General features: G+C 42.2%; 2 protein-coding genes across 2 annotated transcripts; both read left to right on the top strand.

Moving 5' to 3' along the window:
- Positions 1 to 30,494: 30,494 nt before the first annotated feature.
- Positions 30,495 to 49,219, top strand: LOC135710958 (frequenin-2). Its single transcript, XM_065233683.1, has 4 exons — positions 30,495 to 30,527; positions 30,976 to 31,054; positions 31,747 to 31,835; positions 47,443 to 49,219. Exons 1-4 carry the CDS (start codon positions 30,495 to 30,497, stop codon positions 47,608 to 47,610), a joined length of 369 nt encoding a protein of 122 aa, XP_065089755.1. The 3' UTR covers positions 47,611 to 49,219.
- LOC135710960 (3-hydroxyacyl-CoA dehydrogenase type-2-like) lies at positions 40,339 to 41,329 on the top strand. Its single transcript, XM_065233686.1, has 3 exons — positions 40,339 to 40,403; positions 40,470 to 40,634; positions 40,699 to 41,329. Exons 1-3 carry the CDS (start codon positions 40,395 to 40,397, stop codon positions 41,290 to 41,292), a joined length of 768 nt encoding a protein of 255 aa, XP_065089758.1. The 5' UTR covers positions 40,339 to 40,394; the 3' UTR covers positions 41,293 to 41,329.
- Positions 49,220 to 72,089: the final 22,870 nt, after the last annotated feature.

The following is a 72,089-nucleotide window of genomic DNA, read 5'->3' as shown; positions in this document are numbered from 1 at the left end:
ATATGTGATATGCAATAAGCTTGAAATACGGAGAAGAAGAAGACTATTATTTTAGTAAAGAGCATAGTGTCTCTTTGTTGAGGTAGCAGATTATATGATGGTTGGGGCATTTTGCCCCGTGTAGTTGAAGAACCTACGATTTAGGCGTTGTCTAAAAATGTTGGTTTTTAAAGTAACTGGCAACAATGCACTATCTCTGCACCTGAACAGTGCGCATGTGTTTAAATTTAATTGTTGTTATTGCTGATTGCATCTGAAACTGGACTGCCTCATGAAGGCATAAAGTGTGATAAAAGTGCACGTTTCAGTCAAATCGTGTTGGAGCACTTATTGCTTGCATAATAAAGAACAAGTGCACCGGAGGAGTGGAAGGAGGGGGTAATCTGCCCCATTCACAAGAAAGGCGACCATTTGGAATGTGAGAACTTCAGAGCGATCACCATTTTGAATGCCGCCTACAAAGTGCTATCCCAGATCATCTTCCGTCGTCTATCACCTAAAATGACCGAGTTCGTGGGAAGTTATCAAGCCGGCTTCATCGACGGCCGATCGACAACGGACCAGATCTTCACCGTACGGCAAATCCTCCAGAAATGCCGTGAATACCAGGTCCCAACGAAACATTTGTTCATTGACTTTAAGGCGACATACGACAGTATCGACCGCACAGAGCTATGGAAAATCATGGACGAGAACGGCTTTCCTGGGAAGCTGATCAGACTGATCAAAGCAACGATGGACGGTGTGCAAAACTGCGTAAAGGTTTCGGGTGAACTATCCAGTTCATTCGAATCTCGCCGGGGACTGCGACAAGGTGACGGACTCTCATGCCTAATCTTCAACATCGCTCTAGAAGGTGTAATGCGACGAGCCGGGCTCAACAGCCGGGGTACGATTTTCACGAAATCCGGTTGTGTGCTTTGCGGACGACATGGACATTATCGCAAGAACATTTGGAACGGTGGCAGAACTATACACCCACCTGAAACACAAAGCATCAAAGGTCGGACTGGTGGTGAGTGCGTAAAAAACAAAGTTATGCTAGTAGGCGGAACCGAACATGACAGGATTCGTCTAGGAAGTAATGTCATGATAGACGGGGATACTTTCGAGGTAGTGGAGGAATTCGTTTACCTTGGATCCTTGGAGTCGTGAAATACGAAGGCGCATCATCAGTGGAAGTCGTGCCTACTACGGGCTTCAGAAGAAACTATGGTCAAAAACGATTCACCCCCGCACCAAATTCACCATGTACAGAACGCTAATAAGTCCAGTGGTCCTCTATGGACACGAGACATGGACTATGCTCGAGGAGGACCTGCAAGCACTCGGAGTTTTCGAGTGACGTGTGCTAAGGACGATCTTCGGCGGTGTGCAGGAGAACGGTGAGGCAGGCGGCGAAGAATGAACCACGAGCTCGCTGCACTCTACGGCGAACCCAGCATCCAGAAGGTGGCCAAAGCCGGAAGGATGCGGTGGGTAGGGCATGTTGCAAGAATGCCGGACAACAACCCTACAAAGTTGGTGTTCGCTACTGATCCGGTTGGCACAAGAAGGCGTGGAGCGCAGAGAGCACGATGGGCGGACCAGCTAGAGTGTGATCTAGCGAGCATTGGGCATGACGGAGGATGGAGAGCGGCAGCCGCAAACCGAGTATTGTGGCGTACTATTGTTGATTATGTCTTATCTTAAAATGTTTGCATAGTCTTGCCACAGACAAACAGACATAACACATTGAATATTTCTCACTGTAAAACATCGTCACTAAAACATTACCGCCATCTGTTGAGTACACCGTGGTGGGTAGTACGCTGAACAGATGGCGGTAGTGTGTAAACGTCAAACGCAAAGGAATTGACTATGCCCGCCGCAGGTGGCGATACTACCAACTAAGATACTTTTAAATTGACCGTTAAATGCGTGTTCGATGAAAAACTTGCAAGTCTTATGTCTGCTTGTCTGTGGTCTTGCCATGGATTCCCCAACTACCGAGTTAGATTGCCCGAAACACAGTCAGCGCACATTCTAATACTTGTCCGAAGCAGAACATCATTCCACACGAGACACATTCCGGCCACCAAGTACAGTCAACTTTCGCTCGTTGGGCTAAACCTGTAGCCCACTTAGTGAAAGACTTTCGTTAGTTGGGCTGAGCTGTCAAGCTGAAAATTGGTTGAGGGATACACCGATTGTTTATTATCATCACAATCTGTTAGCAACTATCCAAATTGTTCATACATGAGCCCCTCGAAAAATAAATAGCACTGTCAAAAATGACGTTTGACTTCGAATTAGGTGGGCTACAGCCATAGAGGTAACTCTAAGACCAGAAGGTCCCGAAGAAACGAGCTCAACTTTTTGGCTCAGCTCTGATACTTTCTTCGGTCCCAAGCTTATCGATTCACCCCTCGAAACATAGGAAAATCCACGAACTCTTCATTTTATCTGTCAAACTTTCATAACGAATCAAAACAAACATAGTGTAGTAATAGAATTTATACTAGAATAGGGTACGTTAGTCGATTTGCTTGGGACCAATAGGTTAGTCAAGTAGTGAGCCAATTTAAAATAGTTAGTTTCGTATTGATTTTTGCTACAGCCCAACTAACGGGAGCCCAACTAAAACATTGACTGTACGTCGATTGTCTATAATCATCAAAATTGTTTAGCAACTATCGAAATTGCTCATCCATGAGCTCCTTGAAAATGAATCTGCTAAAATGACGTTTGACTTCGATTTAGGTGGGCTACAGCCTTACTAACGGGAGCCCAACTAAAACGTAACCCACTTAAAGATAGCCCAACGGGCGAAATTCGACTGTATACCAAAATCAGAGCAGTCGTAGCTGCGTTGAAAATCATCATCGACACCACACTCTCAATCCCACTCTTTAAACAAGACCGTTTTTGGTATGTAAGAATTGCTCCTCCGAGAACGTTTATTAATCTAATCATCGGCAAATACTTCCCCAGAAATAATAACCCATCCGGTTGTGGCACCTGATTCGGATTGAACTTCAGAATACCTTTTTCTCTCTAACGTTTGGCAGCTCCCGTATACGACAACAGCTTGGTAGCAAGGCATGACTTCCAAGCAGATGTGATCCTTCTAGAGAAACCAATAATCTGGCCACCTGATGACCGCAGTCGATGACAATCTCCTATTTGCCCTGTTCCTATTATAGGACTCTACTAGTTTTAACCGGTTGTAACTATAGATACTATACACATTTAGAAAAAATCATGTAAATTTGGGTGCCCTGAAACTGACATATACGAGCGTCAATTTTGACATAAAATTGAGTCATAATAGACGCGAAATTCAGCTCAATCAAACGTACTTTTCGTCGAGTAACGAACTTTTCAGTCTTGGAGTACTTAATTTTACATGACATGTTTGTTTACATCCTTTATGTCAAAGATGGATTCCGTCACGTTTAAATTTAGGTATTTCTAAGTGTGTAGCTTGAATAGCTCGAAATCGACTAGGAGGGCTAGGCCTGTTTTAGCTGACGTTTATTTTGATCCCGGCTTTGAAGTAGCTGTAGGATGGTAGCTTCCGATGACTGGGTACCTTGTCGTCCCGGTAAAGACGCCGGCGACGACGACTAGAGATTGGCAATCCGCTCCCGAGCTGTTCTATAGACCCTATTCTCTAAAGTGAGCTGATGACCCGCGGTTCATTTTTTAGGATCACAAGTCTAAACCATTCAATCCATCACTCATAGCGGAACTTTTCAAAAAAGGACCGCGTAAACCAAGAAGCGCGCGCAATACTACTGTTACTTCCAAGCGGCTGTTTGGGAGAGGGAGACATATGTACATGTGCATTCTCTGGGCGGAAGATGCGCACAAAAGAAAATAACCGAAAATCGAAATGCAGCTCTCCAGCTTAGCAGATCAGCTTCTGATACGAATCATCGACTCGAATGATTCACTGGAAGCTGTTTAGGATGACAACTCTCGGACCCGTCCAGCTCTTGGAATCTTTTTTTTTTCTCTCTCGATTCTTCACGATTCAGCTCCGGATCCGGTTCTGAGCTGATGATCAGGAGCTGAAGCCGAGAATAGTGAGATAAATTTTGCTGGAGAATTAACATCACAAATAAAATCTGTATGTATGTTTACGCGATGCTTGATCAGTTGTTAGTGGCCTTTTCCATTGAAAGGTAGAGCCATGTTGTATGGTACGGATTTATTGGTTTAGACTACTTTTACGATTTTATGCAGTTTTAAGCACTTAAACCACTAATTAATTCCGGTTTTGAATTTGTGTCATAATTTCTATAATTTCAATGCGAGCTGAAAGGCTGTTCAAAAGAATCGACTCCCTTTAGTGAGCTGGATAGGTTTGATCCACTCAGCCAGATGAGCTGTTTTGCCCACCTCTAATGACGACTGGGTGGTGGTGAAAGTAGCAACATCAGTGAACATAACACCATCACTTTTTGAAAGCGTCTACCTGTTCGTCCGTTGCTGCTCCGCCTGGTCCCAATTTGCTGACAGATAGCCATCTCCGAAGCAGATAGCCATCGTTGAACATCAGCAGCAGTTTGTCCCAGCTTCTGTAAATACAGATCCGCTTCAATGTTGTTGTCGTCAAGCGGTTGAAAGAACCCGGGTATCCTCCGCTCGGGCCAGTCCAGCTGGAATGTATCGTCGACTTGTTTTTCTTTTTCTTTGTTGTATCCTGAGGGATGGCTCAGACCGCTCACGGTCAATCTCGCCAAAAGTATCGTCTTCTTGGTTCGGATTCTGTGAATTTCTCTGCTACTGTGTTACCTGACTCATAACGAATATACGTTTTATACGAGTGCCCCGAATACAACGTATAGTTCTTCTAATTTTACATTGCAAATGCAATGCAAAATTAGACGAGTCATACGTTATATTCGGGGTACTCGTATACAATGTATATTCGTTATTAGTCAGGTAACATAGTAGTTCAAAATCAAACCAAAAACAAAAACTGAGCCTTGAATTGAGCTGTCAAATTAACCGGGTTGCTAAACATGCAATTCGACAGTGAGCATGCATAAGGGCGTAAACGCGATGATCGATTCTATTCGTCGATTTTTCTCTTTTGGTAATAACTCGCTAGATTTAACGTTTCTTGGTGCGTTTGCTGATGCTTTTGATAGCCAATACAACCTGTTACAACTATCCATTGAACAAATTCTAGAAAATTGTTTCGCTTAGCTGTAACAATGCAAAGAGAAAATCGATTAAGAGAATCGATCATCGCGTATACGCCCTAATGCATGCTCACTGTCGAATTATTAACAATCAAACAAAGTCAGTTCAATTAAAGCCCTACAGTAAAAGTATGGACGTCTGTCAAAAGTTGTTCCAATCGAACCGTCAAAATGCACCGCTTTGCTCGATTGGAACAGCTTTTTTCAGTTTTGTGGTGACAGTCGTCCATACTTTTACTGTAGGGCTTTAAGTTCAATGACTGGCACACACGGAACTCCTGGCACAGCTGTCGCACACTGAGAAAAAAGTTAACGCATAATATGTGTGTAGAGTACCCACCCCTAGATTGACAACCAAAATTACACAGTGTAGCTTTCATGTTTTTCGTTAAGATATTCAGGGAAATAATGAGAATCGAAGTATGCCGTGCTCGCGGGAGGACGTGTTTGTTTGGCCGGTCGCACTTTTTTCGCTGTTACTCGGCATATTTTTAATAGATGTCTCGATTACTTTTTCGGAGGGATGTATTAGCCTTCGTAAACATTGCATTTGATCGTCGGTTTGGCGTAACTGGTAGCTCACCCACGCATACTAACACCACCTATCAGGTAAGGGAAAATTTCCCCTAGCTGACGGCAGTGTTAGCATGCGGCACGATCTACCAGTTACTCCAAATCGACGATCAAATACATTGTTTACAAAAGCTAATACATCCCTTCGAAAACAGAAATCGAGATTTGTAGCTTTTTTAAACTGCGTAGGGATATAAACGAAGATTGAAACTATCTTTAGTGCACGGTTCAACAGGAAAATTGACGGGTTGTGTGTGTAGCAGGGCGTCACAATATCAGCTTCAATCGACCAAATCGATGCGACGAAGAGACTGCTAGCTTTCTTTTACTGTTGAATTAATCATTTTGTCAAGCTTCTACAGTCATGTCATGACATCTATCGGAAACTACACACAATCTGTTGTCCTATAAGTGTTCACAGAGGACACTGCAGTGCAAAACATGTCTGGTACCTCTATATATGCATTTAGATTATTATTCGAAGACCCTCCTTTTTTACACATTCTGCACACAAAATAGCTCACCCCTCACAGAATTTCCCGCCGATTTTTTATGTATGGGGCGGAGCATAAATTATCTTTTGCGCAGAATATGTAAAAAAAGGAGGGATTTCAAATGCTAAAGTAAATGCATATATAAAGGTACCAGACATGTATTTTATAATCTGTGAAAGGGAAATCACAAATCGATTGTCAACAAAATACATGGCATGTTGAAAGATTGAGGTCGTGAGAGCAAATTCTCTCTCTCTCTCTAAAATATGAATTTGTTGGCTCTCTGAGAACTGGTAGTAAAGCAGGTAAAACTGCATGGGGAAAAATCATTTTTAATTAATTTTAGCTTGTTTAACAATAATTTTGCGGGGAAAAACTGAACGACTAAGTCCCTGATTAATTTCTTTAGGTTGTCGTTCACTTTTTTTCACCTGAATATGCACCGAAAGCGAATTATTCCCACTTCTCCCAATTTCTACATGGGGATTTTTATCACTTCCTACCAGCGGAACAGCGCCATCTCTGTGGAAAATAGTCGAACAAAAAGATTAATTCGAACAGCGGCGTCTACAAGCAAATTACCTATCGCTTGCCTCTCTTTCTCCGCGGACGAGTGAAAGAGCCCTTGACTTTGATAGTTTCGTATTTCATGAAACACATCAACAGAGGTTTCATGACGTAGGGGAAATGGATGTAATGTTCATCTTAATAAAATGGATAAATAGCAGATTTTTTGCGATGGGCCCAATCTTAGATCCATAGGCCTACATTGGAGCCATTTCCCCTATATGACGGAAAATGAAAATATGTATTTAAAGTAGTTACGAAAACGAAAACATAACGCATATTAAACAAATTGAAAGAGCGGCGATAGAGTGTCGGTGAAAGGGATTGAAAGCCATAAGAAGGTTTCGTTTCATCTCGATAATCGACGTTACTTTCATTGAAAGTGATGAGCAAAGCAGCGACGAGAAAATCCATTTCATTTTCGTTTCGTGCTGATATTCTAGCTAGGTGTTGTAGAGCCCTGGTGTGTAGTGGTGTTTTTACGATTTAGATTGCCTCTAGGTTTTCGGAGCAGTGGCATGCGATGCGTGAACCAGCAGCAATTACAGGTAGAAGCCAGGTGTGTGGCTTTCAGTATGGAAAACAAATCAAACAAAAAAAAAATACTTTTTGGAACTTCTACAGATTTGTAGGAAGTTTTACGGACTTTTCGGAAGCTCTACTTTCTGTTTGGATGTTATACGGGCTTATCGGCTCGGAAGCTCTATAGACTTTTCGGGAGTTCTATCAACTTCTCGGTCATTCTACGGACATTTCGGAAATTCTACAGGCTTTTCAGAAGTTTTACGGACTTAGGTAGTTCTGCGGGCTTCTCGGAAGATCAACAGACTTCTTGCGAGATCTACGGACATTTCGAAAGTTCTACGGACTTCTCGGTAATTATACGGATTTTTCGGATGTTCTACGGACTTCACGGATTTTTTGCGGTCTTCTGAAGTTTCAAAAGAAAAGTTCATAGAACCTCCATTGCCAAAATCTCGAACAACATCTCCGAAATTCCACGACAGTTCCAGGATCAACTCGAATCCTGACAAAGTTGACTAGACCTAATGTTTCCAAAACTTCTGAAAATTGCATAAATCTTCCGATAAGTTCTTCCGACATGCTCAAGGGTTTTCTGAAAATTCAAGGACAATAGTTGTCATCGCCATCGGGAGTGAGAAATAGTAACAGCAGGATGAGCGGGAACTTGATCGTAATTATTATTTTTGTAAATTAAGTACGCAAAAGAAATAATATTCGAGTTATGCACAGTTCGAAACAGTAGTGTAAATTTCTGTTCAATATGATGCACATAAATAGAGCGGCACATATCATTTAAGTTTACATTATAAATCATGTAAAGTTCTGACACATTTCATGCAATGTAGCAAATATTGTATACAAAAGCCCATCTTTGTAAACAACATTTTTTACAAGTTGCTCGGTTGCGTGAAATTAAATACAAGTTTACGTGAATGAATGTTTACATCACAATTAAAATTCAGAATTTTTATCTGTGTAGGAAAGAAGTGATCATCGGAAATCCATATAAAATCCTTCTCAAGTACAGTTGACTACGACGGTGAGGTCGTCGTCAGGATCGAAATCTGATAACAGCAGTTGAACGGGAGCTTGATGGTAATTGTTTTGTGGCAAAAGTAGCTCAGTTGCCTTGTGGCGACCGATTTTGCTTACTGAGCAGAAAGTTATACACACTTACTTACACACACACTTACAGATATTCTGTGAAATGACAGGAAATCTGTGAAAAATCACCGAACGTTCAGCTGTTGAGATTTCGGTAAAATTTCACAGATTTCGGTGAAATAATCTTAGTGTGTGGATTTATTCTCAAGGCCCAAACGCAATGTGGGCGGAAGTGGAACGGAAACGGAAGTTTGACAGTTGTCACAAATGACATCAAGATGCCTAACCGAAGTCGATTGGATTCTAACTAGTTTTCAATTCGACAAGTAGGCTTACTCAGATCGGGCTTTTCCGCTGCCGCTGCCGTTCCGCTTCCGCTGTCATTGCGCTTGGGCCTTCAAGCTCCTTCACATTATAGAGCTATAGTGTAAATCGATTTTTTTTTTCTTAACATGAGATAAAGCGTATTGTCATTCGGTTGGAGGAACGAGTACGTAGAAGAAATAATATTTGAGATTTAGGAAAGACGTTTTGATCGGAAATCTATAACAAATCCTTCTGAAGAATAGTTGCTATCATCGTCGTTGAGATCACCACCGTTATCGAAATCTAGTAACAACAAGTTGAACGGAAACTTAATCGTAATTGTTTTGTGATGTAAGGAGCTCGGTGGCCTGGTGGCGACCGATTTTGTTTACTGAGTAGAAGACCGTGGGTTCAAACCCAAGCTCCTTCACGCTATCGAATCGTTAGGGCATATGAAAATCAATAATACTGTGGAACTCGAAAAATGATAGGCTGTAGAATGTTGACGTCTATAGAACAGTTATTTATTCTGTTAGGATGAACAACTTTGTCCAAGACGTCAAGTTTTCAGAGTATCAGAGTAAAAAGTAAGATGTTGACTTCATCTATGCGGTCGAGTATCGAACTAATCGGTTAATGTTAATTGAAATCTCCATTAATCTGGAGCTATTAAGGTTATTATTTTTATATTATTATAGTCACTTTAACACTCTTGGGTCATTCGTAACTTGTCCGGGGGTGAGATTTGAACTCGTGACTTTGGCGTGAGAGGTATGGATGTTAACCACTACGCCGGGGTCGCTATTAAGGTTGTCCCACCAGCAGTGTTGGGAAAATATTAAAAGATCAAAGCTCACCAATGAGAATAATCTCATTTGAGCATCGTAAACAAAAATCAACAAGTGTGATACGGTTGCTCTGATATCATGCTAACAAAACTCACCAGCTACAATTCTCACGAAATTGTGGTGAGTTTGAGCTTCAAGATTGTTGATGTACACCCGAACACGAACCAAAACTTTCATCACTGCTCGTAGCAGTAACTTCGTGTCTGGCATCTGAAAAGTGTAAAGACAGATAGCAAGCTATGCTTTCTCTGTCTAAGAATACGATGTGCTACGGAATCATTGTTGTGGTAAGTCAACTCGTAGCTACAATTTTACATGTTTTGAATAGTCTCGCCATATCGAAGGAGCTTTAAAATCAATGTTTGATATTTTATTTCAATACCTCGCGTGATATTGGGAGCCCTTGAGAGCGAAACAAAATCATTTGAGTGAGGATTATGCCATCACTGCCCACCAGATTACATTCCTGGCCATTCTTATGGGGCAAAAGGGAGAAAATCTTAGAAATGCTGAATCTTCAATTTTCACCGATGCAAGTTCAATAACATTCGTGATTCAATATCTCGTGCGGCAGAGTAACATGGGAATGTCATATTTAGTAGAGAACCCGAACGAGACCGACAACTAGGCACACGTTGGCTATTTGCAGTTGAGGAGGACATCAGGTCGCTTCACGTTCATGGTGACTGGATGCGTTTGGCTCAGGACCAAGTCCAGTGGAAACACATGTTTCGTTCGGCGTAGATCCAAGGAAATTAATTGCAGCTCAAGCAGTAACAAGTAAGAAATTGTAACACTTTCCATCTATTTTGAATCAAGTAAAATTTAAAATGAAGTAAAATTTAAAATGAAGTAAGATTTAAAATGAAGTATGCAGAGAATTCCATTCAACTTTTAAGAACTAACAGACAGATTGGGAATATGCCCCTTATGTGGACCTAAAAAGAAGTCATCAGTTGGGTTTTCTACAATCAACATGCTTGTACCTATCATGAAAGCTTTTCAAGAAAACGGATGCAATATTGTCCCCATAATTGGCCAATGAATGGATGTAAATTCGTCCCCTCGAATCCCGAAACTAAAGGTGAAAGCTAAATCCCACAAAATTCCTGAAACAGATTAATTCCATGGTACGTCCGACATACTATTCCGAAACTTTAAGCTATCAATATTCCTACGTCGTAAAAAGAATGTAATATACAATGCCAAACCACCGATTTTTGATAATTTAGCACTCATAGCATCTCTCTAACAATGAAAATATATCATTACCCATATGTCTCTTCCAGCCAAACCCGACACCACGCTGACCTACTCGTCAGAATTTCCTCCAGGCGTGAAACCCGAGAAACGATCTGAAAAGACCTCCTCACACACTGCTCTGGTGTCGTTTAGGTGCCGCACAAACAGAACGATACAGGAATAATAAATAGCATCCCGCGGCAAAGACCGCCGTGAGATTACTTCAGCATGAGAAAATTGCAAGCCAGAAGAAGGAAATGAAAACAACGCTCCTCTCACCACCATCAGCACTCTCAGACGAAGAAGACGGTCGATCGCATCGTCGACGTCGTCGTCGTCGTAAGGAAACTGATCATCATCTCCGCTCCTTCCTGTCCCCTACACGGCAAATGAGATCAACCCAAAGTTGAGTTGAGGTTACTCATAAAACGCAAAAAAAAGTGCAGGAACTCAACGATTAGTCCTGTGGAAAACCTCAAAAATTTGCCGGAAAATGAGGTAAATTGACGAAAATTTTACTCAGTCTAGGAGTAGTACCAATAGACTGAGAGAATCCAATCTTTAATTTTCTCATATTCGGGATTTTTTTTCCTGAAAAAAACCGGGAAAAACCATGATGCAAATTAACTCATTGCTGAGCTGCTGCACTTTTTGCGATTTATGAGTAAACTGAACTCAAATTTGGGTTGATATCATTGGCCATGTAATGGGATGCGATTCAAAAGCGATATGCCAATATGTATCTATACTACAGGATTGCTTCCACTCAATTCGTTATAAAAAAAATGTTTTTTTTTTTTTATTATTTGCACACTTAGAAATACCTAATTTTACACGTGACGGAATCCATCTTTGACATAAAGGATGAGACGTAAACAAACATGTCATGTAAAATTAAATGCTCCGAGACTGAAAAATTCAGTACTCGAGAAAAGTAAGTTTGATTGAGCTGAATTTTGCATCTATTATGACTCAATTCTATGTCAAAATTGACGCTCGTATATGTCTCAGGGAACCTAAATTTACATGAATTTTTCTAAGTGTGTGGATTCATTGGGTGCTACAATGATATTTTGTACTTGTAAGTTACAAAAAGAGGTTGAAAAGAATGTGTTTGTTATGTGTAACCTGTCAATTTCGCTTTCAGAGGGTCATAATCAGCGATTATATTCTTCGTGAGCGCTCACTCTGAGTGATCACTCACGAATCGTAAAATCGCTAATTGTGACTCTCTGAAAGCGGAATTGACAGATTTTATGTGTTAAACAGACACTTTTCAACAAACACTAAATACTATTATAAAATCTAAGGGATTCATAATTCTGAAAAACATTTTTTTTTATAGCTATGTGAGTGGAAGCAACCCTGTCTATACACCTCTTCCTGTACTGCAGTTGCAGCACACATGTGACAGCTGGTTGAAAGGAGGTGAAGGATTGAGAAAGGGTTTCCTTTCTGCTGATTTGTGCAATTTCAGTCTTCTTGGATTGTATTGAGGATTGTTTACGGCCGAGCAGGGACCCTACAGAGGTCGGTATACAGTTCCGTGGGAACTGCAAGCTAATTTCCATATGATAATTATTGATCTATTATGGGATTCCAAACGCGATGCTTCACCACAGTTTGCAAACTAATAAACATCATCGATCGTACGAGGGAACATTCACCCAGAACAGTGGACATCTGGTGCGGTGCGATCCGCGGCATTCAGACTAAGAAACTCGCACGGAATGCAAAAAACTTTCGAACCTATTTATAATTCACTGCGTTCATCGTCGTCGTCGTCAAAAAAAACGCCAAGGAATTCACCCAGAAACCTTGAGCAACCTGCCTGCGTCCAAGCGTCTTCAACCGAAAATGTGTCATCATTCTATACGTACCTACTAAAGCTAACGGTAGCCGAACACGTTAAAACCAAGAATCGTTAATCGCGCTTTCGACAGCAGGGGGAATGCGAGGAAAGTGGAGCACTCGTCTTAACAGAACGCGTATTTTTATCTATTCGAACTTTTTTTTTTACGACCCACCGGTAGTTTACTCCTTTTGCTCGCGTTTCAGTGGGTTCTCGGTCCTATACTACTATACAATCTACCTGCCCGACAAGCAGCGCTTACAAGTACGTATAATGAGTAAGTCGCCACGTCGCCGTCGTTGTTGGCGTCGACGACATCAGTCTGTTTGTCTCTTGATTCTCGCCTCGTACAATGGGCGACCGCACGGTTATGCTGGGAGACAGGGAAGATGAACGAGTTTTCAGATCCCCCCAGATGCATCGCACCCGACCAACTAACAAACAACAAAGTGGCAGCCAGATAAGATAAATGGAATTTTTCGAATGAATCAAGCTCGGTGGATTGAAAACATATATTTTGAACGAATTCTCATCTTGTGGCAATCTGTGTTCATTTAAGATTCGTGTGATGATAAGTAATAGCAACCCAAGTCACGTCCCTAGTTTTATCGAGGATTTGAAGAACTCTACAAGGCTAAATATTGAACGGCAGAACCTTCATAAAACCAAAATTGTTACTTGCGAAGTAAGTAGGGTAAATGATGACTTCAGCACCCATTGACTGTTTTCGGCAGCCAAAATTTAAACGTTAATTTCGCTGTATTTGCTCACCAAAACACTTACCTGGATGTATTTAAACGATTCTTTAGTCTCTCAGCTTCAATCTGATTACATTTCTACGACTGAGGAAACCTGTTATGCACGGTTTTTCTTCAAATGAAACATACGCACTACAAAATACGGTTGATTTCGAGTTGCCGATAATAGAACAGATGGTTATAACACGCGCAGTTCAAATGGAATGGTTGCCGAAGAAATATAGGCTGCCGACAATATTCACACTCACCTGAGAAGTTTGGAGCGTTGTAAAAACGTTTTCAACTCGTTTTGGACAATTCGACAGTGAGCACGCGATGATCGATTCTCTTCATCGATTTTTTCTTTGTATTGATACAGCCAGGGATGAAAAATCATTTACATTCATTTCGTGCATTCATTTACATTCATTTGCCTCTAACTTTTTATATCAACAGAATTCAGTAAAATAGTGTTTGAAGCTTTTGTGGGTTTTAAAACTAACTACATCTTTTGTAAACAACTCAAATCTGTATCTCTTATGCGGTATGAATCAGAGCGAAAAGAACCCAACATTGTTTTTCAGTGAATGTAAATTGCATTCACTGAAAAACAATAACATGTTCTGGCAGCTCTATTTCGTCATGCAGAAGTGATTCAGATTTTAGTTATTGACAAAAGTTGTAGTTAATATCAAAAGCTACAAAAGCTTCATACATCATATAATGGTATATACTGTTGACAAAAAAAGTTAGACGCAAATGAATGTAAATGATTTTCCATCCCTGGATACAGCTCAGCGAAACAAGTTTCTAGAATTTGTTCAATGCAGAGTTGTAACAGGTTGTATTGACTACCAAAAGGAACAGTTATTAACAAAAGAGAAAATCGATGAAGAGAATCGAGCATCGCGTATACGCCCTTAGATAAGATTCAAAAGAATGTTATTATTATTATTATTTCTTGCGTGAGTCGCATCGCATCGCGTGTTGCGTCTACCCTGGCCACCACCTTGTGCATGCTCACTGTCGAATTATCGATGAACATTTCAAATGGTCCTATCTGTTTTGATAGATTCTCTTCGTCGACTTTCTCTTTCGTAAGTAACTTGAGAACGGAACCGTTTCTTGTCATGTTTGTCGTATTGGATGCTTGATAAAAACTTCTTTTATCGATCTGTGTGCTGAAAATACCCGGGAATGTCTTTAACTGGCCGTGGGGATACAAAGAGAAAGTCGACGAAGAGAATCTGTCAAAGTTACTTAGGACCTAATGCAATGTTCAACTTGATATGTGTGCGTGACGCTGAGAAATTAATAGAGATTGCTAAAGTATGATTGTGTCAGTGATTTGTTTTCATCGGGAAAATTTTCCGCTATGAAGTTTTTTTTTCTCGATGAAAACATTTTGCGTATACGTATACGTGACGTAGTGTGCGTACGATAAACGTCAGCAATCTCTATAGCGATAATAGCTTAGAGGTAACTCTAAGACTAGAAGGTCCCAAAGAAACGTGCTCAACTTTTTGGCTCAGCTCTGGTACTCTCTTCGGTCCCAAGCTAATCGATGCACCCTCGAAACATAGGAAAATCCACGAAGCCCTCATTTTATCTGTCAAACTTTCATAGCGAACCAAAACAAACAACATGCAGTATTAGAATTTCGACTAGAATGGGGTACGTTAATCGATTTGCTTGGGACCAATAGGCTAGTCAAGTAGTGAGCCAATTTAAAATCGTTAGTTTCGTATTGATTAGATTGCCGAGAATACGCAAATTCTCCTAGCACATTTTGTGTTGTAATGTAATGTTGCAACGTGTTTTTCTTCTGGAAATTCGGAATTTTTGCATTAAAAGCGTTTAATTTTGTGCTGTCAATAGGTTTAAAGTGTTCATACAGCAGTCTTTGAGTGGTTTGTCTTGTTATGAGATATCTAGTTTGATGATTCACTGAAGAGTAGTTGGTTTTTTCAAGCGTTATCAGATGTTTTATAACGCCCCAAAAAACATTGGAAGCTGAATAAGAGCTGGCTCAAAATTTAGTGAGATCCATCCATTTAATTAATATTCAATTTATTCCAGTACATAACATCAAATGCATTGTTCGCAGTTCTATTTAGAATAATTTCTGTTGACAGAACTATTTTATAGTTTTTGCGCCCCAGCTTGGTGAATAGTTTAGGATGACACACACACTCATACGTACACAATATTTGAGACCTTTTAAATAATAAACTTTATTGTTACTATGCATCTAGGGTGTTTGATCTAATTTCCGTCCTACTAAGTACAGCCCACTCTTTCTTTCTCTCTTTCTTGAACGGGTTTTAACAATAAATTAAATATTTCTATAAAAGATGACTTCTAAATGTATTCCCCTTTCCATAAGTATCGTTGAATTTGATAAAGAGCCACACATTGTTGAGATATTGTTAAAAATCTAACACTGCTTCTTGATTCCAAATTCGTCCTACGAATTTCAATTCCGTCCAAACGCATTGAAACGCCATTGGATTTTCTTCGTCCTACGGATGATGGTAGAAAAAGCGAGTTTGTTTGGAGCGCTTCTTTTGTTTTGAGAACAAGTAGTGTAAATAATCACACAATACGCTCTAATAGGCTTTGTGTTGTAGTTTGTGATCTAACGTATTGTAACCTATCAAATATGTTACATTGTTTTAGTAAATAGTTTCTTTTAGCTGAGTAGCTTAGTTAAGTTAAGAATTAAATTGAATTGAATTACAACAACCGAATTTGAAATCGAATATATTCCCTTCCTGAACATCCCTATTCCCACCCTAAATACATCCCGCAAGCGTTACTCTTACCAGCCACAGCCACAGTTTACCACCACAGTTACCGTCAGGATATTTGTGGTAGACGATCGACACCTAGGCTGACATAAAAGGGGCTGTCAACGGTGGATCGCTCTCTATTAGGTGAACGAATTTCACGATTATCAGACCGGACGTTTTTTTAATAGTTTTTTTTTCTACCCTCGCCAGTGAACAAAAGTTGTACAAGTTGTGCGCCGCAAGAAGTGAAAAGAAAAACCAAGGCCATCGGTGCAAGTTCCGGGAACACACCACGGTGTGGAAGAGAAAAAAAGGGCCATTGTTTAAAGTGCCAAAAAGACTGTTTGTCCGGTGTGCCACAAGAAAAGGCGAATCATCGCCATTGTGTCCGGTGTGCCACAAGAAAAGGCGAATCATCGCCATTGTGTCCGGTGTGCTGCAAGAGCATCCAGTGGGTCACCTCCGTCTTGACCACGACGCCAAGGAGAACACGTCGGGCTAGTCCACCGATGCCTACCAGCCGTCCGATGCCTACCAGCCGGCCGATGCCTCGTCAACGGAGTACTGTACCAGGTGATGCTTAATCCTTTCCCTTATCCTAATCTCCTCACCTTCCACCACCTCCACGAAGCATGAATTTAAAAACAAAAAAAGAATGAATATACTATATTAAACTAAGTTACTCCGTTTAGCCCTTCATTTGAACAAGCAATTCCTAATTCCTCCATCTTTCGATCTTCACCTTGGCTAAATTTTGGGAAGCATTTCCGCCCAATTCCTTTCTGGAGCAAGCAAACGACCCTGAATCCCAGGACAAAGCCTGGAGAGGGACAAAAGTAGTCCGAAAAAAAGAATAAGTAACAATTGGCGCCCAACGCAAAATAAAAGAAAAGGTTTCCATTTTAACCTCAAAGTGGAACCCTTTTCATATAAGCTCCGGGAGGAATTGGAATCCTTTATTCCAATTTTTCCTATTGAAAAGTGAATGAGTTTTGTTCGGAATAATTTTGAAATCAGTGAAAGTGCTTTTTTTTTCCTGTTAGATCGGTTCGGATGATGAGAAATACTGGTCATTATATCGTTTCGCTTTTCAAATCATTTTTAGTAAATTATCCTTTTGTTCTTGATACAGTGCTTAGATTTTAGTCGGATTTAGTTGAAATTAGTGAATATGAAGTGATTTTTTTCTTATTTGCAATTTATAAGTGCTTCGTTTATTTAATATTTATTTCAATAATGGTTGATTCTTTTTTAGATAGTTTTTTTTGTAAATTTATTGTGAATAGTAGTTAATTAAGTTTTGTAATTTTAGTTTTTGCAAATCGATTGTAGTTTTTACTTTGATTGGTTTATTTCTGAAAATTTATTATATACATATTATTCAATTTTGTTTTTTTTTTCTTTTTTTCATTTTTTTTTTGTACAATTTTTTGAGTAAGAAATGGCTGAAGCACTTATCGATCACACATACGCCACAGAGAAAATTTTAGAATGGTACCACACTTTGAGGGTGGACCATTTATCACCGAGTGAGATGGAATTTGAGCTGGACATCCGCTCAATAATAATTCGAGATGATCCTACATACTCACGAAGGCGAAGAAGCCTTAGGGATCATTTGAAGCTTGAAAAGGAAAATCACAAAACCTTTGAGGTAACACTGGATGTGAATTGGGAGGAGACCATACAGTTTTGTCGACGGTATTATGATGAGATTTTTGATGGTCTTCAGCGGAATGATAAAAACTTTAGGGTGAGAGGGCAAGCAAAATTATTACATTTCGGTCACCGAATTGTTCTTCTATTAAACAATGCTGGAGATTTGGGAGAAGTGCAAAACTTTTTAAAAGCAATGCTCGTTGAGGTTGTGAAGCTTTTAAAGCAGTATTACTACACCGAACCTGATGTACCCGGAACACAAAATCAAGAGGAGATAGATGACCAGTCTCTCATAAATTTGTTCCGAGTCCCACCCACATCAAATGCGGTGACAGGTTCAGAAACTTCAGTAGCGGGTGCTACGTCTTTAGAGAATATTCCTCTGGAAGACGCAAATATTTTTCGTTGTTTGATGGCTCGAATCCAAGAGCTTAAAGCAGAATTGGACAAAAAAGAAAAACAGTTGGAAGATCAGGTACAGAAAAGTAAAAATGAGGCACCGGGTGAAAGTCAGCAGCAATTGCCTTATAGACAACCCTTTACACAGATTACTTCATCCAGTAATTCTTTCACTACTACTTATCCTACAAATTCGCAATGCTTCACAGCTGCTAGCACCTCAAGGCCGATCCCCAGTACCACATTTTCCATTCCACAGAATTACCCAACCTCTCTTGCTCAGCCTCACACATCATGGCATAACCATCTTCAGGCAACTTCGGCTGCTCAACCGTTAGGTAGTACACTGGGTAACCATTCGTGGTTAGGTTTTCCACCTGTAGGTAATGTGCCTCCTTCAAACCCATGGCTCGGAGCCTCGGCTTTTAACAATGTCCAGGCTGCTAATCCTTGGTTAGGAAACCCGTCTGTAGGTTATACGCACCCGTCCAATCCGTGGATAGGAACCCAGGTTCCAAGTTTAAACCCTCAAGCCAACCCTACATTCATACCATTCAATCCAGCGCCGCCATGTAACCAAACGCGACACACCTTACCCGTGTCCAAGTGGACAATTTCGAAATACGATGGTGAGGATCAGGGTTTGAAGCTAAACCAGTTCCTAGGAATGGTTCACACGATGGCGCTAGCCGAACATGTTTCGGATGTCGAGCTATTTGAATCGGCAATCCACATTTTTAAAGGACCGGCATTGCAGTGGTATATGACCATGCGTACCACTGGTCGTTTGGTAAACTGGCAGCACTTAGTGCTAGAGCTCAGGAGGACATTCATGCACCCCGACTTAGATACATTAATTAAAATGAAAGTTTATCAGCGCCACCAATATCGAAACGAAACTTTTCTCCAGTATTATCACAGCATGGAGGAACTCTTTGGAACCATGAGTGTTCCGCTGCCGGAGTATGAGAAGATGCAAATTTTGCTTCAGAATATGAGGATTGATTACAAGAAGCAGCTCAATTTTCTTCCCATCTCCGATCTTCCGACTCTTGTATCAGCTGGTCAGAAGATCGATGCAATAAATTTTTCAGTCTACAATAAGGTTTTTGGACCTGACAAGTCAGTACATGTTGTGGATAATTCCAGACCCAATACGACGCCAAACAAGGATTCATCAACGCAAAAACCGGATAAGAAATCAACACCGCAACAGCCTTCTCATTCGAATATCAGCGCTCCTCCATCACAATCCCATCAGAACCGGAAGGGATCCCAAACTCATACCACTGTCCCTCGCGAGCCGAGTCGATCGTCAACAACACTGGAAGACATGATCGAGTCTCATCGACCTTTATCAAGGCAACACTGTTATAATTGCGGCAAGTTCGGACATCACATGACCCGATGCAGGCTGCCCAAGGGTGTCTTATGTGAGAATTGTGGATTCCGAGGCTATCCGTCAGACAACTGTCCGTATTGCATAAAAAACGAATTATCAGCGAGCCAAAATCGCCGCCCGCTGAACCAAAACTACTAAGCGTAAATTCTCCTCCATATTTTGAATTGGCTCCGGATAATCTCTATCCGATTACCCCGGTTTCATACACTATTTCTTACCCAATTCCCAATGACAACCGACCTTATACTACTGTCAATGTTTATGGGATAAATCTTCGTGCCCTGCTAGACAGCGGCAGTAATCTCACCCTTATAAATGATTCTGCGTATAATACCATTAAGCCTAAACGTTTATTTCCACTCCAAAGCCCTGTTAATTTACGCACGGCAAGCGGAGAAATACTCCATGTCCGCGGACAAGTTTATTTACCTTTTTCGTGGAACGGTATGGTCAAGATCGTTCCAACTATGGTAGTTCCTAACCTCGCTCTCAGTTGCATTTGCGGAATGGACTTCTGGAAGACATTCCATATCGAGCCCACAATCATAAATTGTGCCATGGTTGAGAACTCCATAGAAGAGTCGAGTCTCGAAAAGCCCTCTTCAACATCTGTTCTGACAGCTTCAGAACTACAGACTATCAAGCAGATAAAAAAACTTTTCATACCCGCTATACCAGGAAGTTTGTCTACGACCCCATGGGCGGAGCACAAAATTGAAATAGCCGAAGAATGGCGGGGAAAGCCTCCGGTTAGACAATTTCCTTATGTTATGTCCCCCAAAACACAAGGCTTAGTGTCAGTAGAGCTTCAAAGGCTGCTCGATGCTGGTATAATCGAACCTAGCAACTCCGACTGGTCACTAAATTGCGTACCGGTTATCAAACCCCATAAGGTTCGGCTCTGTTTAGATGCGCGCAAAATTAACGAACGTACTGTTCGTGATGCTTACCCCTTGCCGCACCCCTGCCGAATCTTAGGACAACTCCCTAAGGCAATGTATCTATCGACAATAGATTTGTCAGAGGCTTTCCTGCAAGTTCCGTTGGAAAAATCCTCGAGGAAGTACACGGCCTTTAGCGTGCAAGGCAAGGGTCTGTTCCAATATACCAGGATGCCATTTGGCTTAGTGAACAGTCCTGCCACTTTGGCCCGGCTGATGGACCAGGTTCTTGGTCATGGTATATTGGAACCCTATGTCTTCGTTTACCTCGACGATATCGTCGTGGTAACGGAGACATTTGAACATCACGTCCACTTAGTTCGGGAAATTGCGCGCAGGCTGAACAGAGCTAACCTTATGATAAACTTGGAAAAGTCCCAGTTTGGAGTACCGGAAATTCATTTTCTAGGATATCTCTTGAGCTCAGAAGGCCTTCGTGGAGATCCTGATAAAATTCAACCAATCGTCGAATATGAAAGGCCGGCCACGATTACCAAGCTCAGGCGATTCTTAGGGATGGCAAATTATTACCGCCGATTCATCCCGAACTTTAGCGAAACTTGTGGACCACTGACGGATCTACTGAAATCCAAAACTAAGATCATCGGCTGGAGTGAAGCTGCAGAGAAAGCTTTCTGCCTCATAAAAGAGCGTCTTATCACTGCACCGATTTTGGGAAGCCCTGACTTTTCTCGGGAATTCGTTATTCAGACAGATGCTAGCGATGTTGCGGTGGCGGGAGTACTCACCCAGCAGCAAGAGGACGGTGAGAGGGTCATATCGTATTTTTCTCGAAAACTTACCACCCCTCAGAAGAACTACCACGCTGCTGAAAAGGAGGCTTTAGCAGCTCTTCTCTCCATTGATGCCTTCAGGGGATACATTGAAGGCTATCATTTTACCTTAGTTACGGATTCGTCAGCGTTGACCCACATCCTTAAGGCGAAGTGGAAAGTTGGGTCCCGTTGTAGTCGGTGGAGCTTGGACTTTCAGCAATTCGACATGACAGTAGTGCACCGTAAGGGCAAGGAAAACGTCGTTCCCGATGCCCTGTCACGAAGCATCGCTGTAGTCCAAGATTCACAAACTTCAACATGGTATGCTTCCCTCATGACAAAGGTCACCAGTCGCCCAGACGATTTTACTGACTTCAAAGTTGAGAACGGTAAATTGTATAAATTTATTATCGCAAAGGATGTACCGTTCGACTCCCGCTATGAATGGAAACAAGTCCTCTCAAGCAACGAAATCCTCGACGTATTAAAGCAGGCACATGATGAACAATTTCACCCTGGGTTTGACAAAACTTTAGCCCGAATTCAACAGCGCTATTATTGGCCCAGAATGGCCAAGGATATAAGAGCCTACATTCAGACCTGTTCTACCTGCAAAGAGGTCAAACCGTCGTATGTGCAGACGAATCCGGAAATGGGCAAAATGCGATGTGCCTCCCGCCCATGGCAAATCATTTCGATGGACTTTGTGGGACCATTGCCACGTAGTAGGAAGGGAAATCAGCATATCCTGGTGATCTGTGATTATTTTTCTAAATGGGTAATGATCCATCCAGTGAAGAAGCTGGATAGTTCAACCATGTGTGTGATTTTGAAGAATCAGTGGTTTTATAGAAATTCTGTCCCTGAAACTATTATCACAGACAATGGCAGCACTTTCATTTCGAAAGAGTTTAAAGAACTTCTAGAACACTTCAAAATCACGCACTGGTTGAACTCCCGCTATCATTCCCAGTCGAATCCCGTAGAGCGCGTTAACCGGACAATAAATGCAGCCATTCGCACGTACGTCCAAGAAGACCAACGTATATGGGATACGAAGATCCCTGAGATCGAAATGATGCTTAATACCAGCGTTCATGCCTCCACAGGATTCACTCCATATTTTATCACCCACGGGCAAGAGCTAGCAGAACAGGGATCTGACCATCGTCTCTCCCGGCACGGAGAAGAGCTATCTGTGGAAAAGAAAGAGGAAAGACGCAAGCAGATGTTTGACAAGATTCACGAACTAGTCCGCAAGAATCTTGAAAAATCACACGATTTGTCCCGAAACCATTACAATTTGCGAAACCGTACTTTCGCTAAGGCCTTCTCGGAAGGGCAATTAGTCTATCGAAGGAACATGAAGCAATCATCAGCCATCGAAAATTACAATGCCAAGCTAGGGCGGCAGTATTTACCCTGCAAGGTGAAGAGAAAAATTGGCTCGTCCTCTTACGAGCTGGAAGACCTACGCGGTAAAAACTTGGGTGTATGGCCAGCCGTTCACTTGAAACCCGGGTGATACTGTCACAGCAAATTAATTCGTCGATTGCTAAAAGAAGACAATAATTATCGGCTAAAATTATTGAAACTCACCTGTTTATTTACCTTCCATCATTCATGCCTTACCGTCGACGTCGTCAGAGCGAAACTGTTGTTGTTTACTCCTTCATTCACCTCTTATTCCTCTTCATTCCCATTCTGACAGATCTCAATTGGTTATAGCCAGGGTCAGACTAAGGGAATGTTTACTTTTTTAGTAACGCCTTCCCAGGTGGCGCATTTAGATATGCAAAATTTATTTTACACTCGAGGGGTCTGTCATGATGTCGACCGACTCTCTCTGAATATTTAGAAATAGGGATCCCTAGAATCATAGTTTACGATAATAAATCAAGTGTCCGTGAGTGAAATTGAGTTGTTCTGGGTTTATCGTTTTCTGAACCAGACAGTTTTGTGAATGAATTATTAGAATGAATGAATCGTATGAAAGAAGGTGGGTGTGTAAGCATTTTTTGATCTCGAATAAATTTTCGGCGATGATAGATAAATGAAGAGATTACTAGAATATTCTTCTTTTCTTCTAAACTAAGATTAAAATTTAAAAGTGGCTGTATTGAGAAAAAGAATAGCTTTACTAAATATTTGATTAAAGAAGGAGGAACACAAACTTATTTATTCTGACGAACCAATATTCAGGAAGGCCGTACTTTCCGATTTCATATGTTGTTTCAACGTAACTCAAACATTTTCATCCTTTTTACACTAGCTTGGTAGCCAGACTCTATGGTTGAAGGTTACGTGAATTGGCGGGAAAGAGATCCTCTTCATGGAAAAATCATTCCGTCAAATCAGATTAACCCGCATCTAAAAGAGAGTTGCCACAGCAAGTATTCCTGACCTGAACTTGTCTCCTATCCGGTTGCCAGACTCTATTATTGAGTGTTACGTGATTTCGTGGAAAAGAGCTCCTCTTCATGGAAAAATCATTCCGCAAAATCAAATTAACGCGCCATAAAAAGAGAGCATCTAAACCAGCATCCTTATCCGATCCTTTTTTATGGTAGCCAGACTCTATCATTTAAAGTTACGTGAATTGGCGGAAAAGAGCTCCTCTCCCATGGAAAAATCATTCCGTCAAATCAAACTAACTCTCAATGAAAAGAGAGCTACCGGCCCTGATCTTGTCACCCTACTTCCCTATAAAAAAAAAAATACCAAGGTTTTTTTTAACTGAAGTGGGGAATGAATGTAACCTATCAAATATGTTACATTGTTTTAGTAAATAGTTTCTTTTAGTTTTACTGAGTAGCTTAGTTAAGTTAAGAATTAAATTGAATTGAATTACAACAACCGAATTTGAAATCGAATATATCCCCTTCCTGAACATCCCTATTCCCACCCTAAATACATCCCGCAAGCGTTACTCTTACCAGCCACAGCCACAGTTTACCACCACAGCTACCGTCAGGATATTTGTGGTAGACGATCGACACCTAGGCTGACATAAAAGGGGCTGTCAACGGTGGATCGCTCTCTATTAGTGAACAAAAGTTGTACAAGTTGTGCGCCGCAAGAAGTGAAAAGAAAAACCAAGGCCATCGGTGCAAGTTCCGGGAACACACCACGGTGTGGAAGAGAAAAAAAGGGCCATTGTTTAAAGTGCCAAAAAGACTGTTTGTCCGGTGTGCCACAAGAAAAGGCGAATCATCGCCATTGTGTCCGGTGTGCCACAAGAAAAGGCGAATCATCGCCATTGTGTCCGGTGTGCTGCAAGAGCATCCAGTGGGTCACCTCCGTCTTGACCACGACGCCAAGGAGAACACGTCGGGCTAGTCCACCGATGCCTACCAGCCGTCCGATGCCTACCAGCCGGCCGATGCCTCGTCAACGGAGTACTGTACCAGGTGATGCTTAATCCTTTCCCTTATCCTAATCTCCTCACCTTCCACCACCTCCACGAAGCATGAATTTAAAAACAAAAAAAAGAATGAATATACTATATTAAACTAAGTTACTCCGTTTAGCCCTTCATTTAAACAAGCAATTCCTAATTCCTCCATCTTTCGATCTTCACCTTGGCTAAATTTTGGGAAGCATTTCCGCCCAATTCCTTTCTGGAGCAAGCAAACGACCCTGAATCCCAGGACAAAGCCTGGAGAGGGACAAAAGTAGTCCCCAAAGAAGAATTAGTAACACCCTTTTCCCCCGGAACCACTTGTCGTATTACTTCGGAGGGGGCCATGCATTACGCACCTCACTTTACCTCAGCTAATTGGCGCTTCCAGTTCGCTGATCGTCTCTCCAATTTGTGAGCCATTTATCTCCCAGCGTCACGTTCTACTCGGTTATCCCTGGTGGTGGATACAGCCTACTCTGACGGAGAGTTCTCCCGGCTTCGGCTTTCAGTTCGCACTTGTGTGAGCACATTACTACTTTCTAGTTGGTCTTCCCGCCATTTTCGCTGCAGCGCTGACATGATCTGCGTTACTGCTCTGCTGACGGCGTTAAAGGTGCCCTCCTCTCGACACATTTCTTCGACGACATTCTCCGTGCTAAGGGCGAGCATATCCTCTCGCACATCATCAAATCTAGGACATTCGAAGACCACGTGCTCTGGTGATTCTTCCACATTCCCACACTCCGGACAGAAGGGTGACGTTGTGTGTCCGAACCGATGCAGGTACTTCCTGAAGCAGCCATGACCAGACAGGAACTGCGTCAAGTGGAAGTTGGCTTCTCCATGCTTCCTGTTCACCCAGGTCGAAAGAGTCGGTATTAGCCTGTGTGTCCATCTACCGTTCTCTGCTGCATCCCACTCCTGCTGCCACTTAGCCATCGACTCCGTTCTCACCATTTTTCGTACTCCTCTGGTTTCTCTCGTCATATAGCACTCGTAGTCCTCCGCCAAGGTGATGCCGATTGGGATCATACCGGCGATAACGCATACTGCCTCCATCGAAATGGTTCTGTACGCACTCACGACTCGCATGGCCATGAGCCGGAACGTACTGCTCAATTTCCTTTGGTTCTGCTTCGTTTTCAGCGCTTCAATCCAGGCTGGACCTCCGTACCTTAGTATTGATGAGGAAACACTAGCCAGAAGACGTCTCTTGCTGCTGCTTGGACCAGAATTGTTCGGCATGATTCTGGCTATTGCGTTGATGACCTTCGTCGCCTTCTCGCAAGCATATTCGATGTGGCTATTAAAGTTTAGCCGGTCGTCGATCATCACTCCCAGATACTTAAGCATGCGCTTCGAAGCAATGGTGTGCTCTCCAACGGTAATTTCTGCCCGCTGCACTGCTTTGCAGTTACTGACCAACATCACTTCTGTTTTGTGGTGGGCTATCTGCAGCTTCGCTCCTTGCATCCAGTTACCAATCGTATCTATCGCCTCAGCCGCCAACATTTCCACTTCTTCCAGCGTCTCACCGGTTACCGTCAAGACGACATCGTCCGCAAAGCCAACGATCTCAACTCCTTTGGGCAGCTTGAGCGTCAGCACGCCATTGTACATTCCGTTCCACAGCGTGGGACCTAGAATGGAGCCTTGGGGAACCCCCGCCGTGATTCTAAGCGATTTCTGCCCCGTGTCTGTCACGTAGACAAGGACCCGGTTCTGGAAATAACTACTTAGAATCCTGCAGAGGTAGCCTGGAACCCTCATTCTATGGAGCGCCTTGGCGATGGCCTCCCAGCTGGCGCTATTGAATGCATTCTTGACATCGATCGTAATCACGGCGCAGTATCGATTTCCTCTCCGCTTCTGTTTGGAAGCTTTCTCGGCTCTGTCAATCACTGTCCGAATTGCATCCACCGTCGATCTCCCTTTCCGGAATCCAAACTGTCTCTCCGACAATCCGTGTTCACTCTCCGTGCATTTCGTCAGCCTGTTGAGGATGATCCTCTCTAAGAGCTTTCCTACAGTATCCAGCAAGCATATTGGCCTATACGATGCAGGATCCCCCGGCGGTTTTCCGGGCTTCGGCAACAGCACAAGCTTTTGTACCTTCCACCTATCAGGGAACTGACCATCGTCCAGACATTTCTGCAGCACCATCCTGAACATGTCCGGGAACGTCTGGATCGCCGCCTTCAACGCCACGTTGGGAATTCCATCCGGGCCGGGAGCTTTATTCGCTTTCAACCCTTTCGCTGCTGCTATGAGTTCCTCGTTGGAGACTTGTTCAACGTTGTCTTCATCTACCTCGCCATATGGTGTAGGTGGCCAGTTCGTTGGGTCATGCTGTGGGAAAAGTCCCTCCACGATGACTTTCAGCTTGTTGTGACACATTTCAACCGGCATCGTTGGGCCTCTGATCTTCGCCATCGCAACTCGGTATGCGTTGCCCCAGGGGTTGGCATCGGCATCGCGGCACAACTCCTTGAAACTATTTGACTTGCTCAGCTTTATCTTTCGTTTCAGTGCAGCCCTGGCCTCTCGGAACACCACCCTGCGCTCCTCTCTGTCTGCTTCTGTTCTTGCTCTCTGAGCACGCCTTCTGGCTAGAAGACAAGTAGCACGGAGGGTGCTAATTTCCTCGTTCCACCAGTAGGCTGGACGCCGCCTGTTCGTTGGCTCCAGTTTTCTCGGCATAGTTGTGTCACATGCCCTTGCTAATAATTCGGTCAACTCATTCGGGCTTAGGCCCGGGACGCTGTTGTCTACCCTTAGAGCTTCGATGAAGAGATCCTTATTGAATGCCTTCGTCTTCCACTTCCGCTCGCTTACTTTCGTCCTCCGCATTTCCACCGGTGTTCGTTCGCCGATACTGTACCGGATCGCCTGATGGTCACTATGGGTGTACTCCTCGCACACCGTCCAGTTCATATTTGCCATTAGCGACGTACTGCAGAAAGTAACGTCGATAATGGATTCCCTACCATCTTTGCGGAAGGTGCTGATGGTTCCTTCGTTGGCCAGACTGACGTTCAACTATGCCAGAGCTTCCAGCAGGCTATACCCTCTTGCGTTGGTACATCTGCTCCCCCAATCCACTGCCCAAGCATTGAAGTCTCCTGCGATGACGACTGGTCTCCGTCCAATGAGCTCTTCGGTGAGCCCATCTAGCATCTGGTGGAACTGCTCAATTGTCCATCTCGGGGGTGCGTAGCAACTACATACAAAGATTCCATTGATTTTGGCGATCACGAAACCTTCGTATGAGCTTGCAACCACTTGTTGAATGGGATACAAGCTCTGACCCAAACTTGTTCTGCCAATTGAACCACCTTCCAGCAGCATTGTCGTATCGTGGAGCGAGATTGTGCGCGATGATAAAAGAAGAGCTGCAGTACTTCTCGGTTACTCGGAATTATCGGTGAACCTGGTAATGGGCTGACCGATCAACCACTTCTCCGTATCACTTCTCAACTCCATGGCACTATTGTACAAGATGACAGCACAATATGTTTATAAACATTGAGGTAAAAAAATATTGGACAAAGCATACTATGAAATATGCCCTATCAGCATGTCTAATTTTCTGCTCAAATCAAGGTTTATCTGCAATCTGAGTTCCGAAAGCCAATTTTTGTTAGAAAGTGATAGCTCTATTGCAGATCCAGCAACCCATTTCAGAATGTCTGGAGAGTCACGCCCATTCCGAGGTTACTTTCACAGCTGAGCCAAAAAGTTGAGCACGTTTCTTCGGGACCTACTAGTCTTAGAGTTACCTCTATGGTTGTACCAACAATCAATACGAAACTAACGATTTCAAATTGGCTCACCACTTTAGTAGCCTATTGGTCCCAAGCAAACGATTAACGTACCCTATTCTAGTTGAAATTCTATTACTACACTATGTTTGTTTTGATTCGCTATGAAAGTTTGACAGATAACATCAGGGGTGTGTGGATTCATGCAGAACATGCAGGGGTGAGTGAAATAGCTTGGGACTGCTTGGGACCGTTGTTCTGGTACTGAGTGAGCCAGAAATAATAATGATTTTCTTCGGGACCCAGTGGTCTTAGAGTTACCTCTATGGTTGTACCATAGAGGTAACTCTAAGGCCAGAAGGACCCGAAGAAACGTGCTCATCTTTTTGGCTCAGTTCTGGTACTATCTTCGGTCCCAAGCTAATCGATGCACCCCTCGAAACATAGGAAAATCCACGAACCCCTCATTTTATCTGTCAAACTTTCATAGCGAATCAAAACAAACATAGTGTAGTACTAGAATTTCGACTAGAATGGGATACTTTAATCGTTTGCTTTTGACCAAAAGGCTAGTCAAGTAGTGAGCCAATTTCAAATCGATAGTTTCGTATTGATTGTTGGTTGTACGCTTGATGCATGAATTGATAGAGAACCAAGTTGTTAATTAACGCCAGCTCCACAGGTTATAAATTTCAATGACTTCTCTCCATGGCCTTTCCCCATAATCAACAAGTGCATTGAAGTCACAGAGAACAGAAAACTGGTGCCCTGACTAAGAAACTTTTCAAAATGCCTTCTTTATACACATAGTTTAATCACACTACAGTAATGGGTCTTTGTGCTAGTGTGCTATTATTTCTTTGTTCTCCTCCAATCGCACCTCCTTAGCGAAACTTTTCCTAACTATCTGTTGCATGCATGCACGCCATCCTGGCAAACAACCACCTTAACCACAACAAAACTGACGCAAATAAATAAACAAAATTTAATAACACTAATTGCACAATTTATTTCTCACCGTACACCTGCTCACCCCTCTCACAAAGTGAATGCTAAGGATTTGGAATTTCTTCGCAGCTTCGTGACAGAATTGAGGCCATCCTTTTCGCCAGCCGTCGCTTTTCCCTTGTCCTGTGTCGGCGGTCCCACTCGTAAATACACGATTCAACGTCTGTCGACGCCTTGGAGCTAATGCTAGAACTATCGCTCTGTTGTTCCAAGAAAAGCCGCAGGTGCTCCGGTAGTTTCTCGCGCAGCAAGGTTGTCGCTTCGCAGTCGTTAATTTTCTCCTTCCGTCCGTCTGCCCTCCTCAACCGTAACTCCTGAATCCGGTCCCGCCATACATTAACCAGCAGCGGTCGCAGCATGCCACCACCGCCAAACTCAAAGTACAAACGTCGACCTGTCAGCAGGGTTACCCGCAGCACTTCCCGCCCGCCACCGTGTCGTTCCACCTTCAACCGCACGAAATCCAACGGCAGCGCACACAGCAGCTCCAGACAATCGACTTCCGGATCGTGGCATGGTTTCCACACGCCCACCCGAGGGTTCGCTTCAAAATCGTCCACGGCCACGAAGAGCCAATGCTCGCCCAGACCCAACTGCACCGCCCGGATGCCGCGGCCACAGCGATCCACTTGGGCAAACGGGCTTTCGATCAAAATTTTGACACTATCTTCGTCACCATCGCCATCGCCGTTGCTCGAACTCGTCGTCGATGACCGGTACTCCCCCAGCAGGAGAAGCTTCTGGATGCGATAAAACATTCTCCACGCACAAGGAAAACAATCGACCGAGTCACGCAATTTTATTTTTTTCCTCTCCCCCGGGATTGTGTGAGGACTGTTTTGAACGAGGGGTTGCGGGGTAATTTCCGGTGACGTGAGTAAAGTGGGCCACGGTTTTCATTGCCTGCTATATGTATTCTATTCGGCAGAGACGTGGTCAGGGTGTAACCACACCAGAGAGCCATTTCCATTAAACTTGTGTTAAGATTCAAATTGCACTCAACCGACGTCAACGCCGAGTACTCAACATACAAACGTTTTTCAGAACGCGATGGTGCAACGACAGATATTATGAGTTTATCAATATAAATTAGGGTTGATACATACATCATGTCACGCTCTAAGTGGGGAGGGGGAGTGTAAGATTTTGTGACATGGAATGCATTAGGTATAGGAAAAATCGGTCGAATGGGGGAAGGAGGGATTAATTGACATAATTAAACCATGGCCATGGCCATATTTACAAAACTTTACAAAATCTATCACCGAAGATATACGTCTGTTATCTGTGCTGTATCTATATAAACTTGTATCTGCTGCCAATCAGTCATCGGTGAAATTTTGAAAACACCTGAATAATAATTTCATTACTTCTTTTCTTCCCACCAACAGGACGGTTCAATTGAATTTGAAGAATTCATCAGAGCACTGTCGATCACATCGAGAGGAAACCTGGACGAGAAGCTACATTGTAAGTATGGTTGACCGTTGAATCCAAATCTTCTCAGTGCAACCAATCACATTCAAACCAATCATTATGAATGTTTAAAGACCATTTGCTTTGCTCCCGCACACATTTCTCCTATTCGATGCACCTGCCGAATTCACCCCCAGGAAAAAGGGCTGCTCTTGCGTAAAATCCTAACGGACCGATACAGACTCAAGGCACTTCAACCATATTTGCCAATTTAGCATTCGAACCGAGCAGACTCAGCAGCTATTCACAAATTGAGTGCCCGAAGCCCGAATAGACCCCATTCAAAAGCGACTTAAATTTGTGATGATGCGATTTGAGTGCAGCTGTTCTGAATTATTTTATGCGGCTGAAGGAAAATTTGAAACTAAATAATTTATCAGCCATTTTGTCCGCCCCGGGGCGAAGCGAAAAGTGTGGTCTGTGTTCACTTGTTCATGGTGAATGAATGAAGACCGTGTCAACCCTTCTTGAGAAAGTCGCAAAAAGCCACAAGGTCTGACATATAGCATGCCATGATCCCATTTATCCGACGTATCGTCCCTTCAAAGTGACACATCTATCCACCGCCACCGCACCATCCCGTCCCCATCCCGCTCTATTCGCATACATCCATTATACGGGATGTTATCTTGCAGTATCTTCTTCACTTATCTTTTTTTTTTTTGCTCTTTCTCTCTTCCACATAGGGGCGTTCCGATTATACGATGTTGACAATGATGGTTTCATAACGAGGGACGAAATGTACAACATCGTCGATGCCATCTATCAGATGGTGGTAAGTAGATTATCGATAGAAGTGCGGCGAATTTCAACGGATCCCGACGGGATGCGGGTTGGCTTATGTAAATCAATTTAAATTCTTCTGAACAAATTTGATAAGGGAATTTGCGGCCGGGGGCAATTCGGTTTGAATATTTACCTTTTCTGAAGTACCGTCTCGCTTACCCCGTCATGTGATGTAAGTATGTAATAGCAGATTTGGCTCCAAAATGAAAAGTTAAAATGGAACGAATTTTATTAATGAATATCGATTAGGTTCACTGCTACGAGATTCAACAAAATTTCATTTTAAGGTTCCAAAAAATGCTTCATTATTGACATACTCGGGATCACTGGCGTATACGGGACAGAATTAATCTTTGACAAAAAAATAATGAACCGTAAACAAACAACGTTTTTCGTTTCGTTTATTTGGTAAGCCCAAGGGGTGGTCACTCTACACACTTATTTTGCGCCAACATTTTTCTCAGTGTGCTTCAAGTGTGCCGCGCTGTACCAAGAGTGCCATGATTTTTTTGTGAATAATTGTATGTTTGGCAACCCGGTATTTTGACAATTCAAATGTTTTTGTTGTTGTATCAAACCGTACGAGCTGTCGAAGACAATGGTCACGTCAACGCACTCTGATCGGCCCAGTTCCGTCTCCCGTATGTCGTAGTGCGATGAAGATTTAATCCACGGAGAGTACAGTAAACATTGCACGCTGGTGAGGAACATTGGGAATGCACTCATTGAACATTCTGCACCGGGACATCAAAGATGAGGACGTTATCATCGATCACCATTTCCATATCAAGCTGATTGACTTCGGATCGGCGACGTTCGTACAGGAAGGGCAACTTTTTTCTACCTTCTACGGTACGACCGAGTGCTGCAGTCTGGAAGTGTTGGTAGGCAACCGCTACTCCCACGATGGGAAATACATAGGTGCCACAGTCGGAAGAAGTGTTAGTTTGTTTACATAAATGAACCATGCCCATTTTGTTATGGCATGTTTGCTATAAGAAATGCGCCTCGTGTTTATTAGCAAATTTCACATCAAAGATTGATTAATTGAGTAGGAAATCAGTTTGGCACGGCATTTGTGACCAGCATACACCTTCCGGTAGTATGAAACAGGTCAAAAACTGTTCAAATCCGCAGATAAAATTTTTTTTTTTGAATTCCTGTATAGCAAAATAGTGACCTTTTCGTGAACATTAACGGCAAAGAACTCACCAACACTGGGAGACTGTGAGTTCCTGCCCACCTGTCATTTACCATCGTGGTACGTGTTGTTGTTCTTCGAGAACCCATTCGTAGACGTTGAGGAAATCCGTTAACAAGGAGCTACTGGAGGTGAAATTTATGACGCAGGAAATCAATTCGTCACAGTTCAATTTTCCCAAAATCGTTCACTGCTAACCGAACGAAATCAATCCGTAGAAGTGCTACGTAGATGCAAATATCTGCTCCAGCCAGACGGGACTGTCCACGTCACCGCACAGCTTTTCGATATTGGATGATGTCGGTGGTAAAGATGAGGATGAGCATGTCCAATGTCGAATAAGTCAGAAAATTTCTTTAAAAAATGATTTACTGCTATTTAATTAATATGTTTTTGGATTCATTTTTAATGATTTTTATTCCGGGGACTGAGGTTAAAATGTTTAGAGGTGGAGTAGCAGCGATTCTATTTGAATCAATCCTAAACTAGTCCACGTTGAGCGTTAAATGCTTCCTAGTGGTTCGGCTCGTTGGTGGTTCTGTTGGTGTGCCGGATAGCGTGTCTATGTCTAGAGCTCTACAACAGGCAATGTTAGTGAATGTTTTGCTTCAAAATCCGTGAAACATCTGGAAGTCTTCCCAATTCCGTGGCAGTGTCTGTACTCCTGCGTTGGCTTCCAAAGATTCATAATAAATCCACCCGGTCGTCGTCATGTCGGCATCTTCCGTTGCTCCGGTTGCGGATCATAGCAGTAAGGGTGAGTTGGAGGCTCCGGCGAAATTATTTGTTGCGGAATGCGGATACCGAAAATTGTTTGTGTCAACAATCAAATTTTGACACATCATCACTGCGCATGCACAGAAATAATGCAGTGATGCCAGTTACTTTAGAGATCACAAAAAATATGTACCATGGGTGCCAAATGAGTGAGCCATGGTGTGCCCTACTGTGTTTTTGGCACACTATGCTGATTTACATACCCCTTGGGTAAGCCTCAACTCTCTAAAAAAAACACTACGGAGCCGAAGGACTGCTAACAATTTTATAATTTATTACCTAATGACATTCGGAGTAATGGCGTTCGACCAAGTGAAATTCAGACCTACGTGCGGGGTATTGCATTTATTTATTTTTTTAATTTTTGAGTGAATATGTGCTCTTTTTGTGCAAGAACCTATGTCTACAGTAAGGCTGCAATAAATTTAGCAATATTCTAAGAATTTGGAAAATCAAACTACAAGAAATGCAATGACGGTCTAAGAGCTTCATCGAAGAACCAAGAGTTTCAGTGAAATTTCATAAATGTCAATGAATTTCCAGTATCAAGAGGTTCATCAAAATTCAAAAGCTTGACGAATTTTAGCTAAGGTCCAAGAGCTTCAGTGAACTTTGAAGAGCTTGAAGTAAGCGCCACGAAAACTTCAACGAAGTACCGAAAAACTCAGCAAAGTTCCAGTGAGAACAAATACACAAACTAATTTGTGGTTCTTGTTTTAACGCAATTGCAGCAGCAGCAACAATTGTTGTCACTCATTTAACTACGACCAAGAATAATATGAGCTGCATTTGTTTAAATAAAACTGTTGGGATCCATGGACATCCCTAGCGCACGCAGCACAATTAATCGACCAGCTGAGCTCACTGTTAGCAGACCACCCTGTCACCAGTCGATGGTGAAGGACAGCGTAAACGTCATTATTCAGTTGGACAATGACAATAGAAAAAACGTGTTTTCCCCGTGATTATAATTAGTTGTCTTAGTTAATAAAAGTCATTTAGACAGTATTTTCGTGTCGCGTGTTAATCATAATCTGATGCTACGGTCACCTAGTCGCGCGGACTGTAAAAGTGGCGATGAGTAAATCGGTTTTTCGCGGAAGCGCGAGTGAAAGATTTCACCCCCGCCGAGAGAAGATTTTGGCCAACCTGTGGCAAACGGCACACATCCATCGGAAGGAAACCACCAGCATCAACTACCGCCAATTGTTGCCTTCAGCTCGTCAAGCAGCCTGACGAGGTTTGATTACAAAACGTACGCTTGCCGGTAGAATCTTCTTTGCGTCGGGTTCGAGATAGCGAAAATGAGCTTCGAAGAAAACAGCAGTTGCCAATATCCGACGAATGCCAACGACTTCTTACGATCAAGCACGATACAGCTATGATCGTCGGCATCCATCAAGGCGCTCCGACGTAAACAGCCCTTTCGAAAGCAGCAGATCAAGCAGGAGATGGGGCACTCAACGTCGAAACTGGTCAAATCCGATGTGGTTCCATGCACTATGCAATGATTGCGGCCAGCTTGGCCATCGGGAAGGGTATTGTTCCAACGCAAGGAAATTCAGTCGCTCCTCGAAGTGGAAGAAATCGAAACCAGTGGCAACCAAGACGTTCTGGTGTGCAGTGTGAAAAAGCAGCGGAAGTTCGTGACAGTGCAGTTAGGGGAGTAGCTAATCAATCTTCAGCTCGATACGGCGTTCGACATTAGTGTTGTTTCGGAGAGGACTTGGAAAGAGATCGGACAGCCACCGTTGAAGCGAGCAACAATCAATGCTTCTACAGCATCCGGACATCCACTGAAGCTTGAATCGGATATTTCGTGTGAAGTCTCGATAGGCGTAGTTACCCACGACGGTCGATTCTAAGTCTTTAAACAACCGTTGCATCTGTTGGGCATCGACAAATTCAACCTGTAGTCAGTCTCAATGGAACGTTTCTACAGGCTTTTCCCTCGGTATTTTCCAACGCACCGGGGATGTGTATGAAAGCGAAGATCCGGTTCACCCTCAATGAAGGATAGTGTCCAGTAACCTGCGCGATGTACGAAACAGTGAATCAGGAGCTAGACCGACTGGAGCAGCTTCAGCTTGCCTCTACCATAGGACATTTTTTCGAAGTTGGCTGATTGCAAAATCTTAATCCAAATCGACCGAGGGATCTCCAGGACAAAGTGGACGAGGATTCAAGAGAACTGCTAACAGTCAACACACATCGGGGCCTGTAGCGGTACAACCGATTGCCACCGGGAGTCAAAGCAGCACCTGGAGCCTTTCAACAACTCAGTGCCAAAGGGGCGTAATTGTTTTGTAAACAATGACTTTAGCCGTCAATTTCTCGCAAATGAAATCTTACCTCTCCAAAATAACAATGCTAGCTGGTAGAGGAAACATTCCTCTACCTGCTGGCGTAATTATATTTCATGAGTGAGCTTTTATTCGCAAGAAATCGACGGCTAAAGCCATTGTTTACAAATGCCATTACGCCCCTTTGAAATGTTGGCACTGAACTAGTGGATAGCATGCTCATCGGGCTCAAACGTACCTCAGGTTACATCGATGACGTAATACCACCAACGAAACTTGCAAGCAGTTCTACCAACAATCAATACGAAACTAACGATTTTAAATTGGCTCACCACTTTAGTAGCCTATTGGTCCCAAGCAAACGATTAACGTACCCTATTCTAGTTGAAATTCTATTACTACACTATGTTTGTTTTGATTCGCTATGAAAGTTTGACAGATAACATCAGGGGTGTGTGGATTCATGCAGAACATGCAGGGGTGAGTGAAATAGCTTGGGACTGCTTGGGACCGTTGTTCTGGTACTGAGTGAGCCAAAAATAATAATGATTTTCTTCGGGACCCAGTGGTCTTAGAGTTACCTCTATGGTTCTACAGCGCATCCAAGAATATGGCCTCACCATCAAAGCATCAACGGCAGATTAAGTACCTCGGACGTCTCATACAACAAAAATCCAAGCGATTCGGGACTTGCTAGCACCTACAAATGTTTCCGGCGTTCGCTTGTTCCTTGGGGCGATAAATTATTAAGGAAAATTTGTCTCAGGAATGCGAAATTTGCGATATCCTCTCGACGAACTGTTGAAGGCCGGTAAGAAGATTGTCGTCGGAATACCAAAATTCCTTCAACAATTTCAAACACAACAATCCAGACCTACCGATTATTTTTAGAGCTACGCTGAGCCACAAGATTTGTAAGTGCTAGCGTCTTTGTTTCGAGGATTTTTTAGATTATCGTGGTGTTCAGTTCCGTTGAATTGTAGTGGTAGTGTTCGTGATTGTTGTGCAGTTTTCTCCGTTGTCAAACTCCATAGTAGGCAAAGATATGACAATCCACCCCACCGAAAGTTGCAAAACCCGCCACCAGATGGACGAACAACTGCCTGTTGGGAGGCCACTAGGGGTGGCGATACTGATGGCCATTTTGAATGGAGGATAACGGGCACGACAAACTGGCGATGAACGACGAATGGCCTGGAGCAGTGACCCAATGGCTCACTCAACTTTCAAATTAATACTGACTGATCGTAAGATCACCAGCGAAAACGGTTGAACAAAATTTAATTTGAATAGCGAACCAACATGAAAGCATAAATTATTAGTAGAAACAGTGAAAAGTGTGAGGAGAGAGTCAAAGACAGCAGGACCCCGCTGCATTTAGTACAGATCGCCTGTACACAGTGAAGTTCCGGTGGACGTACCGGAAGGTTACACTGTCGCTGTCTGCCGGCCAGAGTACATCACCAACTCGTAGGCCCAGGACGTGTAACCCGGTGCTCATTATCGCCACCCCGTACAGCAAACGTGCGAAGGAGGTACACGACGAGAAAGTGGAGAGGAAGCGAACGTCGACCGAGGACAAGCGGTCGGTGATCGAAGACACGTAGTGGAGGTGCTGCGAGGGGCCCCGAAGAAGACAACAGGTCAGATAGATTGTAAGTTGTCAGGAAAGTGAAATAAATTTTTAAAGTTGAGTAGTGAAGTGCTTGTGGAGTTTTTTCTATGTGTCACGTGCGATCATTTTCTGCCCCGCGTAATTGCAATCGGTAAGCGTGCCGACCCTGAGGCCATTGGAGTCAGGGAGTCTCAGAAGTGCTCCTGATTGAGGTGGCTTAGACTTACAGATGCCTGATGGATCCGTCAAGGTCTTGCAGCATGCTTCTCGTGCAAGAGCACGGCCAACTGGACCGTGAAGGTCTCGCCATTGTGTACGCAGTCACCAAGCACCACAAGATCTTGTACGGCCGCAGCATTCTTCTTCAAACGGATCATGCTCCTCTTCTCCGCATCTTTGGGTCAAAAACAGGAATACCCATCTACACGGAGAATCGGCTGCAGTGGTGGGCATTGCAGCTGTTGCTCTACGACTTCAAGATCGAGTACGTCAGCACAGAGAAGTTCGGGAACGCGGACGTTCTTTCCCGATTCATCGTGGCCCGTGTCATCCTCGAGGAAGTTTTGAGCTCATTAGCGTCCAGTACTATCAGATTCGTTCATCTCAGTTTTATAACAGTACAGCGAGCCACCCAGATACCAGATCCGGTACTTACCAAGGTCTACCGGTTCGTGCAGCCGAAAGCCAGGTCTGGCATTACCGATCGAGAAGTTCAGAAGTTCTATGACCGTCAAGACTCGTTGTCGGTTGTCCAAGGCTGTGTGATGTTTGCAGAGCGTCTTGTCGTACCGACACAATTTCGGGACGTTCAACGTATGAAAGCAGTAGCTGGTAGCTATATCTATTGGCCTTCAATCGACGCGTTTGTCAAGAATTGCCATCTGTGCGCCTCCGTTGCGAAAAGTCCTCCAAGAGCACGACCCCAACCGTGGCCCTAGTCAAATTAACCGTGGAAATGCGTACACATCGACTACGCTGGGCCACTCAAAGTTGAACACTTCCTACTACTGTGTTACTTGACTTATAACGAATATACGTTCTATACGAGTACCCCGAACACAACGTATAGTTCGTATAATTTTACATTGCAAATGCTATGCAAAATAAGACGAATCATACGTTGTATTCGGGGTACTCGTATAGAACGTATATTCATTATAAGTCAGGTAACACAGTAGTCGCCGACTCCTTCTCAAAGTGTCAATATCGTAAGAACCAAAAGCATCACCACATCGGCCACAATTGACATCCTCCGGAGTATTCTCGCACGTTTCGGAATGCCTATCACCTTGGTTATTGACAACGGTGTTCAGTTCACGAGCGCCGAGTTCGCTAGCTTTTGCATCGACCATGTCACCACGGCGGCGGGCAGGCCGAACGCTTCGTAGATACGTTCAAGAGCGCAATCCGGAAAATTAGAGAGGGGTTAGGAGACATACAGGTTGCTCTCGATCCCTTTCTGCTAACCTATCGTACCACAACGAACCTCTCAGCTTCCAATGGAAAGGCGCAAGTGAAATTCATCTTCGGACAGCCAATTCGGACGTGTCTGGAACTGTTGCGTCCCCCAGCTGTTCGAGTAGAAGAAAACAACGATCAAGGCAAGCTACGATCGTTCAATAAGGGAGATCAGGTGTACGCTCAAGTCCACTCAAACTTGGAGATGGGCTTCAGCTGTGGGGCTAGAACGGATTGGAGGCACCATGTACAACGTTTGCGCTGAGGACACGACGACTGTTACGGTCCCATATAAACCAATTACGAAACCAATCAACAACCATCAGTACCGCTAGTCTGTCGATGGTGCATCCAACGAAGTCTGGCGGAAAACTACTTCCTCTGGACGTTCTATGGGAGAATAGAACCTTCAACTTCCTGAAAGTCAAGCATCGCCATGTGTCAGTCCTGCACCTGCTACACCATCACAGAGCGAGTCTACGCTTGGTGAACCATCAACACAATCAACACCACTGGTAGATCCTATCACTGACATTAGACGACAAGAACATGTATGGGAACCACGAACATCAGCCGATAGCCAAGAGATTTCCTCAACTTCATCGGCAATAAACACATCTGCGTTCGGTGCTACTGGTTCCAAAACAATGTCGTCAGAGTTCGAGTGCGCTTCCAAGCGCAGTCCAGCGGTACAGCTTTTATGCGTTGGGCAACTTTTCATAAAATTCTACGTTCTACAACGGGTGCTCTCCTCAAACCACTAAATATCTTGCAAAATAAAAAAGTTTTTATCGCTGCGCCATCTTTGCGGCCAAAACTTGAACTATTTTTTCCAGCCCTAATTAATCCAAGAAACTTCACTGGAGACGTCAACTCAATTGGATGCAATCCCAGAGCGTTGATATTCTTCTCCTGCTTGGTTTAATTCCTGGCCCACTTAGTGGCTTAAAAATAACTCACCAAAATAAAACACACATAAACTTTGGACTTACACATCTTTTCAATTCCCACACTCCGACCGCCGTAGTATTGTACTGCTCTGAACACTTGTGTAATCATCAAATCCAGTACCATTCAATGCAAAATGTCAAGATAACGCACTTATTTTATTTCGACTGGCGGTTATCTCGCCGCCGCCGCCACCCAGCGATAACACAAACAGCTTAGTATTGTTCCAGCAGTCACTTTGGAAGCATGTTGAAGGTTTGGTTGCAATTATTTCATCGTAATTATTGTTTATCTTACGGCCAATTCTAATCGCTACTGCAGAATGCCGTTTATCTGATAACGGGCGGTGCATCCGGGCTGGGATTTGCCACCGTTGAACGATTTGTCCGGGCCGGTTGTCGGGTGGTCCTTGCAGATCTGCCGTCGTCCAATGGAGAGAAGATCGCTGCGGAACTGGGAAAGAATGTGATATTCGTGCCGACGGATGTGAGTAGCCATTATTGACCATCTGACCAATTCTGCAATCCAAGTAGGAATTCGATGCTTTTAGGTCTCATCGGAGCAAGATGTGACCAACGTCCTCGATTTAACCAAGGACCGTTTTGATCGGTTAGACGTCGTCGTTAACTGCGCAGGGATTGCATTCCCCGAGAAGGTCTACGACTTCAAGAAAGGCAAACCCCATAGTCTTAGCTCGTTTCAGCGAATTCTGAACGTCAACACAGTCGGAACATTCAACGTGATTCGCCTAGCTGCCGGCGTCATTGGTCAAAATGACCCGGACGGCAACGGACAACGAGGAGTGATCGTCAACACGGCTTCCGTACTGGGCTACGATGCCCAGACGGGACTGACGGCATACGGGGCATCGAAGGCTGCCATCATCGGAATGACCCTACCGATTGCTCGGGATTTGAGCAGCCAAGGCATCCGAGTGGTTACGATCGCTCCCGGTTTGTTCAAAACCAAAATGACCGACGAACTACCGAAGGAGGTGACGAAATTTGTCATCAATACCATTCCGTTTCCAAAGCGGCCGGGTCAACCCGCGGAGTTTGCCCAATTGGTACAAGCGATTGTGGAAAACCCCATGCTCAATGGAGAAGTGATTCGATTGGATGCTGCCGCGAGATTCAACATTTGATTTATTAACGCAATAAACGAACAAAAGATTAACATAATTCCTAGTTCCTGTAAACCATCATGATCTCAGCATAACCGAGTGCTAGCGTTTCCGAACGTCCAGTAGTTCCTATGACCATCAGTTTGTGGCAGTACTGGTTAGTGTGGTTAGGGTAGACTACCCTCAATACTATCTGTACGGCATCAGTTTTCGATTTTTACAAAAAAATAAAATGGACAACTTTTCTTCGAACTAGAAAGGGTCTAGTATAAGAGAGGAGCGGATTCAAAACAAACTGTCTTGGCAACACTGCCAATGCAATCAAGATAGGCACTGCTCGATTGGATCTGGCTTTGACAGTTCGTTTGGCTCAAAACCAGCCAGTCCGCTCCTATCTTATACTAGACCCTCTCTACTTCGAACTATTCGTTGTGTGTTTTCGGATTCCAGTGACGACGATCTGAACTTGGTAAGCAGGATGTTATTCCAGATACAGGCTATCGTAGCAGAAACGACACGTACACAAGAAAGAAACAGACGTGCCGGGAGGCGATCCAACACTGATAGATCGGCGCAGAAAGGAGCTGAACGTCTGGTGTCGGATTATTTCTCGGATAATCAAAAACGACCAATTTCTAAGACGGTTCCGGATCAGTCGAGACCTATTCTTGCGCATTGTGGATAATTTTTCAAGCTGCCAATGCCGAGCGGATGCAACTGGGAAGCTTAGTCCAACCACTCTCCAGAAATGCACAGCACCAATTTGCCAGTTGGCCCCTGCAGACGCAATTGATGAATATGGTCTTTAGCCAAACATGAACTTAATTTTAACTGATCTTTAATATATAAATTTAATTTTGCTTCAACTTCAACTTAAGTTAGCATAACTTTAATTTAATTTTGACTCAATTTTAACATATCAAGAACTTCCAAGTAAAGTGTAGATAAATTTCTTGACACTCTCAGAAATTTTAAGAAGATCCAAAAACTTCCAAGAACTTCCAAGAAGTTTCAAGAACTTCTAAAGAGGACCAAGAACATTCAATACATTCCAAAAGCTTTCAACAACTTCCAAGAAGTTCCATGAACTGAAGCTTCCCTGAAGTTCCCTGGAAATAAATTTAACATAACTTACACTAAACGTTATCTTAAATTTATTTTAGCTTTAACAAATATTTAACATATCTTAAATTTAACTTTGACTAAACTTACACTAAACTTTAACTTAACAAAGACTTATTTTAAATTGCCTCTCATCCCAAAAGGCCTGGGTTCAATCCCAGTCGGCCCCGCCGGGATTTTCCAAGGTATAAAATCTCTGATCACGCCGAAAGAAAAGCCGTTGGTCCCCGGTCCATGATGGATCGATCCATGATGGGTCGTGCCAGGTCCAGGTGTGAGAGCTGCCTCCCTGGCGTCGGTAGCATTGGTACTCGGTACAAACAAGATCGACGGAAAACAAATCAAGGAAAAAAATTAAACCTATTTTTTACTTAACTTGAGTTTATCTTAAACTAAACTTTTGCTTAATTTTGCTTAACTTTAACTTATTAACCTTACTTAACTTGTAATTAACTTTTTCAAAGCTTTAACAAAATTTTGACATAACGTTAACTTAACTTAAAAATATCATTGACTTAACATTAACTTAACTTTAACCAAACTTTAACTCAACCTTCACTGAACTTTAACCAAACGTTGACCCAATTTTAATTGAACATGATTCTATCTATAACTAATTAACATAGCTGTAACTTTAACTAAACATAACATTAACTAAGTTTCAAGAAGTTCCAAGAACATCCAAATACTTTCAAAAAATGCAATAAGATGTATGAACTTCCAAGAAGTTTCCCTGAAGTCCTCTGGAAATAACGTTAACAAAACTTTTACTGCACATTAACTTAACGTTAACATATCTTTAACTTAACTTTAACTAAACTTTATTTTATTTCCTTAATATAACTTAAAGTATAACTTATCTTTAACACAATTTTAATTTAACAATATCATAACTTTAACATATCATTAGCTTTAACTACACTTTAACTAAACTTGAACAACATAATAAACTTAACGTGATTTTATCTTTAATAAAGCTATAACATAATCTTTACTACACTTTTACTATTTAATTTATTTAACTTAACTTTTACTTAACTTTAACTTAATTTTAACTTAACATTAGATCAACTTTAACTGTACTTCAAGTAATCTTTCATTTTTTTATTATAGTCTATAGTCTTGGGTTATGTGACTTGTCCGGGGGTGAGATTTGAACTCGTGACTGGCGTGAGAGGTATGGATGTTAACCACTACTCCGAGGTTGCCTTTGACTAAACTTTATCTTATTAACTTAACATAACTTTCAGTTTTACGTAACTTCAACTTATCTTTTACTGAACTTTAAAACATATTAATTTAACTTTATCATAACTTTAACTTAACTTCTACTAAACCTTCACTAAACTTTAACTAAACTTTAACTTAACTTTAACTTATCTTTAACTTAACTTTAACTTAACTTTAACTTAACTTTAACTTAACTTTAACTTAACTTTAACTTAACTTTAACTTAACTTTAACTTAACTTTAACTTAATTTTAACTTAACTTTAACTTAAATTTAACCTAATTTATAGGGATCCGGCTTCCCATCTTCGGATTCCCTGTAGTGATCCGGCTTCAGACTCGCTGTTTGAATCCGGCTTCATTTAAACATCAACTAAACTATCACCTAACTTTATGTTAACTTTAGCTTAGCTTCAACACTTTATTTAAACTCTATTTATCTTTTACCAAACTTTAACGTTACTTTAACTAATTAACTTAACGTTTCTTTAACTTTAACTAAACTTTTACTGAACTTTAACTTATCTCTACACCAACTTGAAAACAGTTGAAAAAAGCCTACCTATGAGTTCTTCATTCTCGTTCCTTTTTTTTAACGTCGGACTCTGTTCCGCAATCTAGTGCCAGTCACCGACGGACATCGATTGCCATCCATTGGCGGTAATCGAATGTGCAGAAAGGCAGCTTCCCCACCTGCGTAGGATATCGCTCCCATTCAAACACACATGGGCCGGGACCAACGGCTTTACTTCCCCAAGGTTATGCCGATGCCCAGGGTGATTCTTTGAAATGATTCGTATTCAAATACAAATATTTAAACAACAAAGCATTTCTTGAATCCACAGGGATGGAAGGATGCGTGGACAGGGGGAGAGGTAGCTCATCGATTCTTCCGGTTCGCCTCCTAGCATCGTGCTATAAGGTACCAGGCGATAACCAGGGTAGTTGATCGATAGCTCGATGACGCCATTTCGTTGACGTCTGCAATGGGAAATTCTCATAGCAGGCGTTGACGATGGGACGTTGTCGAGTTGTTGAATAGCAACTATAGTGGTAGCTCACCGATTACCTGTCGATCTGCCAAATTTGGAAAGACGTCTGCATTGAATTGTTTCATATAATAATATTCCGCCCACTATATCACAAGAAATTGCGAGTAGCTGAGTGGAATGGAGATAAGTTAAGCATTGGGTACAGGACCAAGTCTCCCCTGGGTGGTGCCAAAAGATGAGCGCAATAGAATCATCAAGTTGCCATATTGCATGGCTGGGTAGTTAAAGTCTTCCATTCGTTAGTCATTTCAGGTGGATTAGAACAGGTTTAGGTGGGCGTTGGCCAGATTTGGATTTTTCAGATGTAATCCTGGATAGGACCCTGTCATTGAACGTCGCGTGAAAGTGGAACTTAATGAACGCCTAAGTACTTTTTCGTAGTTTTTAGTTTTCGGATTTGAAAGATCGTCGGTTACAGTGGCCTGCTTACTGAGCAGAAAAACGCTGTCCCAGGTCCTTACATATCAAAGAGATTTATGGTAAAATCGCTTGTGTATCGTGTATTTTGCGAAACTCGTTGTTGTCGTTGGTTCCGGGTTTGAATGGATACACAAATTTGAGCAACGGTATTATGTGATATGAGGGGCTCGGTGGCCTTAGAGCAACCGTTTTTGCTTACTGAGCAGAACACCATGAGTCTAATCTCAGGCCCATCCACATTCAAGATTCGCCAATCGTTTTATTTGTTAATATGACTACATGGTAATAACAGCAACTCGGTGATTAAAAAGGTGCTCGTCTGTCTAGTGGCAAACGTTTTTGCTTACTGAGCAGAAGACCGTGGGTTTAGCCCCAAGCTCCTTCACGTTATATGATCGTTAGGACATCAATTCAGCTTATCGTTTACCAAAACGAACCCTGCTGCAAACCCAACCCTCTTATCCAACATCCCAGTGATTCCTCGTGGAAGTGCAGAGGTGTTCTCGGCTTCCATCAAAGCGAGTGTCATGTCAACACAATCCTTCCCATTCTTTTCTTGATCTGTGTTCGGGCGCGGCCGGCGCTGGTATTGCCAAATTTAAGATCACCAGTTTTTACACATTGAGGATGATTGCTTGTCCCAAGCATCGTCTTTTGGGTCTCTGTGTAATTACAGCTGATCTGGCAGTAGCAGAGTAGCAACCGTGGGCGGTCAATCAAGCTCAAGCTCAAGCAAGCTCAAGCTCCACAGGGATGGAAGGATGCGTGGACATACCATACCAAACGCTCCGAGTTACATAAATGTACATACACCACCGAGATTTTGCTGCGGCCGTCGACCGAATTCTCCAGGCGAAAGTCGACGAAGAGAATCCGTCAGCTTGATTTGTGCTTCGTCTTCCTGACGGGTTTTCACTTCGGTTTCGTCCGGTAGATCGTTAATGGGTTTGAAGTTCAAACGGGGATCGCACTCACCGGAAACAGCAACTACTTCATCGTCATCCTCCTCTTCAGCTAGGGCAGTGGCAGCGGCTGCACTGATGCTCTGGCTGAACATTCCACGGGGTAATGGTTTGTAGCGTTGCCTTCGGGGCTGGAATCGGTTGTTACCCCACCGGAAGATATTTTCTTTACCGGAAACTGTGGCGGCGGGTGCCGTTGGAGGGGCCATGGTTGAAATATTACTCACTACTCTATGTTTGCGCTGTTCGAAAGGGGATCGGAGTTAGTTATTACCACATTGACTGGTGATGCCTTTTCCAATAGGACTGCTTTTACAACTGGAGACATCTAAGATGATGGGATCGCTGAATTATAGGTGGCATTTCAGATGTTTGGAAGAATATTGGAGAGCTTTTTTGATCAGCGATGATCCTTTCGAAGTAAATACTGGGACTGGTTGCTGAGGATTAAAAACAACATTTAAAGCTGGTTGGAAGTGTAGGTTGTTATTGGTAGTAAGCAGGCACCGGCACAGGTTTTTCCATAATATTCCAGTTATTCGAAAGGCCCAGAATACACTTGGGATTACTTTTTTACTAACAAAACTGACGTCTAATATGAGACGTATATGTTTAAAAAGAGTAAACGGAGTAGGCAGAGAAAATATTGAGGGACATTGAGTTACTCGCGAGTTTCTCGCTGCAAAAAAGGAACGCAGTTTAAACCTGTCTCACCCCTTGACTAAATTACACGAGCCGAATACCGTTCTTAAACGTACTTGGAAATAAGGCTGTCCATGGACAGGACGTGTACGAGACAGCTGCGATCAGCTGACTTTATTGTTTACTAAGAACTTTTGACAGATCACAGTAGAACTGGCAGTTTATCCTCATATGAATTTCTGCTTTGTTTATGTTTACATTCAGCACCATTAACTTCAGATCACTCACACACTGTAGATTTCTAGCTGTCAGTTCCACTGAGAAACGGCTCTTGGATCACCTTATAGCCTTCTTTCGGCTACAAAAACTTGTACCCGCGAACTTTTCTTCAATAAACTTATCGATTTGCAAAACATCTTCTGATAAAACTTGGTAAACCGCGACGAAAAAAATAACAGACGAGCATTTTGACAGCAGAATTTTTTTCGCGTCCGTTTAGAAGCAGGGCACACTTCGATCTTTTCTCTAATCGAATTGGTGTCTTGGCGGGTGCAGGCAATAAGTGCTCCAACAGACACTAAAACGATTTGACGAAAACGAGCACTTTTATCAAACTTTGTGTATTTTTGGGGCAATCCAGTTTCAGATGCAATCAGCAATACATATTTGAACTTACGAAGTACTAAAATCTAGATACAATTTTCACTAATCGACCTTTTTCCCTTCCATCAACACCCCCCACAGGGTCAGCAGCCACAGTCAGAGGACGAGAACACGCCTCAGAAGCGGGTGGACAAGATCTTCGACCAGATGGACAAAAACCACGACGACCGGTTGACGCTGGAGGAGTTCCGCGAGGGCAGCAAGGCCGACCCTCGCATCGTCCAGGCGCTCAGTTTAGGTGGCGATTAACCGAAAGATGACCCGCGCGAAGCCCCGCAACGCTCGTACCAATACGACGAGCAGCACAATATCGAACTCCAGCGGACGTCCAGCAACGCCTACTAGTAGATGAGAGTGTGAGACATGTGTGTCAAAAAGTGGGAGAAAGAGAGGGCAGTAGTCGAGTGAGAGAAGGTAAGCTGAGCGCCTATTGCTGTTTGTGCGATTTGTACGATTCCTGCGGGAGATTTTATTTTATGTGGATCACAGGGAATCTGTGGCACACGTGAAAAAAATCCGCCAAATCATTTTTCGTGCGGGCATCTAAAAAGCGAAGCGAAATGCGCCATAACTGTGGGATTAGATATTTTTCCGTTCGCCAATTGCTAACTGAAACAATCTGCAACAATCGCCTATTTGATTCGGTTCAATTTTGACGCTTCCGGCGTCGTCTATGGTTTTATTTTCTACGACAAGAGCTGAATCCGTACAAAAATAGCCAGCCGCGAGAAGCAAACATTAAAAGAGTGACAATTTTTCAATCTTTTGACTGTTCTAGGTTTAAGCTTTTAAGTGACTTATTGCTACAGCATGGAAAGTGAACAATTTGTAAGAAATTGACAACTTGAAAACAATCGAATAGCATTTATCAACCTTTAAAATCAAGTAACACTTATCTAAGAACCGCTTCTTCTAATCAAGTACTTTATCGGAATAAGGAAAAAAAAATGTGAGAAAGAATAGTTACTGCTCTAGCATTTATGCAATCTGACACGTGAACTCAAAGTTTAAAACGTAAACAATTAACGCGTGCAGCGCAATCAGTAAAAAAAAAGTTAAACTAAATATTTGGTTCTTTGCTTGGCAAAAGAAGGTTTGATAGGATGGAGAAAAACATCGAAAAACATACGTCGGAGATGATTTGTAAAAACAGAAATAAAAAGAAAAAAAACGTAAACATTCCCCCTCAAAACTAAACTATCAATCACATTTTGAAACTGCAACCGTCAAATTACATTGAAAAACATAAAAAATTGCACACAATGAAAACTTAACATTCACACAAAACCAAAACTTGCACACAGTTTACAGTTTTCGAAGCTACGGAAAATTCTAGTTATTTACAGAGAGACGTGAGCGGATGACAGATCTTTATTTACAATTTTCGACGACAAGGACAGCAAAACAAAACAACTGAGCACTAACAACCAAAACCAAAAAAAAAAGAACACAAGACATAAGTGTGTAAATTTGAGACATGAAAAAATGCCAAAACAAACAGCCTAGTTTATATACTTCAGAAGCGTGGAACAAAAGAACCACGGAAACGGCAGCACAGCATGTAAAAATAGCATTATTTGTTATCAAATTTTAATAAAACAAAGTGGCAGTGACAAAAAAAAATATTGATATTAAAAACAAAACGCTAATTCTATTGTTGTTATTGAAAGTAAAAGTAAAGCAAAAATCATACCTTAAAGCCGTAGCTAAAGAATAAGAAAAATGGGGGAAAAAATTAAGAAGAGTGAAAATCGGAAAATCAAAACAAAAAACAATTCGTATCGTCGTCATGGAGAAAGGCACTGTAAAAAAAAGAACATCAATTCGAACGAAAACATAACAACAACAACAACAACAAAACGAATGTACGGAAAATGCTATGGAAAAGAAAGCAATAACTAACACACAAACCAAACAAACAAACATAAAACGCACTCGAGTAATTCTCTTTTTAGGAAATGAATGGAGTGTAGCCACGTTTAAATCGTAATTGGAAGCTCGTGTTGAAAATCTTTGAAAAAAAAACAAACACCAATGACAGGACAATTTGGAGCCATGAAACAAAAAATCGATGATGTGTTGTTTATAGCGAACCGCGCGCCGCCGTGTCGTTTCGTTGACATTCGGCGAAATCCAAGTAAACCGATGATGTTGCAAACACTCAAGTAATCCAACCCATCAGAAAATAGACGAAAAATAAACAACAGTGAATCTAAAAATATATTGTTCGAGATATAGCAGATACCAGGTTAGGGGCAAATAGTTTACAAATGTGGAATGCAAAGCATATTGAGTTATTTTTTATACCAAATACACACATACACACGCAAGCACACACGTAAATAAGCAGAAGAATATAAATAACAGGAGACAATGAGTTGATTGTGCGTCGTGTGGCAAAACAAACAAAAACGTAAGTAAGTAGTAAACCAGGCTAACATTTCCGTCTCAATGCAAAGTAACACCCAACACAGGCTGAACTCACCCTACTGAATATGAATGTTGTAACAGCTAAGAGAAGAACAGGAGGGATTCGAGGTTGCGAGGTTGGAGCGCAGGAAATCTGTCAAAGTGACACAGCCATCCCGAAAAAGATTCAAAACGGATGCTGAATCTCAGTGAAAAACATTGATAGATTCTGCTAACAATCGAGAATTATCCTGAGATTTCGGCTAGCAAACAGAAATTTTGCTAACATCTCAGAACAAAACACCGAGCTAATCGACGGTGCTGGTTTTAGCCGAGCTAGATTTAGTGTGTAACTACCGAACCACTGTCTGTGACAAGCAGTGATGCCATTTTTCCTTATTTGTGTACACGAAAAAAGTTGGGACCCCTTGTTTATTTCGATACCATTTGTTACCTCAAAAAATTGTTCCAAAAATTAACTATTTCTTGAGCTAACAAACTTGTTCCAAGGGGGTAAAGGGGGTAAACAAGGGGGTCCCAACATTTTTCATGTACACAAATCAGGATACATGGCATCGTTGGCAACAAGCACGATCAATGATTGTGTTCCAAAAGGTAGCGAGAAACTTTTGTCGGAGTATCTCACCGCTGATTGCAGCAGCGCCGCACCATTAAGTTCATTTCCCTATCCACGCGTTTTATCACAAGTGCGAAGTCTTCTCGAAGTTGGCAAAACGAGGACTAACTCCCGTCTCTTCATACTAGGCACTGTTAATCGCCATGTTAAGAAGCGCCACCTGAACATCTTTCCAATTTTGGGCTCCATACTTTCCCGAAGTTGTCCCACTTCTTAAAGGCCCAAGCGCAATGATAGCGGAAGCGGGACGGCAGCGGCAGCGGAAAAGCCCGATCTGAACAAGCCTACTTGTAGGATTGAAAACTAGTTAGAATCAAATCGACTTCGGTTAGGCTTCTTGATGCCATTTGTGACAACTGTCAAACTTTCCGTTTCCGTTCCGCTTCCGCCCACATTGCGCTTGGGCCTTTACGCTCTCCATAATTTCGCCGAGGGGTGATTCATCTTTGTTCCGTCGAGCGGTGACCAGGCCCTACGTTGTGTTTTAATGTTTTTTCCGGATCCACGCACGTTTCAAAAACCAACCGAATTTTTGATTTCTTCCACTAACAGAAACATTTCATGTTCCATGCAATGCTTTTATTCCATGCAACGTGACGATCAAAACTGCGACTAACTACTCTAAGGCTGTGAACCATTTGCCAAGTTAAATTTAACTCGTGGTTAAAAGTGACATTTCGAAAGTTATTTTCTATGTTCGAAAATCCCCGTGCTGTCGATCGACCGGTTTTCGAGCCATGGTTGTCAAAATTTAACTTCTTGTCTGTCAGAAATAACCATGCTCGGATAGCAGGGTTAATCGATAACTTTTCATCTGTCAAATTTTAACCAAAAGTTAAAATAATCCACCAAATGGTTCAGAGCCTAAAAAGGTTGTGCTATGATCCAACTCGATTTTTCTACTCCTAAACACTTAAATTTTTTCGCCGAGATTCCAACAGCCGAGTAATTCTGCAATTTATTTTGCTGAGATTCAGTCAAACAATTGCCGAGACTATGCTAACAAATAAAATTTTGCTGAGATATCAGCTAACAAACAGATATTTTGCAGAGATATCAGCAAAAGTGAATGCCGAAGTAATGGCTGTTGGAGATTTTACCGATCTAGATTAAGTGTGTATACTATAGTGCGCGCTTGTGTTGGTGCAAGCGCTACTCGCATCTGTCAACTAACAGGGTTCGGCAACCTGATACCAACTTTATTACACCGTAAAGCGTTGGGCACAACAATCTTTGACATTCGACGCTTACCATTTGTATGGCAAAGTTGCAGATGGCTATGATTTATTAAATTGTTTTCAAACGTGACAGGTGAAAAATTAACCATTCAACCACGGCAACCAGGCTAGCTCATTAAAGAGTATGTGTGGAATTGCATCAGACTGCGGAAAAAAAACCGGTAAAATGAGGGAAAAAATGAACAATAGCTCGATACTACAAAACCAGTCGTTGACTTACGTGTATCCGGGTCACCAGCCCAGCCAGAATATGAATATGCCTCCAAATCTTTGTCGCTTTCGTCACCCAGCTTCAGCTTCCAGTCTGTGGATCCCTTAAGATGCATCGATTTCAGTCGGAGCTCTAAATTTTCTCCCCAATTTAGAGGCAGCCGTTGCAATATCGGGCGCGTGCTGTAACTGCTATGTAAATCACTGCACCTGTGAGGTTTGTCCAAATGCCCCCATAGTTAGGTCCGGGCGATTGTCCTGCATTACTTGCCCGGCAAATAGCAGGAGGCTCACGAAGCTTTACACTAAGTACAACTTACCTGATTAGCGGCGTGCAGAAGAGAGAGGACGATGCTGATTGCTCACATCAGCCGAGTGCAGTGTTTGCAAACGCTCTACTTATTTTGGCCGCTTCAACGTCAATTGACAGTTAGCCGAGGGGTATGTTGCAACGCGTATCCCACATCCCACTCCTTCTCTAAAAAAATTGAACTCGCTCACTTCAGATAGTTTTCGGAGACGTCTAAATAAAGTGGGATGATATAGAAGTCTATGTTCGCAATCCTTTATTGACAGTTATCTGTTTAGTTCAAACTAGGTACTGTTGTGATGATTTGGGTCAGTAGATGCGCGCACTGCCGCCTTCTCCTGCTCTACTAGTCTACACGCTATTTTAAAACTACCCAAATTTGGGTAGAATCCACCCAGATCGGTCAAAACTGAACCTACCCAAAAATGGGTAAACTGTATTGGGAGTTACAAGTTGACAAATGAACAACATCGACATGAATCCGATCGACGTTGTTAATTTGTCAACTTGTCACTCCCAACATAGTTTACCCATTTTTGGGTAGGTTCAGTTTTGACAGATCTGGGTGGATTCTACCCAAATTTGGGTAGTTTTAAAATAGCGTGTAACATAATCCTTGAGAAGGGGCTTTTCTCTCCCTCGGTTGGTGGATCTTGGGTTCCACTGAAATTGGCCTTGTTACTGTAGTTGGAGCTCTCCAATCTTGAACTGTCTTGGTTTGAGACACATGCCGCGTCAGGACTTGACCGTCATCATCAGAGAGTAGAAGATTTCCCTTGGACTGTTCCAAAACAGTAAATTTCTTCGGATCAAATCTACTATCACCTTTGTGCGAGATTGTCTCACAATGATAACGTGATCTCCCGGTAAGACTTGACACTTATGGGCACCCCGGCGAGCATCTTCATGCGTCTTGCCATCCAACTTAGCTTCTTGATTCCGTTGGTCGATCAATTCATCATCAACCTTTACCTAGAGAAAAAAACATAGAAAGGCAATAAAAATCAGGCTATTCTCCTTTGCCCTTTTCTTGCACAAAGCTCAATGGATCATGGCTACAGGTGCTATGAAACAAATAAGCAGCGTCCTTGTTTTGTATGACTCCAATGTCTATGGACACATGTGTACAGTATCAAGATCACCACTAATTTACAAAACAAAATGAGTTACTTTCAATACTCCATTAAAATAACTTCAGAATTATCATGACTCTGAATAGAAGGCTCAAGACATGCCTTGTTTGATTAGGTTGAATAATAACATAACAGTTGTGAGTTACTCACCTTTCCCCGTATCAAAAGTGGAAGTCCACGGTGAATTTTTCGACCATTCATCATCTCTTCTGGAGCGACTTTCGTGACTGAGTGAGTTGCAGAACTGTGCGCTTTGACAGCAGCTTTCAGCTCATCCGAGTAATGGGTTCCATTTGATGCCGCAGTTGCCAAAGTCACGAGTTTGGCTCTGTAAATACAGTGAGGAAGATGTATCCCACAGCACCGACAACACTTCGGAACGCGGTCGTATCCTTCAGAGTCTCACTTGTCGTCTTTTCCTTGCGGTAGCCTTGATCCATCGGAGTTTTCGCTATTTTCGCATCCTGGAGTCCGAATTTCTCTATGAGCTTCTCTATACGCCTTCACGCTCATGCTGTAGACAACTTCTCCCTTATGAAGCTCCAAGCCGAGAAAATATTTCGCATCACCCAGCCAACAGATCTCGAACTCTTTGCGCAGCTCGTTGTACACTTGAGCAATCTCCTCCTCAGATGAACACCCGACGAGCAAATCATCGACGTAGATGATCAAGTATGCCCTTTCGGCATTCCTGACTGCAACATAAAGACATGGATCAGTGATACATGACACAAATGCAATCTTCAGCAGAACGTCCAACGGCTTCCGATGCTAGCACCTTGCCGATTGTTTCAGGCCATATATGCTTCACCTAAACGGCAAACTTTTTCCTCTTGTCCGCGAACCTTGTAACCTGGTGGTTGACACTTGTCCACCTCTTCTTAAATACTACCATAAAGATAGGCAGTCTTGACGTAAAGTTGGTTCTGAACTAACTGCTCCTTGCCAGCGACTTCATATCGGTGCGCAAAATCTTGGGCCACTAGCCGTGCTTTGTGTCGAACGACCGCTCCCGTTTCATCATGCTTGATCTGGTAGACCCAACGACTTCCAATCAAATGCTTCCCGACCGGAAGGTCCACTAGTTCCCATGTGCCATTCTGCAAATGCGACTAGATCATCATTCATCGCCTTTTGCCGAGAATCACGATCAACACTCTTCGTTGCTTCAGCGCAAGTAACTGGTTGCTCCACTAACTGTGTCGTATGTTGAGTAACGATGCGGTAACTACCCGTGGTTCCTACGGGATGACCTATCAGTACAAGATCCGTCTCTTAAACCTTCTTCAACGTGCGGCTCATCTTCCGCTGCTAGTGGATCTTTCAAAAACGAGGAATTCATATCAAAAAAATCCTCGTGTTCACTAGGATCACTGGTGCTTCAGCAGGCGTCTGCTTGTCCATTGACGGCTCTTCCCATTGGTTCAATTACGTGTCACTTTCTTCTCGGAGTACAGCAACCTCCTTCTGGCATTGAGCATCGTCCACCTCCAAAACCTTGGCATCCCTGCTAATCGTTACTTTCTCCGTCGCTAGATCAACAAAACGATACGCTTTGTGTTGTTCTGAGTATCCTACGAAGGGTAATTTTCGGGCCTTACTATCGAACTTGCCCCGCCGCACATCGGGTATGTGCACCCACGCCTTGCACCCATACACTCGCAAATGTTCCAGGTTCGGCTTTCTGGTGTAACTTTAACCGACCTGGACCGCAATCTATTCTGGAGGTACGCTGCAGACACAACCGCTTCTCCCCAGAACTTCATGTCGAGCTTCGCTTCCAGCAGCATCGTGGATGCCATTCTGCTGCGGAGTGTAAGCGGTCGTGTATTGATACTTAATCCCCTCACCTACATCAGCTTGAATTACATTGATCGATATTACATTTTTTTTTTGCTGTGTAAAACCTTCCACCTTTTCTGCCGGATTCAATTCTGAACAAGCAGACCACATTGGAAGTGTCTCTTCCTTTCATGTCTATGGCTTCAATCAACAGTTCTCTTCGAATGTTATCACAAGCCGTTCGAACTGTAGGAAGATTATGAAAGCTCACTTTTTGTTGGCCATATTTTGCGTGGTACCCATCCACGCAACACTTCATAAACATTTATCCTCGCAATATTCTGTATCTGAGAAATTAGAACGCTTCTGAATAATGATTAACATGAAATTATGCACGAAATTGACTCAACCAAATTTGAAATCAGATTTGTTTTGCTTGCGATGTTAAATTCCAAAACATTTTCTTCAATCATGGCCATCTTGGGCTTTGCCATAATGGTAATCATCATATGTCAGAAAGGGGTGATTCAAATGTTATGGCACTTGAACGTAAATACACTGTGCCAAAACATCATCCTCGTTCGAATGAATCCTCAGACCATTCAAATCGAAACATCGAAATCGCTTTTTCGAATGGCAACTGCAACCGAATTACGGTTGATTTGCAATCAGATAATGTTCCTCTCGAATTCAGGATGAACATTGATTCGAGAAGTGAGCGGAACTCAGTTGAAATACGTAAAGCTCTCTGAAGAATGATTGTCATCGCAAACTGAAATGCACTTGGTATTGGTTCAGCCCCATAACGCAAATCATCCAAAACGATGACGTTAGTAATTCTATCGAACGTCATTTGCTGACGTGGAGGTGGAAACATAGTCATCGTTATAAGAGGTGGTATGAACATTGGTAAAGTGTGGAAACCGAAGACTGTCTATTTCGTGGTGGAGAAAGTTTCCCCTACCAACAAACGATTTTTGTATCCATGATGGAATGGTTATTCATGGCTATTCAATATGGAAAAGTTGACAATCGAATGATAAATATAATTTAAGGCATTTGCAAGCCATCCTATTCTTAAATTGTTGTCCTCTGAGCGCTGTATGTCTTACAGCCAATTTCCAATCAAATATCCTTAATTTGGATGGCAGTCATATGGATGCTCATCAGAATTCAACCATAAGGTAATCATCCGAAAGTCTATAGCATTTTGTTAAAGTGCTCAAGCAATGCAATAATCATTCGAAGTTGATTCAAATTGTATGAGAATTTCAGCAGTTTTAAATGCAGACTCCAGAGGTTCCCAAAGTAATTCCAGACTTTCTCGATGAGGATTTCACAAGGGGTAATCAACCCCGCACACTGTGTCGAAACACAGCATGGCACACTGTTCGGCACGTTAAGGCATACTTTGACATATAGGGCACAAATAATATAAAATAAAACGGCATCACAGTTGAGTGTTGACGTTTTGCCAATCGTTACTAATCGGTTGATTATTCTGTTAACTAAAAATTAAATGTTGTGAAAAAATTTTGTCATACTGGTGAAACAACGTAAATATTCCACGTATTCTCTGATTGGTGAATCTCTCCAAACCTAGCTAAACTAGTCTTTTCTAAATCGCAGCAAAAACCCAGTGGCTCGGGTTTTCATCTAAAACAGCTACTATTCGGGCCTCACGTCAATAGAGTTCATCCACGCTATGGCCGGTTGATAGTCAAGTTGGCTGAAACGGGTAAGCTCTAGTGACGATTCGTTTTCAATTGGAAAATGCCCGACGGTTGCCTTTGATGATAAATTAGGAAGGCCACACAAACAATTTCATCAATATCAAACAAATGGATCCCAACTATTCGACGGGGATGGTGGAAAACCTATTATGCTGTGAATAATACCATGCATCCTGCGAAGATCGGATTTAATTTGGAACGATGAGCATCGAGCATCTATAGCTCGATTAATATTCACATTCAGTATTGAAAAAAAAAGTCGCTGACATTCACTATGACACGCGAACTTTTCCAGCGCTGCTTATATTCTCACCCAAAGTTCACCTACTGGAGGCTTTATTCGAGAATATGCGTCTTATTTTTGAACTAAACATTTTGTACTGTCGTGGATATCCAATATCGAAGCGTACAATAAAGGATCATATCAGGATCTTCTGCGAGAGTTGAGCTACATTAACAATTTTGTTATGCAGGCGGCTAGATTCGTATCCTGGTCTTGCCAAGGATCTTCTGGGATGAAAATTTTCCCTTTTTCCTCCGCGGATATTCTTCCCTGTCATTTTGTATGGACTTTAAAGGGATGTCCACAGGACTTCATAGGGATGACCATAGTATTTTGAAAGAAGTACTGCAGGGGGATGTCAATACGTATTAATCCCAAATATATCCAGCTTTCCATGCTCGGTTATGGCGGCCTGTTTGTATGAATAAATGTATCCTTCACTGTGCTTTTTGACACTAACTGGAGGGCGTATGTTGTTCCATTTTCTTCTGTTCCTGGGAGAGGGAAAGGGAGGGGTCGAAATCCGAACATCCAGATAGTGTCAAAAACACAGTGAAGGATACATTTATTCATTCAAACAGGCCGCCATTACCGAGCATGGAAAGCTGGATAAAGTCTTGAATCACGAATTGCCCACGTTTGTCTGACTGTGTGGAACTGAGAGGATTGGGCGGAAACTTTTTGAATTCTATACAGACCTACAGGTGCCAGATAAAGCGCTTCCGCTAAAGTATGCGTTGGCCAAGAACACCGTATAGGTTTGATGGCTTCCAGTTCCTCTTCCACCTTCCAATCGGTAAACGTCTCTAATGAAAATGAAGGTGAATGCTTGCCATGATCCATGAGAGAAATTGAGAATGTAAACACAATCACAAAAGTCATAACTTTCAGTGTTGCCAAAATCATGAGATATTGACACCTTGATAGACACACTTTGATTGACCTTTATCGTACTGTTCAGCACAGTGCTTGGCACAGCTTTCACTCGGCACGAATTAAGGTGAATACCCCTTGGGATTTCAGCAGTGTCCGAACGCTTCTGTTGGGGATGCCAGCAGTTCCCGGAGGAGATACCCAACAATTTCGATGGAGGTTCCAGATATAACCAACGGATGTCCCAGATGTTTCCAACGGAACTTCCTGACTGTCATGAATTGATTCCAGACCATCCAGACAACGATTCTAGCAGATTTTAGACGTTCCCGGTAGGGGTGCTTTTTGGCTGGGAGTTCACTAATTGAGCACTAAAAGAGTAGATAATCCAAAGAATTGTGCTTGCTTTACATTTCATTGTTGATGTTCGGAAATGATCTAGAAAGCTGTTTTTCTTTAAAAAAAAAACTACACTTTGACAACTTTAGAACCGTCCCAACTAAGGAATGGCATTCTGTGATGGTAACTATCGAATTTTTACTGTATCCCGAACCACTTCAGGAACGTCTAGTGTACCAGTCGGGAACTTCTGGAACGTCTGGAATGTTCATGGGGAACTACTGAAATCCATCTCGGGAATTTCCGGAATCATATCGGGAACCTCTAGAATATCAACTGTTGTAATCATAGCTGAGAGTGTCAGGATTCATGTCGGGAACGGCTTGAATACGGACGGAGATTTTAGACGTTCCCGGTAGGGATTTCAAAGAGAATTTCAGCAGATTCCGATGGATATGTCCGAAGTTCTTGACGGATTCTCCAGACGTTCCTGGAGTGATTCTATGATAATTCCAGTAATTCCCGAAGGAGGATTCCAAAATTTCCTGACGGAAATTCCAGACGTTCCCGGCTTGAATTTCAGTCGTTCCTGACGGGTCCTTCAGGTGGCTATTCTCGACAAGAATTTCAACAGTTCCCGATATCTAGATCGAACCATATGGAAACTGTCAAACATACAGTGTTCCACAAGATTAGATTCCAAGCCAGTGCTCCTCGTTTAGAACGCACGTTTAGAGAACGTTTGGAATCCAAATCTATCAATATCTTTAATATGTTTTGAATATACTTGTTTTAAAAAGCTTGTGAATAATGTTAAACTGGCTCAAGCCCAGAGGTCTTATAGATCAACTATGGATGGCCCATATTCATGACCCATACGGAATACTTCATGAGTCCCATAGGACATCTTTGGTATGATCTCTAGCTGCATGTACAAACTTCAAACTTCTCATGGGTAGTCCCTAAAAGAATGTGAATTTATATTGAGGGCCCCAAATCTTACAGGTAATCTAAAGAGACAGTATAAGTCTTCTCTAGATACCCTATAGAGCTCCTCTGGGACAGCTTCAGTACACTTGGGGAACATGTACTAGCTTTTCTTGGGGCAAGTGCTGAATGTCCAGTGGTAGAGCTATGGAATTTATCAAGTGTCTTATAAGGTAAACCCGTTAGGACCTCTGGAGTTAACCGATAAGACATCTTAATCGAGTAATAGTTTCCACCATAAGTCACTTCAAACCTTGCTTCTAGCGGTGAGAAAATGTCTACATTTTATTCTTTTTAGTAAGTGATTTTCACCATACATTCACAAGTCGATTTTCCACCAGCCCCCACGATTGAAGGCTGCTCACCCTCTGGTGGTAAGTGCTGTCAGAAGCAGCATGAAACACCTAATTCCTTTGAACAGATTTCCGACTGGCGTCCTCGTCGAAAAGAATCCTTTCCGCATACTGCTCAACTAGAGAAGAAACGAGACAATGACAGCAGAAAAGCAAAAGCCTACTTTGATCGCCGAGATTAGTATGAGCATTGAAAATATGTACCACCGTGTGAAGAGCGAAAGCGCGACACGAAGAATTGCTAAACGAAGTTCAGAGTTTCTTTTATTCCAATTCTAATTGTCCATGAAAAATGATTAAACAAAAAGTAAACAATGAAATCCTTAATCTAAACAAAACAAAATGAAGCAATTTTTAATCGGAATCGTTCCCCATTCGAAACCAAAAAAAAAAAACAAACAAACAATCCAAATTTCCAATTCTATATGTGTGTGTAACAGTGCGAAGCATAAAAACATTTCGAAATTCTCATCCAGCTATTAAAATGCAAAAAGGAAACTATTAAGAAAAAAACTATATTCATTAGCTAACGTGATACAATGAAAGTGAACAAACACTCAACAACAACAAAACAAACAAATTTGAAGCAAATGAAGAGTTACATGAATTAAATAAAAGCAACCAATCTGGATTAAAAAAAAATCAACCAAAAAAAAACCGCCGAAACTGTTTTTTCCTCACATTGCCTCCATACAATAACAGCTGCTTAGCGAGCCACCACGCAGTTTCTCATTCTACGCGCTTTTAGAAACTCGACTAGTGCTAATTATTGCTCGTTTTCTACTATTATTGCTTAGTATCTTTATTGCTAGACTTTAAATAAAACAAATTTAAACAAAACAAAAAAAAACACTTTCACGCTAGTGACTTTTTAGAAGAAAAAAAAAATACTGTAAAGTAAAAATTCAGTGAGTAACTGCTTTATTGAGGCCTAAATTGAGGACATGAAAAAAATACAATGGGAAAAAAATGGAACAATCCTCTTTTATTTTGCTGTAGATGTTGATGCTTTTTGGTCGCTCATTTGAGATCTTGTTTTGTTCGTAGTTGCTTTGCTTTGGTATTAGGATTTGTTTGAGCTGATAAATTCATTAAGGTTAAGTCCGAAAGAAAGGAAATGATGACAATTCCCTGATTCCGCTCATTGAAATACCTTCCACCGCATTCTACCAACAATATTATTGTGTATACTACGTGGTCAAAACAACTAAGCAAGCGGCCGCGCTTAATCAATTGTATAAATGCAGACTAAAAGCGAAGACATCATATCAAGAAGAATGGCAACTTTGCCAGAATTCAAGTGACAGATACAATAGTGTTGCGCTTGAGTGAAGGTGAAAGCAATTCATAGAAAAATGAGCAAATGGACAAACCATTCTTCTGAGGGTGTAATCTTTGCTATCAAATTCGTTCGAAGCATTTACCTTTGAGCGGCAGATGACGCGATTGTACCTGTCTCACAGCGTTCGTATGAGAAAATGGATTTCTTGACTTGTTGTCTTCGCTTAAAGTAAATTGGTACGAACAAAAAGACCTTCTTCTTCTTCTTCGCATTTCAAGCTTATTGCATATCACATATTAGCTTATTGCGTGCTCTCAACTTAGTGTTCTAGATGCACTTTCACAGTTATTAATTAAGAGCTTTCTATGCCTGTACCATTTTTGCATTGGTATAATTGTGTGGCAAGTCCAATCAGAAGCCTAACCGAAGTCGATTTGATTCTAACTAGTTTTCAATCCTACAAGTAGGCTTGTTCAGATCGGGCTTTTCCGCTGCCGCTGCCGTTCCGCTTCCGCCCACATTGCGCTTGGGCCTTTACGCTCTCCATAATTTCGCCGAGGGGTGATTCATCTTTGTTCCGTCGAGCGGTGACCAGGCCCTACGTTGTGTTTTAATGTTTTTTCCGGATCCACGCACGTTTCAAAAACCAACCGAATTTTTGATTTCTTCCACTAACAGAAACATTTCATGTTCCATGCAATGCTTTTATTCCATGCAACGTGACGATCAAAACTGCGACTAACTACTCTAAGGCTGTGAACCATTTGCCAAGTTAAATTTAACTCGTGGTTAAAAGTGACATTTCGAAAGTTATTTTCTATGTTCGAAAATCCCCGTGCTGTCGATCGACCGGTTTTCGAGCCATGGTTGTCAAAATTTAACTTCTTGTCTGTCAGAAATAACCATGCTCGGATAGCAGGGTTAATCGATAACTTTTCATCTGTCAAATTTTAACCAAAAGTTAAAATAATCCACCAAATGGTTCAGAGCCTAAAAAGGTTGTGCTATGATCCAACTCGATTTTTCTACTCCTAAACACTTAAATTTTTTCGCCGAGATTCCAACAGCCGAGTAATTCTGCAATTTATTTTGCTGAGATTCAGTCAAACAATTGCCGAGACTATGCTAACAAATAAAATTTTGCTGAGATATCAGCTAACAAACAGATATTTTGCAGAGATATCAGCAAAAGTGAATGCCGAAGTAATGGCTGTTGGAGATTTTACCGATCTAGATTAAGTGTGTATACTATAGTGCGCGCTTGTGTTGGTGCAAGCGCTACTCGCATCTGTCAACTAACAGGGTTCGGCAACCTGATACCAACTTTATTACACCGTAAAGCGTTGGGCACAACAATCTTTGACATTCGACGCTTACCATTTGTATGGCAAAGTTGCAGATGGCTATGATTTATTAAATTGTTTTCAAACGTGACAGGTGAAAAATTAACCATTCAACCACGGCAACCAGGCTAGCTCATTAAAGAGTATGTGTGGAATTGCATCAGACTGCGGAAAAAAAACCGGTAAAATGAGGGAAAAAATGAACAATAGCTCGATACTACAAAACCAGTCGTTGACTTACGTGTATCCGGGTCACCAGCCCAGCCAGAATATGAATATGCCTCCAAATCTTTGTCGCTTTCGTCACCCAGCTTCAGCTTCCAGTCTGTGGATCCCTTAAGATGCATCGATTTCAGTCGGAGCTCTAAATTTTCTCCCCAATTTAGAGGCAGCCGTTGCAATATCGGGCGCGTGCTGTAACTGCTATGTAAATCACTGCACCTGTGAGGTTTGTCCAAATGCCCCCATAGTTAGGTCCGGGCGATTGTCCTGCATTACTTGCCCGGCAAATAGCAGGAGGCTCACGAAGCTTTACACTAAGTACAACTTACCTGATTAGCGGCGTGCAGAAGAGAGAGGACGATGCTGATTGCTCACATCAGCCGAGTGCAGTGTTTGCAAACGCTCTACTTATTTTGGCCGCTTCAACGTCAATTGACAGTTAGCCGAGGGGTATGTTGCAACGCGTATCCCACATCCCACTCCTTCTCTAAAAAAATTGAACTCGCTCACTTCAGATAGTTTTCGGAGACGTCTAAATAAAGTGGGATGATATAGAAGTCTATGTTCGCAATCCTTTATTGACAGTTATCTGTTTAGTTCAAACTAGGTACTGTTGTGATGATTTGGGTCAGTAGATGCGCGCACTGCCGCCTTCTCCTGCTCTACTAGTCTACACGCTATTTTAAAACTACCCAAATTTGGGTAGAATCCACCCAGATCGGTCAAAACTGAACCTACCCAAAAATGGGTAAACTGTATTGGGAGTTACAAGTTGACAAATGAACAACATCGACATGAATCCGATCGACGTTGTTAATTTGTCAACTTGTCACTCCCAACATAGTTTACCCATTTTTGGGTAGGTTCAGTTTTGACAGATCTGGGTGGATTCTACCCAAATTTGGGTAGTTTTAAAATAGCGTGTAACATAATCCTTGAGAAGGGGCTTTTCTCTCCCTCGGTTGGTGGATCTTGGGTTCCACTGAAATTGGCCTTGTTACTGTAGTTGGAGCTCTCCAATCTTGAACTGTCTTGGTTTGAGACACATGCCGCGTCAGGACTTGACCGTCATCATCAGAGAGTAGAAGATTTCCCTTGGACTGTTCCAAAACAGTAAATTTCTTCGGATCAAATCTACTATCACCTTTGTGCGAGATTGTCTCACAATGATAACGTGATCTCCCGGTAAGACTTGACACTTATGGGCACCCCGGCGAGCATCTTCATGCGTCTTGCCATCCAACTTAGCTTCTTGATTCCGTTGGTCGATCAATTCATCATCAACCTTTACCTAGAGAAAAAAACATAGAAAGGCAATAAAAATCAGGCTATTCTCCTTTGCCCTTTTCTTGCACAAAGCTCAATGGATCATGGCTACAGGTGCTATGAAACAAATAAGCAGCGTCCTTGTTTTGTATGACTCCAATGTCTATGGACACATGTGTACAGTATCAAGATCACCACTAATTTACAAAACAAAATGAGTTACTTTCAATACTCCATTAAAATAACTTCAGAATTATCATGACTCTGAATAGAAGGCTCAAGACATGCCTTGTTTGATTAGGTTGAATAATAACATAACAGTTGTGAGTTACTCACCTTTCCCCGTATCAAAAGTGGAAGTCCACGGTGAATTTTTCGACCATTCATCATCTCTTCTGGAGCGACTTTCGTGACTGAGTGAGTTGCAGAACTGTGCGCTTTGACAGCAGCTTTCAGCTCATCCGAGTAATGGGTTCCATTTGATGCCGCAGTTGCCAAAGTCACGAGTTTGGCTCTGTAAATACAGTGAGGAAGATGTATCCCACAGCACCGACAACACTTCGGAACGCGGTCGTATCCTTCAGAGTCTCACTTGTCGTCTTTTCCTTGCGGTAGCCTTGATCCATCGGAGTTTTCGCTATTTTCGCATCCTGGAGTCCGAATTTCTCTATGAGCTTCTCTATACGCCTTCACGCTCATGCTGTAGACAACTTCTCCCTTATGAAGCTCCAAGCCGAGAAAATATTTCGCATCACCCAGCCAACAGATCTCGAACTCTTTGCGCAGCTCGTTGTACACTTGAGCAATCTCCTCCTCAGATGAACACCCGACGAGCAAATCATCGACGTAGATGATCAAGTATGCCCTTTCGGCATTCCTGACTGCAACATAAAGACATGGATCAGTGATACATGACACAAATGCAATCTTCAGCAGAACGTCCAACGGCTTCCGATGCTAGCACCTTGCCGATTGTTTCAGGCCATATATGCTTCACCTAAACGGCAAACTTTTTCCTCTTGTCCGCGAACCTTGTAACCTGGTGGTTGACACTTGTCCACCTCTTCTTAAATACTACCATAAAGATAGGCAGTCTTGACGTAAAGTTGGTTCTGAACTAACTGCTCCTTGCCAGCGACTTCATATCGGTGCGCAAAATCTTGGGCCACTAGCCGTGCTTTGTGTCGAACGACCGCTCCCGTTTCATCATGCTTGATCTGGTAGACCCAACGACTTCCAATCAAATGCTTCCCGACCGGAAGGTCCACTAGTTCCCATGTGCCATTCTGCAAATGCGACTAGATCATCATTCATCGCCTTTTGCCGAGAATCACGATCAACACTCTTCGTTGCTTCAGCGCAAGTAACTGGTTGCTCCACTAACTGTGTCGTATGCTGAGTAACGATGCGGTAACTACCCGTGGTTCCTACGGGATGACCTATCAGTACAAGATCCGTCTCTTAAACCTTCTTCAACGTGCGGCTCATCTTCCGCTGCTAGTGGATCTTTCAAAAACGAGGAATTCATATCAAAAAAATCCTCGTGTTCACTAGGATCACTGGTGCTTCAGCAGGCGTCTGCTTGTCCATTGACGGCTCTTCCCATTGGTTCAATTACGTGTCACTTTCTTCTCGGAGTACAGCAACCTCCTTCTGGCATTGAGCATCGTCCACCTCCAAAACCTTGGCATCCCTGCTAATCGTTACTTTCTCCGTCGCTAGATCAACAAAACGATACGCTTTGTGTTGTTCTGAGTATCCTACGAAGGGTAATTTTCGGGCCTTACTATCGAACTTGCCCCGCCGCACATCGGGTATGTGCACCCACGCCTTGCACCCATACACTCGCAAATGTTCCAGGTTCGGCTTTCTGGTGTAACTTTAACCGACCTGGACCGCAATCTATTCTGGAGGTACGCTGCAGACACAACCGCTTCTCCCCAGAACTTCATGTCGAGCTTCGCTTCCAGCAGCATCGTGGATGCCATTCTGCTGCGGAGTGTAAGCGGTCGTGTATTGATACTTAATCCCCTCACCTACATCAGCTTGAATTACATTGATCGATATTACATTTTTTTTTTGCTGTGTAAAACCTTCCACCTTTTCTGCCGGATTCAATTCTGAACAAGCAGACCACATTGGAAGTGTCTCTTCCTTTCATGTCTATGGCTTCAATCAACAGTTCTCTTCGAATGTTATCACAAGCCGTTCGAACTGTAGGAAGATTATGAAAGCTCACTTTTTGTTGGCCATATTTTGCGTGGTACCCATCCACGCAACACTTCATAAACATTTATCCTCGCAATATTCTGTATCTGAGAAATTAGAACGCTTCTGAATAATGATTAACATGAAATTATGCACGAAATTGACTCAACCAAATTTGAAATCAGATTTGTTTTGCTTGCGATGTTAAATTCCAAAACATTTTCTTCAATCATGGCCATCTTGGGCTTTGCCATAATGGTAATCATCATATGTCAGAAAGGGGTGATTCAAATGTTATGGCACTTGAACGTAAATACACTGTGCCAAAACATCATCCTCGTTCGAATGAATCCTCAGACCATTCAAATCGAAACATCGAAATCGCTTTTTCGAATGGCAACTGCAACCGAATTACGGTTGATTTGCAATCAGATAATGTTCCTCTCGAATTCAGGATGAACATTGATTCGAGAAGTGAGCGGAACTCAGTTGAAATACGTAAAGCTCTCTGAAGAATGATTGTCATCGCAAACTGAAATGCACTTGGTATTGGTTCAGCCCCATAACGCAAATCATCCAAAACGATGACGTTAGTAATTCTATCGAACGTCATTTGCTGACGTGGAGGTGGAAACATAGTCATCGTTATAAGAGGTGGTATGAACATTGGTAAAGTGTGGAAACCGAAGACTGTCTATTTCGTGGTGGAGAAAGTTTCCCCTACCAACAAACGATTTTTGTATCCATGATGGAATGGTTATTCATGGCTATTCAATATGGAAAAGTTGACAATCGAATGATAAATATAATTTAAGGCATTTGCAAGCCATCCTATTCTTAAATTGTTGTCCTCTGAGCGCTGTATGTCTTACAGCCAATTTCCAATCAAATATCCTTAATTTGGATGGCAGTCATATGGATGCTCATCAGAATTCAACCATAAGGTAATCATCCGAAAGTCTATAGCATTTTGTTAAAGTGCTCAAGCAATGCAATAATCATTCGAAGTTGATTCAAATTGTATGAGAATTTCAGCAGTTTTAAATGCAGACTCCAGAGGTTCCCAAAGTAATTCCAGACTTTCTCGATGAGGATTTCACAAGGGGTAATCAACCCCGCACACTGTGTCGAAACACAGCATGGCACACTGTTCGGCACGTTAAGGCATACTTTGACATATAGGGCACAAATAATATAAAATAAAACGGCATCACAGTTGAGTGTTGACGTTTTGCCAATCGTTACTAATCGGTTGATTATTCTGTTAACTAAAAATTAAATGTTGTGAAAAAATTTTGTCATACTGGTGAAACAACGTAAATATTCCACGTATTCTCTGATTGGTGAATCTCTCCAAACCTAGCTAAACTAGTCTTTTCTAAATCGCAGCAAAAACCCAGTGGCTCGGGTTTTCATCTAAAACAGCTACTATTCGGGCCTCACGTCAATAGAGTTCATCCACGCTATGGCCGGTTGATAGTCAAGTTGGCTGAAACGGGTAAGCTCTAGTGACGATTCGTTTTCAATTGGAAAATGCCCGACGGTTGCCTTTGATGATAAATTAGGAAGGCCACACAAACAATTTCATCAATATCAAACAAATGGATCCCAACTATTCGACGGGGATGGTGGAAAACCTATTATGCTGTGAATAATACCATGCATCCTGCGAAGATCGGATTTAATTTGGAACGATGAGCATCGAGCATCTATAGCTCGATTAATATTCACATTCAGTATTGAAAAAAAAAGTCGCTGACATTCACTATGACACGCGAACTTTTCCAGCGCTGCTTATATTCTCACCCAAAGTTCACCTACTGGAGGCTTTATTCGAGAATATGCGTCTTATTTTTGAACTAAACATTTTGTACTGTCGTGGATATCCAATATCGAAGCGTACAATAAAGGATCATATCAGGATCTTCTGCGAGAGTTGAGCTACATTAACAATTTTGTTATGCAGGCGGCTAGATTCGTATCCTGGTCTTGCCAAGGATCTTCTGGGATGAAAATTTTCCCTTTTTCCTCCGCGGATATTCTTCCCTGTCATTTTGTATGGACTTTAAAGGGATGTCCACAGGACTTCATAGGGATGACCATAGTATTTTGAAAGAAGTACTGCAGGGGGATGTCAATACGTATTAATCCCAAATATATCCAGCTTTCCATGCTCGGTTATGGCGGCCTGTTTGTATGAATAAATGTATCCTTCACTGTGCTTTTTGACACTAACTGGAGGGCGTATGTTGTTCCATTTTCTTCTGTTCCTGGGAGAGGGAAAGGGAGGGGTCGAAATCCGAACATCCAGATAGTGTCAAAAACACAGTGAAGGATACATTTATTCATTCAAACAGGCCGCCATTACCGAGCATGGAAAGCTGGATAAAGTCTTGAATCACGAATTGCCCACGTTTGTCTGACTGTGTGGAACTGAGAGGATTGGGCGGAAACTTTTTGAATTCTATACAGACCTACAGGTGCCAGATAAAGCGCTTCCGCTAAAGTATGCGTTGGCCAAGAACACCGTATAGGTTTGATGGCTTCCAGTTCCTCTTCCACCTTCCAATCGGTAAACGTCTCTAATGAAAATGAAGGTGAATGCTTGCCATGATCCATGAGAGAAATTGAGAATGTAAACACAATCACAAAAGTCATAACTTTCAGTGTTGCCAAAATCATGAGATATTGACACCTTGATAGACACACTTTGATTGACCTTTATCGTACTGTTCAGCACAGTGCTTGGCACAGCTTTCACTCGGCACGAATTAAGGTGAATACCCCTTGGGATTTCAGCAGTGTCCGAACGCTTCTGTTGGGGATGCCAGCAGTTCCCGGAGGAGATACCCAACAATTTCGATGGAGGTTCCAGATATAACCAACGGATGTCCCAGATGTTTCCAACGGAACTTCCTGACTGTCATGAATTGATTCCAGACCATCCAGACAACGATTCTAGCAGATTTTAGACGTTCCCGGTAGGGGTGCTTTTTGGCTGGGAGTTCACTAATTGAGCACTAAAAGAGTAGATAATCCAAAGAATTGTGCTTGCTTTACATTTCATTGTTGATGTTCGGAAATGATCTAGAAAGCTGTTTTTCTTTAAAAAAAAAACTACACTTTGACAACTTTAGAACCGTCCCAACTAAGGAATGGCATTCTGTGATGGTAACTATCGAATTTTTACTGTATCCCGAACCACTTCAGGAACGTCTAGTGTACCAGTCGGGAACTTCTGGAACGTCTGGAATGTTCATGGGGAACTACTGAAATCCATCTCGGGAATTTCCGGAATCATATCGGGAACCTCTAGAATATCAACTGTTGTAATCATAGCTGAGAGTGTCAGGATTCATGTCGGGAACGGCTTGAATACGGACGGAGATTTTAGACGTTCCCGGTAGGGATTTCAAAGAGAATTTCAGCAGATTCCGATGGATATGTCCGAAGTTCTTGACGGATTCTCCAGACGTTCCTGGAGTGATTCTATGATAATTCCAGTAATTCCCGAAGGAGGATTCCAAAATTTCCTGACGGAAATTCCAGACGTTCCCGGCTTGAATTTCAGTCGTTCCTGACGGGTCCTTCAGGTGGCTATTCTCGACAAGAATTTCAACAGTTCCCGATATCTAGATCGAACCATATGGAAACTGTCAAACATACAGTGTTCCACAAGATTAGATTCCAAGCCAGTGCTCCTCGTTTAGAACGCACGTTTAGAGAACGTTTGGAATCCAAATCTATCAATATCTTTAATATGTTTTGAATATACTTGTTTTAAAAAGCTTGTGAATAATGTTAAACTGGCTCAAGCCCAGAGGTCTTATAGATCAACTATGGATGGCCCATATTCATGACCCATACGGAATACTTCATGAGTCCCATAGGACATCTTTGGTATGATCTCTAGCTGCATGTACAAACTTCAAACTTCTCATGGGTAGTCCCTAAAAGAATGTGAATTTATATTGAGGGCCCCAAATCTTACAGGTAATCTAAAGAGACAGTATAAGTCTTCTCTAGATACCCTATAGAGCTCCTCTGGGACAGCTTCAGTACACTTGGGGAACATGTACTAGCTTTTCTTGGGGCAAGTGCTGAATGTCCAGTGGTAGAGCTATGGAATTTATCAAGTGTCTTATAAGGTAAACCCGTTAGGACCTCTGGAGTTAACCGATAAGACATCTTAATCGAGTAATAGTTTCCACCATAAGTCACTTCAAACCTTGCTTCTAGCGGTGAGAAAATGTCTACATTTTATTCTTTTTAGTAAGTGATTTTCACCATACATTCACAAGTCGATTTTCCACCAGCCCCCACGATTGAAGGCTGCTCACCCTCTGGTGGTAAGTGCTGTCAGAAGCAGCATGAAACACCTAATTCCTTTGAACAGATTTCCGACTGGCGTCCTCGTCGAAAAGAATCCTTTCCGCATACTGCTCAACTAGAGAAGAAACGAGACAATGACAGCAGAAAAGCAAAAGCCTACTTTGATCGCCGAGATTAGTATGAGCATTGAAAATATGTACCACCGTGTGAAGAGCGAAAGCGCGACACGAAGAATTGCTAAACGAAGTTCAGAGTTTCTTTTATTCCAATTCTAATTGTCCATGAAAAATGATTAAACAAAAAGTAAACAATGAAATCCTTAATCTAAACAAAACAAAATGAAGCAATTTTTAATCGGAATCGTTCCCCATTCGAAACCAAAAAAAAAAAACAAACAAACAATCCAAATTTCCAATTCTATATGTGTGTGTAACAGTGCGAAGCATAAAAACATTTCGAAATTCTCATCCAGCTATTAAAATGCAAAAAGGAAACTATTAAGAAAAAAACTATATTCATTAGCTAACGTGATACAATGAAAGTGAACAAACACTCAACAACAACAAAACAAACAAATTTGAAGCAAATGAAGAGTTACATGAATTAAATAAAAGCAACCAATCTGGATTAAAAAAAAATCAACCAAAAAAAAACCGCCGAAACTGTTTTTTCCTCACATTGCCTCCATACAATAACAGCTGCTTAGCGAGCCACCACGCAGTTTCTCATTCTACGCGCTTTTAGAAACTCGACTAGTGCTAATTATTGCTCGTTTTCTACTATTATTGCTTAGTATCTTTATTGCTAGACTTTAAATAAAACAAATTTAAACAAAACAAAAAAAAACACTTTCACGCTAGTGACTTTTTAGAAGAAAAAAAAAATACTGTAAAGTAAAAATTCAGTGAGTAACTGCTTTATTGAGGCCTAAATTGAGGACATGAAAAAAATACAATGGGAAAAAAATGGAACAATCCTCTTTTATTTTGCTGTAGATGTTGATGCTTTTTGGTCGCTCATTTGAGATCTTGTTTTGTTCGTAGTTGCTTTGCTTTGGTATTAGGATTTGTTTGAGCTGATAAATTCATTAAGGTTAAGTCCGAAAGAAAGGAAATGATGACAATTCCCTGATTCCGCTCATTGAAATACCTTCCACCGCATTCTACCAACAATATTATTGTGTATACTACGTGGTCAAAACAACTAAGCAAGCGGCCGCGCTTAATCAATTGTATAAATGCAGACTAAAAGCGAAGACATCATATCAAGAAGAATGGCAACTTTGCCAGAATTCAAGTGACAGATACAATAGTGTTGCGCTTGAGTGAAGGTGAAAGCAATTCATAGAAAAATGAGCAAATGGACAAACCATTCTTCTGAGGGTGTAATCTTTGCTATCAAATTCGTTCGAAGCATTTACCTTTGAGCGGCAGATGACGCGATTGTACCTGTCTCACAGCGTTCGTATGAGAAAATGGATTTCTTGACTTGTTGTCTTCGCTTAAAGTAAATTGGTACGAACAAAAAGACCTTCTTCTTCTTCTTCGCATTTCAAGCTTATTGCATATCACATATTAGCTTATTGCGTGCTCTCAACTTAGTGTTCTAGATGCACTTTCACAGTTATTAATTAAGAGCTTTCTATGCCTGTACCATTTTTGCATTGGTATAATTGTGTGGCAAGTCCAATCAGAAGCCTAACCGAAGTCGATTTGATTCTAACTAGTTTTCAATCCTACAAGTAGGCTTGTTCAGATCGGGCTTTTCCGCTGCCGCTGCCGTTCCGCT

The sequence above is a fragment of the Ochlerotatus camptorhynchus genome, unplaced genomic scaffold (assembly GCF_037179485.1).
Source record: "Ochlerotatus camptorhynchus isolate MF236.1 unplaced genomic scaffold, CSIRO-AGI_Acam_v1.1 ptg000409l, whole genome shotgun sequence".
NCBI lineage: Eukaryota > Metazoa > Arthropoda > Insecta > Diptera > Culicidae > Ochlerotatus > Ochlerotatus camptorhynchus.
Note: the sequence above shows the minus strand (reverse complement) of the source record. Positions and strands in the feature narration are given on the sequence as shown.

Coding starts and splice junctions, on each gene's coding strand:
- LOC135710960 (XM_065233686.1), top strand. Junction 40,635..40,698: donor TGATATTCGTGCCGACGGAT/GTGAGTAGCCAT, acceptor CGATGCTTTTAG/GTCTCATCGGAGCAAGATGT.
- LOC135710958 (XM_065233683.1), top strand. CDS start 30,495: ATGTATTCTATTCGGCAGAGACGTGGTCAGGGT. Junction 30,528..30,975: donor GGCAGAGACGTGGTCAGGGT/GTAACCACACCA, acceptor TCCCACCAACAG/GACGGTTCAATTGAATTTGA. Junction 31,055..31,746: donor CCTGGACGAGAAGCTACATT/GTAAGTATGGTT, acceptor TCTTCCACATAG/GGGCGTTCCGATTATACGAT.